Genomic DNA, 58,695 nt, shown 5'->3' with positions numbered 1-58,695 from the left:
TAGAACTAAAGCTGAAGGCCTGTCAAAATTAATTTATCCTTGTCAATCAATAAATGTGATTCAGGCTCATATAAAAAAGGTTAATTTAGTCATTTTTTATGTTATATGGAAAAATAAAACACACTACATAAAAAGCACAGATGACTAAGAATTACCAGAATGGAGGTTTAAAAGCACCAGAATTAGAATCTATAATTGGCGTGTTGAGAATAAAATGGATTAAATCTCAGCCGGAATCGCTGTGGTTCCACATACCAAAAGGCTTTTTTTGAAAAAGTAGGTGGTCTAGAGTTTTTGCTGAAATGTGACTTCTTAATTTCAAAATTACCCCTAAAACTATCAGATTTTCATAAGCAGGTGTTACACTCTTGGAAAATGGCATTTTCTCACAATTTCCCGCCACACAGCTCTATTCTATGGAATAACAGGGTCGTCACTATTAACAGAAAAACTCTTTTCTTGTTAAATTGAGCAAACAAGGGTTTTTTCTTTATTTTAGATCTACTAGGTCAGAATGGAGAATTAATAGAATTAAAGGATTTTGCCAACAAATTTAACCTAGACTGCTCATTCAGAGAATTCAAAGCCACGTGTAAAGCAATTCCACCCTCCCTGTTACAGATGATTAAAAACATCCTAATCTTTTCAAAGGTGACTGCTAGACTCCCTGAATTAAAATTGGGGAAATGGAATGAAAGAAAAAACAATGCAATAATAAATTGATCTGTAGCACTCTTAAACAGAAACTATTTACTGAGTTCAATATCCCAGGGAGGGTGGCACTTCTGAACCATACTACCCCTAATAATACTATTCATAAATACTTAAAGTGGCCAGTTTCTCCCAAAGTCAAAGAAACTCAATTTAAAATAATCAATAATTACTGCCCTGCTGCTATGACACTAAAGAAGCGGTTTAATTTTGAAGTGGAGCCATGTGTTTTTTGTGGGGCGAGTGGTGAGACTATAGAACATTTATTTTTCTCTTGCTCATTTTCCATAAAATTCTGGTTTAAAATAGGTCATGACACTGTGTTAGAACCCCTGCAAACACTGTTTTATATTGAAATTATCCCCCACAAATGCCAAAAACTCGTAAATATAGTTTTCTTCCAAGGTAAATATCATATCCATTGTAAAAAATGGAATAATGGCCTGCCCTTTGCTGCTGGGTTTAAAAACAAACTAAAAAGATATTTTCAGTGTTTAAAACTCTTGTCTGATAGAATTCCATCAGTATGCACTCTGCTAAATATCACAAAAGAATGTCTCCTGCTCTAATTTTATTTTTCTGTACTATTCCACTTCATGGTATCTCTTATCACATGGCCTTATGGTACAACTACTATAAGCCCCTTACGTTTTTTTTTTTTTTTGTTTGTTTTTGTTCTTTTCACTCATGTGTTTTTTCATATTGTTCTCTTTATCTAAGTCTGTATTTGCATATTGTATTGCAAGTCTGTGATTTCCCAACAAGATTTTGTACCATTGTTTTTTCTAATGAAAAAAAAAATAAATAAAAAAGACCCTGAATTGGGACACACCTGTATAGATGTCGCCTCTGACGCTGCTGTCCATTGGAATGATGCGTCAACGCGGCCGCCATCTTGGGCCACGTCTACTTACTGCATTAGTCAACAGAGGCAAAGGTCTATCAACGATTAAAATCACCATAACTCTCTGAATTTTCATACGATTTTTAATCAGTTTGGTTTATTAGAAATGTCACATATTTATAATACAACAGATTTTTTTGTATTATTTTTATTATTTTATATCATAAACTTACAAATACTCAGACACACACCCACATGCAAACTGATTTTTTCTACAATACTTAGAAATAATAGTAATGCCATATGAAGTTAAATTATATTTAGAATATGAATAATATAAAATATTCATAAATAAAAAAAAATAAAGGAATGAGTTAAAAAAAATATGAAAAACAAACACTCATTCACAAAAAAAAAAAAAAAAAAGGCCCAAAATGAAATACCTCAGTTAAAGTTCATCTTGCCATTTTGATACAAAATAAAGAACCCAAATTAATGAACCTGATAAAGGTACCAAAGAACACATCACCAATTTAAAACAGATGTTTTTTAACACAATGCCAGAGAAAATAAACAGAATTCAAGACCGGAGAAATTTGTAAAATTAAGTACTGAAGGGTTCATTCAGAAGGAACCATTTTAATAATGTGGTTTATTATCATTTAGAGGGGACTCCATTGTGTTAGTGAAATATTAGGATTACATGAGAAATTGTCATGACACCAACTTTGCAAAGATGGTCAGGAAAATTAAAAATGGATGGTATCACATCTTCCTTTAAACCAGTGGACTGTCCAGTCCTGTCAAAGTCCTCTGAGTTAAAATGAGGCTGCAGACGGCTGAACAGTCCTTCGGTACAAAGTCTCTCCTTATGTTGTCATGTTTGACAGTAGATTAAATGAGTGTAACCAGCACAATAATTTCAGACATTTTTAGAGGGAAATACTCATCTCAACCAACGAGCTAGCATTTAATAAATATCAGACATGATGGTCCTCATTAGCCTCTATATTTTATATATATTTTTAAATATATATTGAAAAACTTGATCATGCTCAGTTTATGTTCTTCCCTTTTTGTCTTGTTTTTATTTATTTTAAATTATGCTTCATATATTCTTATGTTTTTAATGTCTTTGTAAAGCCCTTTGAATCGACATGTTGTTGAATTGTGCTGTACAAATAAAGTTGCTTTGCTTTGAATGTAAAAGGAAAAGTCTCACTGAGTAACAACTTGGTTTAACTAAAAACTCACCTGACCTACTGGTGGGACTGGCACCGACAGGACAAGAAAACATGTGAAACCTTTAACAAACAAACATTTTAATGACATAAGACAACAGGGCAAGACAAAGTAAATAAATCAGTTTCAGTAGCATAATGATATGATAAAAATAAACCTTGGGGAAGGAAAAATGACAAACTGATAGATGTCAGTGTTCCTGCCTGCTGCTCCTGAATAAAGAATTTTGTAAAGAAATGACAGTAATGGCTAAATTAGCAACAGAACGTAAATGTAGAGCAGCTGTAACATGAGCTAATATCAATGAGTGTTACCAAATAAGTCAACAAGTATGTGTGAAAGAGTAATGCGAGAGTAAAGAGAGAAGATAAAAGAGTGATGGTGAGTGAATAGAGATGCAGGGGGAATCAGTGAAATAAAATTAGGAATCAAATTTAGGTGATTACTAGTCAGTTATTGGTGGAACATGGAAAGCAAAAGGGGACAAGGCAGTTTTAATAAATACTTAAACAGTTTAAATAAAATTTAATGGCAAAAAGTCAGTAGGCTCTGGATAATTACCTAACAGGTGTTAGGGTTCTGTTATGGTTACTGGGTTTTTGTGTTTCTTGGTTTATTTAGTTCTGCTTATAGTTTGGGTTTCTGGGTTTTTGTCATGTCCAGTTCTGTTTTCCTTCATGTCCTCTGGTTTCTGTTCCTAGCTCGTTACCCCACCTGGTTTGATTTGTCATTCACGTCACCTGCTCCTTGTTACTCCCTCTGTCTTTAAATGCTGTTGGTTTTCAGTTATGCGTTGTCAGATCCTTGTGTGTGGCTCATGCACCTGTACCGTGTGTTTCCTGCTCCTGAGTTTGAGTTTAATAAACTCATTTTCACCTGCACCGACCTGTTTCCTGCCTTGACTGCCTGCAAGTGGGTCCGCACCTCCGACGACACACGCATAACAGAAGGTTATATAACATTTTACAGACAAGAAAACAATCATGGTGAACTGTGCAGCATTTGGATGCTCCAACAGGTCTGAGAAGTTTCCCAATGTATGGATTTACCGAGGGACCCAGAACGGAGGAAGAGGTGGCTTGTAACAGTCGGCAGGAAGGATTTTAATATAGCTGCACTAATAAGAAACAATAAGAAACTGTGTGAGGTTCGTTATGTCTACAGAGGTGACAGAACAATTACTTGTTAACAGTTCCACGGGCTTCATATCAAATCAATAAGCCTATTCAGCTCAACTCCATGATGAAAACCAGTTCAGTTGTACACAGAGAGGTGGACTGAATATATGTGTGTATATATGTGTGTGTGTGAGTGTGAGTTCTATTCTACAGTCACTTAGCAGACACTTTTATCAAAAGCAACTTACATCTGAGAGTAAGAACAACACAAGCATGAATTCAAACAAGAGGGACGTCATCATTAAGTTGTAGTCAGACTGCTGTGAGTCCAGTTGGACCAGGTGCTGTCATGTAGTGCTGGAGGCAGTGCTTTTTTTAAGTCCTTTGTTTAAATACAAGATCAAGATTTCATTGAACAATATCATCTTGGGCGTAAGTGCAGCAGCTTATTCAGTACTTGGTTGAGCCAAAGAGCTGGACAAATCTTTCTAACTCATTCTGAGTAGAAGAGTTAAGCTAAGTGTGGAAATGCTCCTTAAACAACTGAGTTTGGTAGATCGTTCCACCACAACAGAGGAGAAGAGTCTAGCTACTGATGTGGCGCCACCTTGTGGTGGGAGCACTAGGCGTCTTTTGCTGGCAGAGCGTAGCTGTGGAGAGGGAGTGTAGCTCTGGATTAAGGAGTGAAGGTAGACCGGAGCTGTTTGGGTTATTGTTTTGTAAGCCAGCAGCGGAGCTTTGAATCTGATGCTCTGTAACTGGAAGCCATTGGAGAGCGATTAGCTGCGGAGTGACATGAGCTCTTTGGGCTGGTTGAAGACCAGACATGCTGCTGCGTTCTGGATCATCTGCAGAGGTTTAACTGAGCATGCAGGCAGGCCAGCCAGTAAGGAGTTGCAGTAGTCAATGAGTGAAATGACCAGAGCCTGGACCAGGAGCTGGACCGTGTGTTCAGTCAGGTAGGTTTGATCCTCCTGATCAGGGGCACTGCCAAGAATTTGGGTCCCATGAAAAGAAACTGAAGTGCCCCCCCGAAATTTTTGATACAGTAATACATAAAATTCTCCATTTTAATTTTTATCTTGACCATCATACCTATATTTGTGAAAAGAAAAACATGACAGGCTACTTGGCAGGGTAAGCACTAAAAATAAAATGAAGTTAATTTAGATTCAATTATTTGCTGCAAGATGAATACTTTATATTCCAAAACCCATCTCTCTTTTTTAAACATTTAAACAATTAATTATCTCAAGATCAATTACTTAAAATACAAAACATAAATACAAAAAAACCTCTTCCATGAAAATGAAATGCATTTATAATACGGTCACAAGCAAACCTCTGTGGAGAGTTACAACCAAACAACGGCTGGGAGCATCTTTAAAGTTAAATAATCACATTTTAAAAGGTAGAACTTTGTGTTAAAAGATATCAAGGAGTGGTAAAGGTACACTATTGCTGAGTCAAGCTCTTGCAGTCCCATTCACAATCACTGGTCCTTGCTCAGCCTTTTTCACCAAGAGCCCAACGTGGAGCTTTCTCCCTGGAAAATCACTTATCAATTCCTGAAGTCCAGCTTTCTATTCTATCCAGCTGTTCTATTACATAGTATCTCCAATCATGTAATGCCATGTGTAAGAGCATCACAATCATTATTTCTGGTGGCCTCCCACTATTTGTTTTACTTAAAGGTCATTTCAGTGATTTCACCAACAATGTGAAGGGAAACTGATCCAACTACCAATCCTCCATGTCATCGTCTCCCTCATGTAGCAACACATGAAGTCTAATTTATCTCCAGATCTGTAGACTCACAGATGAAGCTTTAGATTAGTGGGGAAACTATGAAGGTAAAAATGTGCCAAAATGAACAAACCTGTAGATTTGATGTGAAAACTTGTAGAGTACAATGTGAGAAGTTGCGCATCAAAAATCTGAACTTGTATGTCAAAATTTTCTGCTGTAAAGAAAACTCACACACACGTGAACTGAATTTGAAGTTACAGAGAAAAAATAGTCCATCTGACAAATTATCTTCCATAGTTTACTTGTAATTAAATTTTTTTTCAAGTGTTCATTTTGCTTTAAAACCTCAACTTAGCGAATACAACTTTCCTGAATCTGCTGCTGCAAGTCACAAATGTGCTCTCGCGAGTCACAGCGTTATAACACAGAAAAAACACAGGAGAGTCAACAACAAGTTGTGAGACAGAGACAAAACTTAGGTCACGACTCGTTACTACAGATTGTAGTATAATCCAGCGAAGACTGAAGGTCCGCCTGGAGTTCTTATGCATGTAGAATAATCAGTCTGATGTCTTCCAGCTGCGCCGTCCTAATAGCAGTGTCGTACTCCAAATAAGGACAACAGGAAGAAGGAGGTGTGAGGGAGCATGAGCCATGACAGCTGATTGTTTGCCTGCGTTGATTATTTGACCAAAAACAATAGTGAAATGAATGAAATCACTGAATAAAATCCAGAGTTTTATTCAGAAATATGAGATAATGTCGGAGCAAAGTGAGCTAGCTTATTTGGACAAAGTTTAGAAGAGACAACAAGCTGATGTTCCTCAACTTTGCATCAGACAAACCACCTGACCCACCTCGCCTCTGAAAGAACTGGGTACTGTCAACCCCTCTGTTCTCTTTCCAGTCTCAGCTTTTTTTTCCTTTTTAAACTTCCCGATTTTTGAGGCATCCTGTCATCTTACCATCCACTCGCTGTCTGTAGCTGAGCTCCGCAGCTGATGAAGCAGGTGGACTGAACCATTTAAGGGGAATATAGAGGAAGAAACTTTGTGATACCAATGCACTGAAACTAAAATGTTTGCAAGAATATAAGTTTATCATTGAGTATTAGATAATTTTGTTAGTATTACAATTGCATTGAGGGCCCTTCTGGGCCCCTGTCAATCATGGGCCCCTAGAATCCTTCTCCTTTACCCACCCTTTTCGGCGCCCCAGCTCCTGATGTTGTAGAGAGCAAATCAGCAAGATCGAGCAACCAAGGCAACATGGTCCTTAAAGGTCAGCTGGTTGTCTACCATGACACCAAGATTCCTGGTAGAAGACGTAGGCACAAGTGTGATAGAGTCAAGCTGCACGCTTATCTGTGGCGGTAAAGAAGGATTGGCTGGAAAGACAATAAGCTCGGTCTTGGACAGATTTAGCTGAAGGTGGCGATCCTTCATCCATGCAGAGATATCAGCAAGGCATGCTGATATTCACATTGAGACGGTTGTGTTGTCAGGTGGGAAAAAAAAGGAAAAGCTGAGTGTCATCTGCATAGCAGTGGTAGGAGAAACCATGAGAGTTAATGACTGCACCGAGTGAGAAGGTGCATAGTGAAAAGAGAAGAGGGCCAAGCACCGAGCCCTGAGGCACCCCTGTTGTCAGCCCATGTGATCTGGACACTCCCCCTCGTCAAGATACTTTGAAGGATCTTCCTGTGAGGTAGGACATAAACCACAGGAGGACAGTTTCTGAGATACCAAGCTCTGAGAGTGTGGAGAACAATATATGATGGTTGACCGTGTCAAAGGCAGCAGACAGATCCAGCAGTATAAGGACTGAGGATTGACCAGTGGATCTGGCAACCCGTAGGGAATCAGTAACTGACAGGGGAGCAGTTTCAGTAGAGCGGCCTTGCCTATAGCCAGACTGATATAGATCTAACAGGTTGTTGTCTTGGAGGAACTGTGAGACCTGACTGAAGACGCACGCTCTAGTAGTTTAGACATGAATGGAAGCAGTGACACCGGCCGGTACTTTCCAACCTGGGCTGGGTTGAGTGTGGGTTTCTTCAGCAGTGGGGTAACCCGAGCTTGCTTGAAGGCAGAGGGAAAGACACCAGATTTAAGAGAGGAGGTGATAATATGGGTTACTGTAGTTTTGATTGTAGGTAAAATGCTCTGCAGGATGTCAGAGGGAACAGGATCAAGAGGACAGGTCGTGGGTTTTGAGTTGACTAGAAGTTTAGAGACTTCGTTGTCATTTAGACAGCGGAAAGAGCAGAGTGAGATACCAGTAGTTGGTTTGGTAAGGCTGAGTTGGTCAGGCTCAATGAATTGGTTACTGATGGTAGCGACCTTTTCAGTGAAGTAGGAAGCAAACATTTCTGCAGTCAGCACAGTGGGAGGCTGAGCAGGTGGTGGAGATAGTTTTTGCTGGTACTCAGACAAGTCAGTGTGCTCTTTTGATTTGTGCCACTTTCTTTCTGTAGCCCTGAGTCCGACTCTGTGCTCCCTAAGAACCTCTGTGAGCCATGGACTGGGAGGATTTTGTCTTGCTGGTTTTGACACCAGAGGACAGCGTTTGTCCAGAGAGGAGGTGAGAGAGGAGCAGAGTGTTTCTGTAGCCTCATTAACAGACAGTAAGGAGAAGTCTGAGTGGGAAGGGAGGGTAGATTAAACCTCATCAGACAGCTGTGTAGGTCTGGGGGATCTCAAGTTTCTGCGGTAGGACACCATTTTTGGAGCCGCTTGATTGACATGAGGAAGGAAGACAGAGAATTTAACCAGGACGTGGTCTGAGAGGTGCAGCGGGGTGACGGACAGGTTGGCTGTGGAGCAGTTTCTGGTCAGGACCAAGTCAAGAGTATTGCCAGCTTTGTGTGTTGGAGGAGTCTGTACCAGTTTGAGATTGAAAGAGTAGATGAGAGCCAGAAAGTCAGTCGCTGTGGTTTGCCAATGTGAATGTTCATGTCTCGCATGACAATTAGTGGTGTGCCATCATCAGGAATGTCAGAGAGAATCATGTCCATTTCAGAGACAAACTCATTTATACTACCACCCGAAGGCGGTAAATGAGCCGAATGTATGCAGTGATGGGTGTAGAGATGGGCTCAAGTGATGAGCAGTTAGCCATAGGACGGAGAGATAAAGGCTGAATCCCATTTCACCCCTTGGCCCTACCCCTTAACCCTACCCCTTGCCCCTTACCCCTTAAAACGGAGCTAGAAGGGGTAGGGCTGAAAAGTCAACCCCTACGAATTGGGACACCCCTTCAACAGTCACATACGTCATCAGTAGTCACAGATGGCTTTTACGTAAGCTGACGCGACAAGCTGTTCCTGGAAATATTTAGAAATATTTGAGAAGTGAGAGATATTGAGATATTTGAGAGATATTGAGATATTGATATTGAGATATTTGAGAGATATTGAGAAATCATGCCATCTACAGCTGTGATGATCTCGCTTGCGTGGGCTATCGGCATCTTTTTAAGGTTATCTGCAGCTAAACGGAAAAATGCGAGAAAACGGAGACATCTTCAACACCTGGGAATATTGGTGGATCATTTTATGGTATGTAGGACGTAATGTAGAACTTTTGTGTGCAATTAAAATGTATTGTGTGTGCGGGCATACTCTCTTTTTCTCTGGCTTTGTTTGCAATGCAATGCAAATAAGATTTTGTAGTTTAGCCTAGCTACACAACCTAATAATTTTACCGACTGCTAAGGTTAAGTTGTATACAAAAACTTGGCAATCTTACGTATGTATGTATAACTGTGTGACTTTGCATTCTACCGAATATGATACACATGTAATATGCTCACTGTAGTGATCAGTGTGCAAATATATTAAGATAAAATACAAAAAACACCTAGCATGACTGTATTGTAGATGCTATTAATGCGTTAGGTTTTGGGGTGGAGAAAAGCCAAATATCCCACAGATAAAACTGATTAAATCCTTCTCATTGAGATGTGAACATATCTTCTTTTCCAGACTGGTCACCCTACATCATACTGCAAAATGAACCACAACGTGCCCATCCTGCGTTTGTGGTTTAACGTAGAGGCAGAGTTGCAGCAGGATTTTCGCCTCAGCAGGAGAGCTATGAATAGTCTGCAGAGGCTGCTGCAAGGAGAACAGGACCATGGCTGGGGGAGACAACTAGAGGACCTCATCTACGTTTTCTGGCTGGCTCATGGACTGTCTTATCAAGTTGTGTGTCGTGTTTTTAATGTGCCCAAATCCACAGTCCACCGCATCATCCACAAAGTAGCAAATAATATATGGATCAACCTGAAACGTGCCATTTCTTTCCCCCAGATAGAAGAGCTTCATGCTGTTGGCCAAGGATTTGCCCACTTATCAGGGAGCCCTGCATTCCACAATGTTGTGGGTGCAATAGATGGAAGCCACATCAGGCTAAAACCACTGGCACAACACCGAATAGACTATTTAAATTACAAGGGATTCTATTCAGTAAACATGCAGGCAATATGTGATTCCAGTGGACGATTCCTAGACATCTTTGTTGGTTATCCGGGGTCCGTCCATGACACACGAATCATGAAGAACAGCAGCTTTTACAGAGCAAGACGGTACCCTCCCACCGGCTACATTCTTCTAGGAGATGGTGGCTATCCGTGTTTGGATACACCAATCTGCCTAATCACACCCTACAAGGAGCCAGTTAATGGACCAGTTCAAGGGCGTTTCAATTATCATCATTCAAAGGCCCGCAGCATAATCGAAAGGGCTTTTGGAATGATGAAGACGAGGTGGAGGTGTACCCTTTTCAAAGCCTTGGAGGTCAAGCCAACATTTGCCCCTCAAGTTATTGCATCCTGTGCCTTTCTTCACAATGTGTGTCTGGACAATGGGTACACGCTGGAGCCAGATGAAGATGTGGTACAGGACATGCTAGATCCCCGACCTCCCCGGGAGCCCCTGGCAGATAATGAGAGGTCTGGGAACGTGACAAGGGACAGACTGGCTGCCCTGGTTTCAGGCAACATGGAGGCCCCATGAAGACTCTGATTGTTATCCAGATACACCTCGTGCATCTCCTCAAAAAATTGCCAGTTGGATGCTGTTGTTTCCCCGGCATCTGTTCCAGATCCTGTTTTGGGAGTTTTCAGATCCTGCAAGAAACAAAAAGAATGTTACAACTTATAAATGTTCAGGTAATCATTGCAGTACAACCAAAAAGAATACAGATTACTAATGTTTAAAGATTACTATTATGCATCTAGAACTACAGAAATTCTCACTTACCTTAAATTTTTTCTTTAGATTCTCCCACTTTTTGGAGGCTTGTTGAGCAGTTATTTTTCCCTCCAGGCCAAGCTCTTTCACCAACGTCCTGTATCATAGCAAATATGAGGAGTAATGGAAACACAAATTAAAGCTAGATAAAAATGAATAAATACATAAATCGATGCAGTCTATCTGAAAAAAAAAAAAAAAAAAAATTCTAACTCCCATAGTTGTTTTGCAGCAGCTCTAGATTTTAAGAAACGCTTCTCATTCTCAGCTCGGAACCGAATGAGCCGTCTAGTTTCCTCTGAAGTCCCTGAATAGATACCACATAGAGATAACTGTTGAGAACTTAAATAAATCAGTGATATTGCTTGCAATTACTTTAGTTACAATATCCATATAACAAATGTGTAGCGTTGATGCGCACAATTCGTTCACAACTTCAATTTCATGCATCAACCTCAAGCAACAAACACACTGCTTCATTAAAGTTACAGGGTTAACGTTACATCCGATTTGTTCATGATGTATGTTGTATCCCACGACGCCCTCAATGTAACTGAAGAGCAGCAGTAAGGTTGCCGAAGTTGTTGATAATATTATCACGGTAGATTATCAGGGCTGCCTACAGAGCACTGGTCAGCCTGGTACGTTACTGAAGCATCAACATACAGCGATTTTTTCCCGTTTGCATTTTATTAAGAAAAACACCATTACATATTTAAACAACATTAAAACAACGTTTGACTACATAATACAATTGTTGTCGTAATTTTAAAAACTTTATCAATGAAGAAACTACTTACATTTGTGAACGTCTTTTGACTCTGTAGCCGCCATCTCGCCGGTGAATTGCTAGGCATTCTGGGATATTTCTTACCCCTCCGTTTGAAGTGTGCCTCTGAAAAATCTTCGTTTGAAGGGGTATGTAGCCCTACCCCTTACCCCTACCCCTCTGTCTTAAAAGGAATTGGGACACCCCTACCCCTACATGTGAACGCGCAAAACGGAGGGGAAGGGCTAAGGGGTGAAATGGGATTCAGCCAAAGTTCCACTTTGTAGAAATAAGAATGCCCGTTCCACCTCCTCGTCCAGCTGAGCGAGGTGTTTGGGTAAATTCTGCATTGACAGAAAGAGCAGCTGGTGTAGCTGTGTTTTCTGGATGGATCCAGGTTTTAGTCAGGGCTAGGACCTGAATGTCTGAGAGATTTATCAATGAACTGATCAATTCTGTTTTGTTCACTGCAGACTGACAGTTCCAGAAACCAAAGGTAGCAGAGGATGTGGCCGATGTGCATGCCATTGGAAAGGACAGGTTTTGCGGATTGCGGTGTCTATGGGTGACATATCTTGGTCTGTACCCATGTCTGACAGGAACGGGTTTGAAGCACATTGTGTGTTGATTTGGTTGTGAGGAGGTTTAAGCTCGTGCCTTGCTTGGTGGACTCACGCAGGTAGACTCGCAGGTCTTTACCCTAAGTTAGGGTTGCCCAAGTCCGGTCCTCGAGATCTACCGTCCTGCAACTTTTAGATGCAACCCTTCCAACACACCTGAATCAAATGACTGGCTCGTTACCAGGCCTCTGCAGAGCTGAATGACATGCAGATGATGTCTGATTCAAGTGTGCTGGAGAAGGGTTGCATCTAAAAGTTGCAGGATGGTAGATCTCGAGGACCGAACTTGAGCACCCCTGCCCTAAGTGGTCTTAACCCAAGTGGAATCCTCCGCCTATTAGGAAGTGCAAAAAATTGCAGTTCACCCCTCATCCACTAGGAGCTCCAAAACAGAAAAAATCCCCATAGACTCTCATGTTAAACAGGCCAACTTCACAGCAGAAATAAACATGTTTAAAGCCTGGTTCAAAAATCCATTTTAGGATTAATATGTCAAGTTTACCTTCATGACAACTGTGAGGGGGGGTGAATTTTTTCTAACTCATCCATTTGGGTGTTATTTAATCTTGAAATTTGTCATAATTAGGGGTGTGTCCTTTTGATAGACAAGTATCCATTATCTGCGGCAAGAAGGGAGAGTGCAGCACATACGTGGTTTTTAGCCACCTAACAGTGCACCTTAGCTTCAGCCCACCTACCTCCGTTAGCTGGTTCGCTACCGTTGCTCGGGGTTAGCTCAGTTAGCTCTTAGCTACAGGCAGCTCGGAGTTTGATGGTTGTCAATCATCCACCCCACCTTTACAGTCCCCCTCTCAGCTCCACCTCTTTGCCCATTTTTGAATTTTCCGAGACTAACGACACAAATGACGCTACCAAGATGTTATGTTGCTAACAGACAGACAAGTAGATGCCACCAAATACATGGCTTCGCCTTGGCAGAAGTAACAATTCCTCCACAAATGGTCAGGTCCAAGAACTGGATAGAAAAAGTGTGTGTGTGTGTGTGTGTGTGTGTGTGTGTGTGTGTGTGTGTGTGTGTGTGTGTGTGTGTGTGTGCGCATGTGTGTGCGTGTGTTTCCAATTGTCTGCCAACCTGGTCAGTTAAATTTGCATGAAAAGAAATATTACAGATATCAAGTCATTTTTTTAGTGCTCCAAAACACAAATTAAGTAGAAGGAAGTCCAGTAAAATCAAAGCATTTTGATGAAGGTGTCCATAAGAAAGGAATGAAATGCTTATGAAAATATTTTATCAGTGTTTCATTAGGTGGATTCAAATCAGCAGAGATTCAAAAACTAGAGTTTTTCACAGATAGACATATGGATAATTTTTTTTTTCTTTTTCTTTTTCTTTCTAAACGGACAACCAGCCTTTACAGCTTTAAAGTGTGTCCTTGTGTATGTATTAAGCATTCTGGAGTGGAGCAAAACATTTCCTCAGACAGATCAGATTATTTTACATTATCTGGATCTTTTTCATGCATAAATTTAGCATCTCCCTCTACTTTAGCTTTTACTGAAACATGTGACTATTTTAAATCTTCGTGAGATTTATCACCACCTATTAAATTTTTCAACTCAGCTTCATTAACAGCAGCAAAGTGTCCACTCTGTTCACTGCTTTGGGATGAGAGAGTCTCCAGTCACACATACACACCCACACTTCTCTGTTTATTTATATATTTATTTTCCTTATCTCCTTTTTATCGTATTTTATAGTGCACTTATTTAATTATTTCTTTTATTTTTCCTTTTTCTGTTTTTTACTGAACTTTGATAGGTTTCCACCATTTGTCCGGTGCACATTTTGAGTAATCAGGCTTTCCCTCTTCACCTGTTGATTCAGCCATTTTTTTAAAATTATTATTTATTTATTTATTATTGTTATTATTATTATTTTTTTTTTTTTTTTTTTAAATAGAATTCAGGGTGTCTCAATCCCCGGGACTCAAACCCTTTTTGATCTTAGAAATCTGGGTATCTCAGTACCCTTGGACTCAAACCCTTTTTAAATTCACTTTTCACTTTTTTTTTTTTTTTTAGATAGCCCCCACAGTTTCCCAGTCTCCCCTCAGCAGCCAGCCGGTTGGTATGGCATAACACCCGAGTAGGCCAATTAATTCTTTTCAGCGTGTATTGTTGTTACCGTTAAGTTTCCAACACACTTTTCAGAACCAAGACACCATGTCCATCCTCACTGAGACACTGCTGGTATTACCAAACCCTGCGAGAACAATTTTAAATTCATTTTATTATTGCTATGTAAATTTCCAGAAAGTTTAGCTCCTTTAGCTTTAAAGTGTTCAATGCGCAGAATTTTGAATGTCAAGAGATTTCTGCTTACCTTTCTGTGGTAGTCGAGCAGGAGAGTCGATGCATCAGTTTCCGTTATTTGACTCCCATCCATATGTGTCACCTGTCCAATTTTCCCATCCTCACATAAACCATGGTGGAGCGCTAAGTCTAGGCTCAGAGAAAGGCAGCTAGAGCTCAACCACACTGGCCTGGTTCATTTAGTGCAGCTTCAACTCAGTAAAACATTAGGAAACACCCCCCCCCCCCCCCCCCCCCCCTCTCTCTCTCTCTCTCTCTCTCTCCACACACACGCACACACACACACACACATATATATATATATATATATATATATATATATATATATATATATATATATATATATATATATATATATATATATATATATATATATATATATATATATATATATATATATATATATATATTTTATTTATTTATGTATTTATTTCCAACCCTTTTTGTTAATTTACCCTTGGAAGGATGTGGTTATAATTGGGATCTTTGTGGCTCCATAGTTTTCTTCCAGGGTTCTCCCCAGGATAACAATTTGCCCTTAATTTTAATGGTCCTACTTTGGGTTCACGAGCAGTCTCGGACTTCTCCTTCGCTGAAACTTTCGGACTTTTCCGTCTGGCTTCGCCCCTTTCCGCGCTCCTCACGTTAGTTCCCACGCACGCACTGCTTCCCTGCGCCGTGCTGAGCTGGAAAATGGCTGTGTGTAGGAGCAGGGAGTTATGCACGGGAGAGGAAAGAGACGGCCGACTTTAAAAGTAAAAATCAAAGCTTTGCCACCGGACTGCAGCTCACCGAGAGAAGCCACCGCCTGCAGGTTGAAGCTCGACGCGGACTCTGCCTGCTGCTTCTCTCTGTTAAAGTCCCGGAGCCAGAATAGAGCCAACAAATATCCGCGGGTGAGTTTTTTTCTTCTCCCAAGTTATTGCACATTTCCAGTACAGGCACTGTACTCGAAAATGGTGGAAGCGCTGCATGTGTGCTTTGCGGACGCAGAGTCACGCTGTCGATCAGAGTTTTAAAGTTTATCTGCGAAGTTTAATAAATTAATATATTTATTAATATTTATTCACCCTTTTAGCTTGCTGTCCTGTCCTCGCGCTTGTTGGTTGACATGCTAAGTTACTGTAATTAGCATGTTTTTTTTTTATCAAACTTTATTTACTAGTTGTTTCTCTTCCTTCGCTTTTTAACGTCCAAAGATAAATTGGTAAATGTTATAAGCGGCAGGTTGTGGCAGAAGTGGTCAAACGAACGTGTTTAGGGTTCATGTTTTTAACTAGGTGTTAAAAGAAGAAGAAGAAAGACATGTATGGTGCGTTTAAGGACCGTGTTTGATCCATTAACTGGAGTCTACAGGAGGCCACGCAGTGTGGAGGCCTAGCAGGATTTGGTATACATCAAGGACTTACTGGAAACTGTGCCAGTTGTATAATGAGACGACAGTCTGCTGTGTGGACCCCCACCCCCCTCTGTCCTGTAATTACTGAATCCAGCATAATGCCACCAAATGCCAGCCCTCCACTGCACTGCTTTATCTTCTGGCAAAGCCCTGTAAATGTCTCTAAATGCTCTGAATGGTTTGCAGGGCTTATTTTATTTAAACACTATTCCCCCAAAAGTAGTGGAGCTTCTCAAAATGCCAGGCATCACCTCTTAGGAAAGCCAGAAAGGTTGCATAGGGACAGTTTTAGTTGTGTGGATAAAAACTTTGCAAAAATCCCAATAAAAATAAGATTTTACAGATTTATTACATTCTCTTAGGAAAAAAAGATCATTTTAAGACTTGACCAGGTTAAGTTACCAGTTGTCTGATTTATTGATGGCTTTTTTATATGTATAATTCAGGAATTCTCTATACTTAAAACAGAAAGTGATGGATGGTCGGTTATTCGATTGCTTGTGTCAGCAACCAGTTAAAAGCAGTTCATATTTCACTGGTTTTAGCTACACAAATTATTAGAAGTGTATTAACCCTTAAAGCTCTACCAGATCCTCTTCTACCATCACCAGTTTCCCAGGAGCGGTAGTGTGTAGCTCTGTGGGATAAACTGTGATGGATAGCTACACTTGAGATGATATATGGAAGTTTTCCAGGCATTTCTATCCCGTCCAGGAGGTTTACAATCCAGCCCACTAAATGTAGTTTTATTCAGAGACTATCTGGTAAATCCACAATGATCCATGATAACATCGTTATTTATCACATTTCATCATAAAAAGATCCCTATCACTACTATGTTGCTAAGAGACCTCTATTTAGACCTGGACATGATGATGAAGCCACTTCCTGTCAGACTTTCCACCAATCAGAGAGCTTAGATTGACGGTAACGTCCAATCAGGAGCAGCCAAAGATCAACCAGTGAGCAGAAAGTTCTATGTGTGTGTGAAAAGAAGAAAAATAATGCTCCTCTATGGCTGGAATAAAGCCAAGAAGACTTTTCTGATGCACTGTGGCGCCACAAAGCAGCTGAACTGGAGTTGGTTTAGTGAGGATAGCAGGTAAATAGTAGCAGGAATAACTGGAAATGAGGAAAAAGTGGAAACATGGAAATAGTTTTTGTTTCTGAGCCACCACCTTACCGTGGTGGAGGAGTTTGCGCGTCCTGATGATCCTAGTGGCTATGTTGGCGGGGGCTCTATGCCCCTCGTAGGGTCACCCATGACAAACAGGTGTCTAGGGGAGGGATCAGACAAAGCATGGCTCAAAACACCCCTATGATGACGACAAACCATGGACCCATGTTTGCCTTGCCCGGACGTGGGTCACCGGGGCCCCCCTCTGGAGCCAGGCTTGGAGGTGGGGTATGGAGGCGAGCGCTTGGTGGCCGGGCCTTTACCCATGGGGCTCGGTCGGGCTCAACTCTAAAAGGTGACATGGGCCCCCCTCCTGTGGGCTCAGCACCTGCATAAGGGGCCATAGAGGTCAGGGCAGTGTAAGCTGGGGGGCTGCCAGAGGCGGGGACCCTGGCAGTCTTATCCTCGGCTGCAGAAGCTAGCTCTAGGGACGTGGAATGTCACCTCTTTGGCAGGGAAGGAGCCTGAGCTGGCGTTTGTACATTGGGGTTTACCCTGGTGGACAAAAGAGTAGCCTCCCTCTGCCTTCAAATTTGGGGAGATGGCTCCTAACTGTTGTTTGTGCTTATGCACCAAACAGCAATTCAGAGTACCTACCATTTTTGGAGTCCATGGCGGGGTTGTTGAAGAGCACTCCTTCTGGGGACTCCCTCGTTCTGCTGGGGGACTTCAGTGCCCACGTGGGCAATGACAGCGGACTTGGGACGTTGTGAGGCGGTGGGGGGAATATTTCGAAGACCTTCTCAATCCCACCAAACACGTCTTCCGATGAGAAAGCAGAGTCTGGGGACCCTGGTATTGGCTCTCCCATCTCTGGGGCTGAGGACGTTGAGGTGGTTAAAAAGCTCCTTATTTGCAGGGCTCTGGGATGGATGAGGTCCGCCCAGAGTTCCTTAAGGCTCTGGATGCTGTAGGGCTGTCTTAGCTGACACGCCTCTGCAGCATCGCCTGGACATCGGGGACAGTTCCCCTGGACTGCCAGACTGGGGTGGTGGTCCCTCTCCTAAAAAAGGGGGACCGGAGGGTGTGCTCCAATGACAGGGGGATCACACTCCTCAGCCTCCCCGGTAAGGTCTATTCAGAGGTGCTGGAGAGGAGGGTCTGTTGGATAGTCGAACCTCGGATTGAGGAGGAGCAGCGTGGTTTTTGTCCTAGTCGTGGAACAGTGGCCCAGCTCTACACTTTCTTCAGGGTCTTTGAGGGGACATGGGAGTTCGCTCAACCAGTCTACATGTGCTTTGTGGACTTGGAGAAGGCGTTCAACTGTGTCCCCCAGGGACTCCTGTAGAGGGTACTCCGGGAGTGCCGAACCCCCTTTTACGAGCTCCCGGTACCTGTACGACCATGTAAGAGCTTGCTCTGAATTGCGAGGGGTAAATCAGAATCCTTTCCAGTGCAGGTTGGACTCCGCCAAGGTTGCCCTTTGTCACCGATTCTGTTCATAAGTTTTTTGGACAGAATTTCTAGGCGCAGCCGAGGTGTTGAGGGGATCCGGTTCGGCGGCCTCAGGATTGGGTCTCTGCTCTTTGCGGATGATGTGGTTCTGTTGGTTTCATCGGGCCGTGATCTTCTTCTCTGACTGGAGCGATTCGCAGCTGAGTGTGAAGCGGATGGGATGAGAATCAGCTCCTCCAAATCCAAGACCATGGTCCTGAGCCGGAATAGGGTAGAGTGCTTCCTCCAACTTGGGAATAATGTCCTGACCCAAGTGGATGAGTTCAAGTATCTCGGGGTCTTATTCACGAGTAAGGGAAGGATGGAGCGGGAGATCGACAGGCAGATCGGTGCGACGTCTGCAGTGATGCGGACTCTGCATCGGTCTGTCGTGGTGAAGAAGGAGCTGAGCCAAAAGGCAAAGCTCTCGATTTACCGGTCAATCTACATTCCCACCCTCACCTATGGTCATGAGCTGTGGATAGTGACCGAAGAACGAGATTGCAAATACAAGCGACCGAAATGAGGTTTCTCCGCAGGGTGGCCGGGCTCTACCTTAGAGATAGGGTGAGAAGTCTAAGGTGATCTGGGAGGGGGCTCAGAGTAGAGTCGCTGCTCCTCCACATCGAGAGGAGCCAGATGAGGTGGCTCGGGCATCTGGTTGGGATGCCTCCTGGACGCCTCCCTGGTGAGGTGTTCCGGGCACGTCCCACCGGAAAGAGGCCCGGGGAAGACCCAGGACACCCAGGACGGACTACATCTCTCGGCTGGCCTGGGAACGCCTCGGGATCCCCCCGGATGAGCTGGTAAATGTGGCCGGGGAGAGGGAAGTCTGGATTTCCATGCTTAGGCAGCTGCCCCCACGACCCGACTCCGAATAAGCGGCACACAATGGATGAATGGATTGTGTGTTTGTTTCAGTGCCAATGTTTTTTCTCCTGAAAGCCAAGACTTGAGAGAATGACGTGCAGATGAGAAAAGGCTTGGTCACTGTTGATCTGTGTATTATTTCTACAAAGTTCTGTTAGTAATAAATTCTGCTTTCTTCTTCTGATCGGCCTTTATGCTGCTATATCTATTCATACATTCATTTTACATCATTTTAGCCCCATAACCTGAAAGCTGAGGCTGGAAACATCATGTCTGATGCTGGCTATGGTTAAAAGGTTTCCGTTTTTACAGGCTGGTTTATATAAGCCAAACAAAGAAGCATTTAATGTTTAGTGAAAATCAGGTAGAAGTGTTCTGTGAGTTTAAAGTAGAGTTTACTTGGACTTGTACAACAATGCAACGTGCATGTGGCAGCAGGAGACTACATACAGAGAAGTCTGAAGAAAAGAAAATAATGTAAATAAAGTGAATACTGTCTTTTTACATATTTACATTTAAGACTATGATCATATGAATTTCAAGCATTTCTAACTGTAAATCCTAAATATTTTGTAAACGATGAGTTCTCAGCTTTGGGGTGTGTTTGCTTCCGTTATTTTCTGAAACACTGCCATCTCGGTGCTAAATGTTGGAGCAGATGTTTCTGTTTAGCAAACTGAGCTTTTCGGCTTCATTAGGGCCCGACAGAATTCAAGTAAACACAACTTAAATCATAAAATGCGTAAGCCAACGTTTTCAGGCTGAAAAGTAAGTCATCACAAGCGCTGGTGTTGTTGGCCCATCCTCCACGCCTGTGGCGCAGCAGATTTTAAGATCCATGTGGACATGTGGCCTGAGGCCAGGATCCATGCATGGCAGCTCTAGTCAGTTCTTCCCCTGCAGGGCTGTCATCGCTAACTCACACACTAACTTACAAACTGCTGCGTCCACATAATTGTCCCAGTCTGTAGTTTGTTGTTATTGTATTGATTTTAAGTTGATTGTGTATTTGAGATACATCTTCACTGAGAAAGTAAAGAGAAAGTGTTTGGTGAATTATGATCTTTGTTACAATAAGTCTTCGACTGTTGGAAAGTCTGTTTATTTCTCTTTTAAAAGGGTCACGCTTGTCAGGAAAATGCATGTGTGGGTTGAGCAGCAGAGCTGAAAATGTGGGATGTTTCCATGAAAAACTGTCCACATCTTCTCTGCTAAACAGGTGATTCTAATGTTGACTCTTGTCTGGTGTTATATACTAGACTGATGATTCAGTTTGAAGAAACAATATTGTGCAGTGACATTTGTTATTTAACAAACAGCCTCAGTATGTGAAAGAACCATACATAGATAGCCACAGCATCCTGGTACCTCCTTCTCATACTGGTCACCAGTAGAGCCGACCGATTGATCGGCCGGCTGATTAAATCAGCCGATTATAGCCCTTTTCAAAATAATCATAATTGCCTGGAGTTTTGCCAATTTAACGTTGAAATATTCTTAAGTTCTCATAAAACTGTAAATGTTGTCCAGTGTCGGAGTCCAGTGATGTTGTTGCGCCGTTTGTCCACTAGATGGAGCTCTGACTCCATTCAGTCCTCACCCCTCAGTAACTACAGCAGCAGCTACAGCCGGGCAACACTACAGGGGTGGGCAGAGCAGAGTATGGTGACAGGTACGTCTGTAACGTGAAATTAGGCATGACTCAGCATGTCTCCAGTTTCTGTTTAACTCCGTTTGCCATGTGTCATGATAGCGACCCGCGCTTTGTTGCGTCGGTCATGCTTTACATTTATGTTGCATTGCTAAAGTTGTGCTAACCTAGCTTAAGTTACTCTCTATCTGTTTATGTTTGCCATTACATTGCTATGGTTATGCTAACCTAGCAAAGCGTTAGCTAACTGCTTAAAAGCCAGTAAGAACTGAAGAAATAACATACGTATTTTAAATGTACATATGTTTACATTTGCGATAAAATCGATAAATCGAATTTTCCATTTCTGGCGATTTATTTTTATTAAAATCTGGATTTTTTTTCCATAGTTAGTTAGCAGCAGACTTAGCCTTCCCTCCACACCAGAACGGTGTTTGTCTGACAGATTTTCAGTGAAGTGACCCTTCACTCACGCCTGGGATTTAGCTGTGTGTATAACTGCAGTGAGAAATGCTGCTCTCTACGAGATGCAGAAGTCAACTTAACCCACAAACCCTGGTTAAGAGACAACCTTCATCCGGGGAATTATTTCAGTGGATCCTGTATGATAAGATCCAGATGGAAAGAGATCACGGATGCATTGTGTTGCATATTTCTATGTAAGATATGAAGTTGTTTATATGGTGGAAAAGCTATAACATTATATGCTTTATTTATAAATAAATAAATGTTTTTAATAAGTTTATTTGTTTTGTTAAAGAAAAGAAAAAAAATCGATTAAAATCGTAAATCTGATTTGGCTATAAAAAATCAGAGATTTTATTTTCAGGCCATGTCGCCCAGCCCTAGTGTGTAGTAATCCTGACCACCTGAACTGACTCACCTCATCTTACAAACTGAGGTCACTTCATCTATGAAGTCAGAAGGAGAAAAAAGGGAACAAGTTCTACTCCTGTTTTAATTCTTGGTGTGATAGATGGAACCAGGTGGTGGGAACATTCATCAGAGGTTTTGCTCCATGTTGACATGACAGCATCATACAGTTGCTCATGCTATCATGATCCTATCCAATACCCTACTGATACTAAGGATGATGCTCGATACGCAGTACTATTTTGGTACTATAAAGAGGGGGAAAAGTAATTACTTTAATCAAAATCACAACACAACAAAGATAACACGATCCAAACAATGCAACAAACATGTATTAATAAATAAAAGACTTTAACAGTTTAAAATAAATGCTTTATTTAAAAGATGTATTAGTTCATGCAGATATCCAGTCTTCAAACAGTCTGATGAGCCTTCGCAGACTGTTTGCTTACAGATTAAGTAAACAATATAAACAATAGAACAACCTAGTTAAGATCATCTGCTTCTTAAAACTAGATTATTTAATTAAAACATTTGAACAGATGAGCTTTTTAAATGTTTTGGTCTACATGAGAAGGTATTACTATCCGGCAGTAAGCCAGGGCGTGACCAGCCAGTAGCAGCTTGGTGCTGCTTGTGGAGCAGAGCTGACGTCTCCTGCTCTTCCTGCAGCTCGGACCTGGGCTGCTGCAGCAGCTCCGGTACCTGCCGTGCTTCTGGATGGGGGAGGGGCCTCCGGTAGCGTCCACCACTCAATGAGAAGAGGAAACGACGTTTTCACGTCAGTCTCTAAATGTGTCGCTGGTCGCTTTTTAAAAAAAAGAGTCGTTAGAGAGGTCTAAAACTCGCTAATTATAGTTACAGATTGCTAAGTCGGCAACACAGGAAACAATGGGTCCTCTGGGGAGCTGCTGTAGGGGTGGGGCTGCCTGCTGCATTGCCTGTTTAAACTGGGTTGAGACAGCGTAGCTACCAGATCTGCTCAGGGCTCTGCGCTTGCCATCAACGTCACACTGTTATTGGCTAAACATTGGCATGATTACGTAGAAGATTGTGGTTGGTCAAAATATGGAAGTAGATTTTGAAGGAATTGTAATTCTTCTACAAAGAAGTCCATCATTACCTGTCGGAAGGGGCTTACCACAGCCTGACCATCACCTCTAAAAGTTCCCAGAGCAGAAACGTCTCCATTCGGAGGCTTAAAAAAATGACAGTTAAAAATAACAGTGACTTAACATTGACGTTAGCGACTCGGATGCCGTTGGATTTCTGGAGCTTCGTTTATTTACGGCGTGAGCAGGTGTTATGCACACTCTGTAGATCAGGGGTGTCGAACTCTGGTCCTCGAGGGCCGGTAACCTGCAGGTTTTAATTGTTTCCCTGATCTGAGACACCTGACTGAAACTAATGAGTTATTGTGAAGAAGTTGACAAGAAGCTGTTGGATCCATTTGATTTTATTCAGGTGTGTTAGATCAGGGAAACAATGAAAACCTGCAGGATACCTGCCCTCGAGGACCGGAGTCTGACACCCCTGCTCCAGATAAAGGTTGTTTTCCTGCTGCAGTAGATGAGTGTTACAGTCACCAGGGGGCGCTCCGCTCGGTGGTGTTTCAGCTCAGGTTTGCGATGCATTCATTGCCCGACGCTGCTGTCTTCTGCCTTCACATCTCTACCAGCTCGCTGCTCCAGTGTTTCTGTGTTTGATGGAAATAAAATTTAAACTGAGAATCAATGATTAATTGATTTTTTTAATGCTTCCAACATTTCAAAAGGAGAAGGTGAAATTTGCAACCATAGCTGAGATAGTTAATGAGTTGTAATAAGGCTCTCTGATTATATATTGTGGGCTTAAATGTTAAATGTTGTGACTTTAGGGCGGGAGCTCAATGCTTTTTGATTAATGTATGTATCAATAGGAAGAGGTATGATTAAATTAAATTATAAATTTTATTATAAATATTATAATTATATATAATAATAATAATAATAATTAATAAATATTAATAATATAATATAATTAATTATTAAACAGATTTATTAATTAATAAATATTGGAACTGATATTTGGTCCATTAAATAAGCCCAGACTGTACCCCATAAATAAATTAAATTATCTTTATACTAGAATTCATTTACTCACATGGGAAAAAAAAGTTGATATTGCCAATATGTGTTTATTATCTATTGATAAATAGACGCCCGAGCAGATTTGATTCGGCGTTGCTTTCGTGCAGGGGGAGGTCCAACTCAAACACACTGTGGGCCAAAATGAGAAAACTGGAACAAGTTGAGGGCCGGACTGGTTCAATGTTTATTAATGACTTTTTAAAAATGACCTTATTGCACACAGCCTGGAACTAACAGAGTCATTATTAGAGTTACTGCCTATAAAACAACAACTTTAATAAAAAAAAATCTGTTCAAATTTATTAAGAATTTAAGAAAAAAAAAATCTGTTGCATTTATTTCTTATGGCTCGTTATAGCAACAGAAAAAAATGGAAAAAAACTGCATTGAAGGTAATTTTTATATAAATGTGTGTGTGTCTTTGTATGTATATTAGTGCTGGGCACTTTAACCCGTTAATCACATGTTAACATAATGATTAATTAACGGTGTTAATTTTTTTAAATTTCTTTTTTTTTGTTTTTTATTTTTTGCTGGCCGCTGGCTTTGACGACAGAAACGTGGCGTCCACGTCTCCCTTCCCTGCTGCAGCGGTGCGTCTGATGTAATCAGGAGAGAGCGGGTTAATTAACATGGAGAGATGTTTTCTGTCTGGAACTTCAGAAAGAAGAAGAAGAACCGACTTTTCTCTTTGTCTAAACCCATGCAGATGACAGAACATCGTGATTTTTGGAGGTTTACTCTACTGTTGTACAGTACTGTTGTACAGTAGAGTAAACTGCAAGATTTCTGTCTGTTCGAGCAAAATCTTCTGGCTCTTCATCCATCACACTTTGTCTGTTACGGACTGGTTTAAAAATGTCAAAATTCCCTCCAATATCATAACCAATGAAATTTCTTGGAGAAAAGCGATCAGAAAGTGCGATGCACCGTCGCCATCGCTGTCGTTTCTCGCAAGACACACGGGAGGCGAGAAACGACAGCAACGGCGACATGTCCAGGCCCGTCTAAAGTTTGCCAGTGACCATCTTTGGAGGGGGTGAATGCTGAGTTACATCCCAAGAACACCATACCCACTGTGAAGCATGGGGGTGGAAACATCATGTTTTGGGGCAGCTTTTCAGCAAAGGGGACAGGACACCTGGTCTGTATTGAGGACAGGATGAATGGGGCCATGTATCGTGAGATTTTGGGCACAAACATCCTTCCATCAGTGAGAGCATTGAAGAATAAACATGGCTGGGTCTTCCAGCATGACAATGATCCCAAATACACCGTCCGGGTAACTAAGGAGTGGCTCCGTAAGAAGCATTTCAAGGTCCTGGAGGGGCCTAGCCAGTCTCCAGACCTCAACCCAACTGAAAATCTGTGGATCTGTGGGGAAATCTGTGGGAGTCGAAAGTCCATGATGCCTAGTGACAGCCCTAAAACATCATAGCTCTTGAAGATCTGCATGGAAGAGTATGTAATGTCCCCCCCTCTCCTCACCCGGGACATGGTTGAAGCTCTGCCGAAGATGCAAGTTGAAACTCTCTGACAGGGGACTCCGCCAGACTTTCCCAGCAGACCCTCACAGGGCTCCAGACTAACTTTTTTTACGAGTAGCCCCTAACTTAATTTTTTAGGAGCTCAAGCACAAAATTTAGGGGCACACACTGAAATCTACTTGCAAAGCAAATATTCACATTTCCTCTCATTTTCACTGTATTAGTGATAAATACTTAAACAATAACATCAGAAATTACAATGTTTATAATTCACATTTTATTGTGCAGCAGTTGACAACATAAAAAAAAGCCGTTTTTCTGTCCGCACTAACACAAAACAAGAAGACAGAACTTGTGACCACACTCCCTCCACTCCCTAGAACAGATCCCCCTTGTAGGGGGACAAGGTGCCTGTGTAGGCCAGCCGTCGTAATTTGGTCTCCTTGTACGCTGAGCTTGACTGAGCCACATTTGTACAACCTCCTTGGCGTCAAAGTCATCAATGCTTTGAGACCCCCTGACATCAGACTTGATTCTCTTCTCTCGCACACAGCAGAGGACACTGGAAGGGCTAGCATAATCTGAACAAGATGTAGGAAGTTCTACAAAGAATAGAACAATAGTTTAGGTGTAATTCAAGTACGCATCATATATGCCAACTAAATTAATGACAACATGATATTCACTTTGTATTCGAAGCAGAACAGCAACTTTGTCACCGTCGTCCCGCGCAGGGCTTGGTATGACTGGTCCATGTAGTTCCTGGCAATAAACGGCTTCATGGACTGAAACTCCTCTCCAGCCAGATTAGCATCACAGCCATTTCTGAAAATAGTGAAAGTATAAACTGATCAAACTAAGTTCTTTTAGGATCAAGGTGGATGTTTGCAGAACCGTTTTGTGTTACAATTTTTTTATTTTATCATGATCATTGAAAAGAGGCTCTAACTTTGTTAAGATGGGGTCGAAGTGGTCCAACAGGAAGTTCAGCTCCTCTGTACCAAAGTCCATCAGGAGATCTCGTTCTGATCTCTGGCCAGGAATCATGATCAAATATCTTGAATGGCCTTACTGCCTTTGCAGTTGCTAATGAGGAGGACTCTTCATCTATCAAGGGTTAGGAGAGAACTAGGAGATAGGTGATGTGTCCTAAAGACATATATATATTTTGTTATAATGTCTTTTCACTTGCCGAGTAGACTGAACCTCTCCTTAAAGTGCAGCACAGTGCAGTCAACGGTTGCTTTTACTGCTTGTTGCAGACATGGCGTCCCTGCCATTGAGAGTCCATCTGTTCCTAGTCCAACAGCTTCTTCTTTGATGGTTACCCCCTAAATTTACACAAGATTCAACTTTAAGACAAATGCTTATTTAAAAAAACATTTTAAAAAACCCAAAACAAACAAACAACAACAAAAAAACAACTCACAAAAAAAAAAATTCCTACCTGATATTTGAACAAAAGGTGAGCCTCACCATCACTCTCTTGTTGTCTTCTCTGAGCCCGAAGGTCTGCCAGTATTTCTGCCAGCATACCACCTGGCTTGCATCTCACTGACATGGCCTCAGCAGTTGCCATAAGATTTTCAATCCCATTTACAGCCTGTAAAATATTTCCCCAATAAGGAATAAAACTATACATGATTACATTTATTTTACTGTATTTATACTGCATTTATTAGGTTAAACAATAATTTTATAAACAAATCAAAATTACCTGAGGCAAAATAACATCATTTCTCTGGAGAAGAAGGCTGAATTTGCTGATGGCTTCAAACAAGTCAGCCAAGAAGTGACAGAAACCCACAAAGTTCCCATCTTCCATCATCTTCTTGACCTGCAAGACATTACTAATCAGTAATTACTAACTACCAATAAGTAAATTGATAAAACAACTAATTTGTATATATCACAAATTTGAAAATCTTTCTGAAAATTAGATACAGACCTTCTTTGCTCTACCAGCAATGTCAGTATTGGTGGATGATGCAGTCAAATGTTCCATGCGGAAGTAAACTGCTGCAAACTGGCCAGGGCTCTGCAGGTTTCCATCCGTTCCTCCAAGTCTCAGCAGGGTTTGCAGGGCCCGGTTTACATGTGCAAGCCAGCGTGTCCTGCTGGCACTACCTGGTACATTGACATGCACACCCAGCTCCTCTCCAAGTGCTTGCAGTTCTCTCATTGACTTGCTGCTGTAGTGGTAGGTCTTCCAAACCATGTTGAGGAGACTGTAGATCCACAATGGGAGTTTTCCTTTGCACTGATAGCATTGCCAGCTCCAATCTACAATTAACATGGATTCAGCTTTGATTTAAAGATACAGCACAATGCTTAGTACCCTATCTTTAGCCTGAAGGTTCACCTGACCTGCCTATGTGGCATACAATGAAGTGGGACGATAAAAGCTCCTGCCTCAGCTTAGAGAAGGGCTATTACACCTCCTTCATGCCCAAGTTTGACAGCTGCACCATCAGCTCCCATGGTCTTCTCTAACCACCCTGTTTCTGTCCCAAGCTTCTGAAAGGTCTCTTTGGTGACATCACACACACCTTAAAATGAAATCACGTTATGACTGTTGTGTAAAATTATTTATTAATCCTTGTAAACCAGAAACCACCATCCTGTCATCATGCCTAACAGCTTGATCAATATTATCATCTGTTGAGCTCAAACAGTTTGATTTAAAACATATCTTGAGCATATGTATGTTGGACTTCGATGTGGCCAATCAAAACATTTGTTGGTTTTCCTTGCTGCAGAATCCTTGCATCTATGATTTCACACTCCTTTATTGAAACATCGGTGTCCCCATCGATCATGATAGACAGATGCAGAGCATCCTTAATCTTCTCGTACGTCGTCCGTCTTAGCGTATTTGCTACGATGCCAACAAACTGTGCACATGCTGTGTCGTTATTGTAGGTTGCGTTCAGTTTTACACCGTTCTTCCTTTGCAGATCGCCTTTAAATTTTGTAAAAGGCAGTTCTTTTTTTGCAATGAAATAGGCCGTGTTAAACTTCACAATCAATTCTGTTTCCTCAGCGCACTGGTTAGCAGCCTCCTGTTTTCTAACACAAGTGGGAGTGAAGTTGCACTTTCATCACACAAGTCACGGCGCATTTTATGTCTCAGACTGATACTGTGTTTAATCCAAGTGTCATGTTTTAGTTGAGTGGTGCCAGTTTTATTAGCAAATTTTGTCTTCCCTTGTTGTGGGTATCGACAGCAGAATTTGCAGTTCATTGAATTTGTGTCCTTAAAATACCTCAGCCAGGTGAACTCACGGAGCCACTCATCGCGAAAACAGAATTTCCGGGCTTTTTTCGCCATGACCGTCTCCTTGCAATCTGAATCTGACTCATTTTCAGCATTTGGCTCATCTGGAGCGCTAGGTTTACTGGGGAGAAAGTAAGAACTGATAGTCCTGTTCGCCATCATTGTTTGTGGTGAAACCTAAGGATTCATGCGACAACCCCCCCCAAGACCCGCATTTTTTCTCCCCATAAGCCAATCACAGTGGTTGTTCGTCCCCGCTCACACGCACATTGGCTGTCGTCTTCTTCGTTGGTGTTCGTCTCCTTTTTTCATATTGAAGTTAGTTTAAGCCGTCAAACCAGCAGCTAATCTGCGCATTACTGTGAACTACTGGGCTGAAGAGGGAAGCCAACGTTTGTTAGCAACAAAATGAATTCAGTTATTTAGTTACTACTACAAGAAAAAGACCGGCAAATGTATTGGTCGTCATTGTAGAGTAGATGAAAAATTTACTTGCACTGTCACATTTTAGTCGCAAAATGCAACAGTTTGGTTGCAGTCCGGAGCCCTGCCTCACAACATGCTTTGGTCTTGAGCCAACTCACCACCAGGTGGTGATCAGTTGACAGCTCCACCCCTCTCTTCACCCGAGTGTCAGAGACATGCAGCCACAAGTCTGACGACACGACTACAAAGTCGATCATCGAACTGCGGCCTAGAATGTCCTGGTACCAAGTGCACATGTGGACACTCTTATGTCAACAAGGTGTTCATCATGGACAGTCCATGACGAGCACAGAAGTCCAACAACAAAACACCACTCGGATTCAGATCAGGGGGGCCATTCCTCCCAATCACGCCCCTCCAGGTCTCGCTGTCATTGCCCACGTGAGCATTGAAGTCCCCCAGCAGAACGAGGGAGTCCCCGGAAGAAGTGCTCTCCAACACCCCCTCCAGGGACTCCGAAAAGGGTGGGTATTCTGAACTGCTGTTTGGTGCATAAGCACAAACAACAGTCAGGACCCGTCCCCCTACCTGAAGGCAGAGGGAGGCTACTCTTTCGTCCACCGGGGTAAACCCCAACGTACAGGCGCCAAGTCGGGGGGCAATGAGCATGCCCACACCTGCTCAGAGCCTCTCACCGGGAGCAACTCCAGAATGGAAGAGGGTCCAGCCCCTCTCAAGGACAGTGGTTCCAGAGCCCAAGCCGTGCTTTGAGGTGAGTCCAACTATATTTAGCCGGAACCGCTCAACCTCGCGCACCAGCTCAAGCTCCTTCCCTGCTAGAGAGGTGACGATCCACATCCCTGAAGCCTGACTGGGCCCCATGGGCATAGGCCCGGCCACCAGGCCCTCACCTTTGTGCCCCACCTCCAGGCCTGGCTCCAGAGAGAGGCCGGTGACCCACGTCCGGGTCTGTTGAGCCACGCTTTGTCTGGTCCCTCCCCTAGAGACCTGTTTGCCATGGCTAAAGCCCCTGACAACATAGCTCCTAGGATCATCAGGACGCGCACACTCCACCACCACAGTAAGGTGGCGGCTTAGCTCTGCTGTTCCCAAAGTCAGAACCAAAACCTCTGGCGAGGCCTCGTTACACTACTACAGGCCTGGACTGTGGAACAGCCTACCAGACTATCTTTTTAGCTTAGCTTTAGTTTTATTTAGATTTTCACTTATCCAAATATATATTTTTATATTTATTTCAAATACATGTATTTATGCGACTCTGTTTTAATTTTATTTTTACTTAAGTACACAGTTTTTATTAACTTCTTCATTTTATTTGACTTTTTTTTTCATTTTCCTGAACTCCTTTATCTATATTTTTTTTTCTAGTCACTGTTATCGGTTCTTTTTATCAACAAGTGTATTCATTCTTGTTTTTACTGCCTAACTCCAGTGTTTCCTCCTGGGGATCCTTTACACCGGTGGCTCTGCCTGCTCTGTCTGCGGGCTGTTGCCATGGTGACTGCCCTTGTCTGGGTGGCTGGGGGTCCTGCTCTGCAGCCCTGTGGCTGTGGTGTGGCCCTGACCTGGGTGGTTCTAGTGGTGACGCCCTCTGTGGTCATGTGGCCTGTTTCCTCATAGCAGCATCGAGCCAGATGTTTTCATTCTCGATATTTTTACACTTGCATCCAGTTTAGAGATAGGTTTGGGCGGGTGGGGGTTACATTTGTTTGTGGGTTTGTGTATGAAAGAGACCACACTAGGGTGTGTAATAATTTCCTGTTATGTATTCTGGTGTGTAAAGGTTTTAAAATTTTCTTTTTAATATTCATAATTAGTTTTTATTAGGTAAAGCACTTTGTGCATGAAAAGGACTCTATAAATAATGTTTGATTTGATTATTTTCATTAGAATATTTTGCTGCATAATTTTTCCTGTTTTTCCATCTCTGATCTCCATTGTATTTTCCTGTCCTCTGCCTCTCTCACTCTGTTACTGCAAACATCATCTCTTTGGTCCCATTGCTTGACTACAACATGACTCATGGAGTATCTCTCCAATCACGTTCAGCCTTTAGTTTTTCTCTAATGTTTTTCATCGTCACCCTGGGACACTCACCATTTATCTCCATTCAGCACATTTTCAGAGGTTTGAGGGATGAAGAGGCAGCAGGGTTAGAGGAGGTGGGATTGTTGTGTTCAGATGTTTGATCACTGCCTAGATACATTTTCTAATATTAGAACATTTCCTTGATTTGCCCGGCTTCTCTGGTGACTGCAAAGCACATGGCCGGAGCGTCGGGCCAATCAGAGCATGGGATTAGCTTTCCCTCTCTCTAGCAACAGTGAGTTACTTGCTGCCTATTCATTAATTATTTTCCTGTGGTCTCCCCTCTGCCATTTGGACTCTCCCTCTGTTTTCCACTGCTTTCCGTCGACTCTCCGTGCAGACTAGGATACAGAGACTTTGAAAAAAGGAGGATGCACTGAAGCTGAGGTTGCCAGCTGCTGCTGCAGACCTGCAAACTACTTCAAAACACTCCGTGAATCGGACTGTAAAAGAGATGACTCCATTTGCACCTAGTATGACTTTTCCTGCTCTGGAACTAAACGGAAAACCTGGAATATTGAGTGGGAACTGCGACTCTGAGCTGTTTCTTCTTCTTTTTTGCTGTGGGCTGCAGCAGCACTCACACTATAAACACATAAAACTGGAAAACAACTGGAGTTTTTGTCTAGCTGCCGATGGAGGAGGGAGGCTTGGGGGTTGGAGAGCAGGTGGAGGGAGAGGAGTTTCGGGTTGGTTGGGGGGGGGGGGGGGGTACGGTGGTGTGAGGATTGCGGGCTGTGGTTGGGTATGCCAGTGCCACGTGTCTAGCCTGGCACTTCTTGCTTGTCTACTGGAAGGATGTGGGACTGAGAGTCTGGCTGAGCCGTCCGGCTTCTCTCTTAACCAAACTGGGGGGAGTTTCTGCATTCTGCTGCATCCCGTTGTCACGGTAACTCTTAAAGCTATTTATTTTTGTTCATTTTTCTAAAAAGACGACATCCCTCTTCAGATTTGCAGTAAATGTATGTTCGGTTAAGGAATGTCGAGGGGGGGCGGTAGAAAGAGAGGACAATGTAGAATAAGAACCAGAAGCATATCATTTGCTTCTGCAACAACCAAACTACAGGTCTGCTCAGATATTTCATGTCCCCTTCATTGTATTTGTGTCTGTGATCCATCACTCCAAAGCATTCATGAACATTTAGCATCAGGCCTTGTACATAGGCCCACCGTATGGAAATTGCCCCAAATATCTTCATAAGTGCACAAAATAAAAACTTCCATTCACCTTTCTGCTCCTTTCACTCACTTCTTTCCTCGTTTAACATCCCTCCATCCTGCACAGAGACTTTAATCAGACAATTTGTCCTCAGTTGGTCCACAAAGCACACATGTCCTACTTGATCTGGAACATGATATGTCCTTACTTGCCCCTTGTTGGGTGGCATATCTTTGATTGTGAATATTTTACATAGTGGTTTTTTTTAATCTTTTGGACTGCGGATATCTTCACGTTTTGAGCTTTCACCCCCCAATTTAGGATTTTTATTTTAAAATGCTCAAAAGAACTTCTACTGAAAGAATAAAGGAACATTTAACCACTTCGGCTGTTCTAATGCTGTTAGATTTCACATTTCCAATTTTATATTTATGGAGTTTTAGAACGATTTTTATTCGTTAGATGTTTCTAGTGCCACATTTAATAGAGCAAGCAACCAGGAGTGTTGAAATATTTGATTCCAAGTGGTGCTTGATGATGTCGTCCCAGTGGCTGGTTGCTAGGTTGACTGTCCATTCATTGTGATCTGGAAAGGGTTTGGTACAGTATGATTGAACTGTTTTCACAAGAAGAAGTGCTGCCTCTTTTATCTCCTACATAGTGGTGGTGTGTGTGTGTGTGTGTGTGGTAGGGGAGGGGGGGGTGTAACGGGTCCTGCATATTTTAGAAAACTGTGGTTGCCCTGCAGCTGAGGTGCATGTTTGTCCTGTAAAAAGCAGTAAATCGGACGCATTTCCAGTGAAACTTCTTGATTTTAAGGCTCAGTGTGTGAACGTAGAGGAGGAAATGGAGGCTCCCGTCCAGGGACCCGGTCTGCTGTTGGTTATGACGCAGCATCATCATCCGATCTCTCTCCATCCAAACCCAAGGCTGCACTAATGCATAAAGCTGTCGCAGTTCGCCATTTTCATGCCGTGCTTAAGTAGATCTGTGGCTCTTTATCAAATTAAATCAACATTTAATGGAAAATTTTCTTCTTAATTTAGTTTTATTGTTGTTTTTAAGAATTTTTCGCAATCTTTACCCTTCTTATTTCTTTTCTTGTGCAGGTCGGTGAGAATTCCTGCTCAGAACATGAAGTGATTGGTGAGAGCTGGAGAGGACTAAAATCCTTCCCCCACTGCCGCTCGTCCTCCAATCAGCCGGTGAGCCGCCGACACGAGGCCAGATCCCTGACTGGGCTTTTGGAGCAGCACCCAGCCGTCAGCTTTTTGCTGCTTGGAAGAAGTATGTTGCCGGCGCTCTCTCTCTGCTCCATCATCTGGCTCAATCGGGGGATCAAGCTGAGGAAAGTGCATCAGTCCACCAGTCGCAGTCGGGTCTGAGTCTGCCGCCGCCGAACAGCAGCCAAACACCACCTTATCAAGTTTTAAAAATGCTTCTAAGCTTTGGGTGACTTCCATTTCTTCCCCTCACCCCTTACCTGACCCTCTAAACCGCCGCACTATCGTCAGCCTTTAGAGACTCAGCAGCGTTGTTGCCGTTCTCACATCGGGACTCCTGCTGCACCATCTAATCCTCCATTCGGTGGCCATTTTCTGTTTTGCTTCTATAACAAAATGGCAGCAGAAGGTTTCCAATATCGTGCAGTCTATTCGTTCACCAAGGACCAGGATGAAGATTTGGATCTGCAGCCTGGAGACCTCCTGACAGTCAGCAAGTCATCTCTGACCTCCATGGAGAACTACGAGGAGGGCTGCATGGAGCACCCCGAATGTCTGGGCTGGCTGCTTGGATACAACGAACGCACCAAGCAGAGAGGCGACTTCCCGGGGACGTTTGTCCAGTATGTTGGCCCCATTAAAATGACCCTCCCATCAAGTCAGCCAAGGTCCCAGCGACCTCTTCCTGCTGCTCCCAGATCAGAATCCTGTCAAGGTATGAACCCTCTCTGGCATCTTTTAATGCAGCAACTCCATCATTTAATGTTTTGTAACTTTTGCACGTTATAAAGCTGCAGCATTGTTAAACAAAACAAACCAAAAAAAACTCAAAACTGAACAACGCCACATCAGAATGATCACTATTTTTCTTTCCTCTTCGATTTAAACCTTAAAACTTCCATTTATTAGCTATCTTTGTTTCATCTTGTTTTTATGATCTAAACCGCTGGAGCATTTAATCCCAGTATAAACCAGTGTGTAGCAGCTTTAAATCCCAGTATAAACCAGTGTGTAGCAGCTTTTAATCCCAGTATAAACCAGTGTGTAGCAGCTTTTAATCCCAGTATAAACCAGTGTGTAGCAGCTTTTAATCCCAGTATAAACCAGTGTGTAGCAGCTTTTAATCCCAGTATAAACCAGTGTGTAGCAGCTTTTAATCCCAGTATAAACCAGTGTGTAGCAGCTTTAAATCCCAGTATAAACCAGTCTGTAGCAGCTTTTAATCCCAGTATAAACCAGTGTGTAGCAGCTTTTAATCCCAGTATAAACCAGTGTGTAACAGCTTTTAATCCCAGTATAAACCAGTGTGTAGCAGCTTTTAATCCCAGTATAAACCAGTGTGTAGCAGCTTTTAATCCCAGTATAAACCAGTGTGTAGCAGCTTTTAATCCCAGTATAAACCAGTGTGTAACAGCTTTTAATCTCAGTATAAACCAGTGTGTAGCAGCTTTTAATCCCAGTATAAACCAGTGTGTAGCAGCTTTTAATCCCAGTATAAACCAGTGTGTAGCAGCTTTTAATCCCAGTATAAACCAGTGTGTAGCAGCTTTTAATCCCAGTATAAACCAGTGTGTAGCAGCTTTTAATCCCAGTATAAACCAGTCTGTAACAGCTTTTAATCCCAGTATAAACCAGTCTGTAGCAGCTTTTAATCCCAGTATAAACCAGTGTGTAGCAGCTTTTAATCCCAGTATAAACCAGTGTGTAGCAGCTTTTAATCCCAGTATAAACCAGTGTGTAGCAGCTTGTAATCCCAGTATAAACCAGTGTGTAGCAGCTTTTAATCCCAGTATAAACCAGTGTGTAGCAGCTTTTAATCCCAGTATAAACCAGTGTGTAGCAGCTTTTAATCCCAGTATAAACCAGTGTGTAGCAGCTTTTAATCCCAGTATAAACCAGTCTGTACCAGCTTTTAATCCCAGTATAAACCAGTGTGTAGCAGCTTTTAATCTCAGTATAAACCAGTCTGTAACAGCTTTTAATCCCAGTATAAACCAGTGTGTAGCAGCTTTTAATCCCAGTATAAACCAGTGTGTAGCAGCTTTTAATCCCAGTATAAACCAGTATGTAGCAGCTTTTAATCCCAGTATAAACCAGTGTGTAGCAGCTGTCAGACTGGGAGGTAAAATGATGTAAAATGAATGTATGAATAGATGTAGCAGCATAAAGGTCGACCAGAAGAAGAAAGCAGAATTTATTACTAACAGAACTTTGTAGAAATAACACACAGATCAACAGTGACCAAGTCTTTTCTCATCTCATCGTTCTCTCAAGTTTTGTCATCTTCATCATCATGTCCAGGTCTAAATAGAGGTCTCTTAGCAACATAATAGTGATAGTGGTCTTTTTATGATGAAATGTGATAAATAATGATGTTATTATTATAATGCTGATCATTGTGGATTTACCAGATAGTCTCTGGATAAAACTAGATTTAGTGGCTGGATTGTAAACCTCCTGGATGGGATAGAAATGCCTGGAAAACTTCCGTTTTTCACAAACGTTACTGTTCTGGTCGTCTCTATTGCTGTGTGACGCATCGTGGCAGCCTCCTCCCCCTCCCTCTCCTGTTTTTCTTTTTTCCAGCTTTTCTTTCGCTATCACCGTCTTTCTTGTTGCGTTTGTTAATCGTTCAGCTCAGAAGGAGGAAAGCAGCGTTCGTGGTTCACACTGGAACATATTTACCTCAAAGTATTGTTTTTGGATGTGCTAGCTAAGGTGCTAAGCTACATGTACCAGTCTCATGTCAGTCAGAGCCATGTTACTGTCATGTGAAGCTGAAGATTGAAACATGTTAACAGCAACCTATTTCAGTTAGATATTGTTTGCCTGTATTTCCTATAACTTGTCAGTATTAATGAGGCTTCAGTGACACAGCTGTAAAATGTACTGGCCATCAGACAGACATGCACACATCTCTGAAGATAGATCAGGTTCAGATATCGCTAGAGAGAGTGAAACAGTTAAAGGAAGCAAGGAGACATCTTCTCTAGATTACTGGTGCTGTGCAGATGTAGGAGACGCAGGTCTGATCATTTAGGGGCCATAAATGTGGTGAGAGAAACTATAAACAGGGTCTGGGATACAAACTAGATCAGGACCTTCTCTAACCAAGCAGCTGACAGGTGGTAGAAAAGGATTTATGCTTCAGCTATACAGGGGCGGGTCTAGAAAAGTTTTGATGGGGTGCCAGGCAGGGGCACTGACCAGGAAAAGGTGGCACAAAGAAGATGTATTTTATAAGGTCTTTATAAAATGATCATCTAATGTAAAAATGCAAAGAAAAGCCCCAGTGAGAATTGGCTTTCTGTTGATAGAAAACAGGAAAAACGGGCAGATTTCAGACATAGTCGTGAATAGTCATTAATCATGATTAATCATGAATAATTTGTAAGCTGTATTTGTTCTGATTAAATTTTTTCATCATTTGACAGCCCTAATTTATAACTGTGTTTATTCAAGTCAATTCATAATAATGATGACCTGGCTAAGGAAACCAGCGGACTGGATGAAAATTAGTCTTTGATGCAGTTCTCCATCCTGAGCTGCACAGGGCGGCGGGCAATGGTGGAAAGGAAAACATCCATCAGGACCAGAACCAGGAAGAATGGCCATTTTCCTGGACCAGTTGAAGGTGGAAAGGACAGGCTTCCCATGTGGAAGGCTCCTCTGAATCCAGCTTAGAAACCTGCACGTTTGGCCTGTAGCGAAGGCTGCTGGTGATGCATCCTTCGCAGCTTCTTTTCTTGAACACCGTCTCACCCACGGGTACCTGATCGTACCGGAAGCATGTTCTTCTTTTTGGGGATTAATTTTGTTCTAATAAAGATTTATTCAGCCGTGATCTGATATTTACTCATTATGCTACGAGCCAGCGTCCAACTCAAGCATTTGCTGGCGTGAATCGCTCCACGTTTGCAAGCTGAGCTTCAAATGAAACTCAGATGTGTTGCTTAACTTCCTCCATGCTCCCAGGTTTTCCATAGTTTTCTTTTCCTTCACACTCGGTTTGCCTTGAGCTGGTTAATTTATTGCTTCCTCGGACAGGATGCCAGAGAGAACAGTGCGTTTTAAAGCCAAAACGGATAAGCCTATGTGTCGTCCACCACTTGAGCCAACACAGTCCTTTCCTTTTTTTATGACAGATGGGCCGAGCACCACAGCAGGCACATTGGCCATGAATTACCTTTGCTTTAGCCACTCATCTTGTCGGAGCTAAGGCTATTACTTTAAGCTAAGAGCTGCCCGTTTGGTGTCATCATACTTTACAATTTGTTGTGCATTGCTTCTGCAATCTGCAGGGAAAGTAGAAGGATTCTTCTAGCTGTTACCATGAGTTAAAGTATATTTTTCAATTTCCACAAACAGCTGATTAACATTCACCTTTACACCTGAGCCCCTGGCCACAGGTAGAAGATACACAGTAAATTGCAATGAAAAAGTGGTTATTCCACTTAAATATCTGGCTTCTAAACCCAGAATCAGAGGTTTGATTTATTCAAAAGAGACAATCATCAAAAAAGATTTTTCAAACAAGTAAAAAGAAAAATTCAGAGCCAAGTAGGTGCTGTTTGATGCAAGCCGAGTCTTTGCTCTGTGCAGAGGCAGGTGAGGAGGACAACCGTTGCCTCCTGGGTTGACAAACAGTGAGACGAACCAGTTGGGCAGCATGCATTCATGTCTGTAATGTGGAGAGACAGGCCCGGAGGAGCACAGCGAAACTCTGACACATGAGAAAGGGGAGGCATGGCGACGGCCGAAGGAAGAATACCATGGCTTTGCACCAACACTGCACTGTGGATTAGAAATGGTCGCGACAGCACGTTACAAATATCATGTTCTCTTCCCTGAAGGAGCAAACTGGCCATGTTTGTGTGTCACAGCTGCACAGAAGCGTTTCTGACTGCACTGCCTTTGCCTTGCATATATCTGGCTAATTCTTTCCACTTCTTAATTGAATATGAATTTAATATTAGCTTGGAGCTAATGTTGGGTTGTGCATGCAGCTTCAACACAAGGTGTCGGATGTCAGCACACGTGCAGAGAAACGTCACATATGAAGTTCTGCATATAGAACATTTTAGGACCAGTCTGGAAACCCAGCGAGGCTTTTTCCTCCTCCCCTCCCTCTCCTCTCCTTGGCCTCACGTTAAATGCCTGCTGAAGTGAACCATGGCTTGGCATTTTTGCTAACTCCTCCCTCCTTTCGTCTTCCTTCTCTCACCCTCAAGTGCTCTCCCCCAATACTGTCTCTGGGCAGCTATAAACCATGTTAGCACAGCCAGTTCTCAGAAAGGAGAGGCCTCCACTCATTCTCCCTGCTCTCCGTCCTCTGCAAAGAAAATACTTTCAAAGAATCCATGAAGAGTGTGGGGTTGGGGGCGGGGAGGAGGAGAATGTGAGGGCTGTGGAGAGGCTGCAAAAGAAGTGAGACGAGGCCAGGCTGCTGCAGCTGCAGGAACCAGCTATATTAAGTTTCTCTGCAGATCTTCGTATTGCTCTGCCGTTGTTTGGAAAATCTGGCATGTCACAGTTTGCAAAGCAGTAAAAATTCCTTCAGAGAATTAAAGTAGCAGTAAATGACTCCTTACTCCTGCATTTGATGCAGTCAGTTAGTTGAGATCAAAAACTGATTTTAACAACTTGTTGAAGAGGTCAATTTTTTCTGCCTCCTGTCTGAAAGGATGTGATTTCGTTGTCGGCACATTCAACTATGTAAAGAACAAAGTGTTTAATAAGAATATTTCATTCATTCAGATCTAGGATGTTATTTTAGTTTTCCCTTTATTTTTTTTGACCAGTGTATTTTGTTTTACCAATTTTATTCTAATTCTGTACCTACCACAAGGAAAGTACCATCATTTCAGTGTGTAGTGTAAAATCTTAATGTTTTGGCTGACCTGCTGACAGTAGTCCTAGCTTCATTAGAAAGGCCTTCATGTGGTCAAACAGCTCAGTGATAATCTGCTTCAGCTTGAAGCTGAACATTGAGCGAGGGGAGAAGGTCTGTGATGTCCACCATGAAAGCCACGTTACAAATCCATCTGTCATCTGTCGGGAATTGGAGGTCACTGCCCTTGGTTTTCAGAAACTCTGCGATGGCATGGCAGAGTTTCTGAGCTCTTTCCCTCTGCTGAGCCAGCCAACTTCTTGGTTGTACAGCACATCACTGTATTGTACATCCACATCTTCTAAAAGGGCTCTAAACTGTGAAAGAGGCTTTGATTGTGTGCAGTTTATGATTTTTTGACATCGTGTGCCTCGTCTCCAAGCCCAGCTGATTTGGCACATGACTGTTCTCGGTGCAGGACACAGAAAAAGATATTCCAGTCTCGGCAATTAGAGCTGAAATTTCATAGCAAGGTCTAAAAAGATGACCCGAAGCCAATCTTTTACCACTTTTATGGAAACATGAATAAAGGCAGTGTTTCCTTTTCTAATGTTGGAGTCACTTTAGGAAAGTTCATTAAATTTTATTTCGAGAAAATGACAGTAAAGGGGGTTTTATCTGACGTTAATCACAGTTTCAGATCATTTTTGACCCAAGGACAACAGGAAAGTTGAGAACCACGTCGACTAAACAACCTCATCTGCTCTTTGTTGAAACAGACGAGTCATAACTCAGGAAGTAAAAACTGAGTCATAAAACACTTTGCTGCACAATCATGTAAAACTACAAATGCCTAGTCTAACATCTGCAACACTGAGTTTCTCTGCTTTTAAAAGCTGAAAAATAATCCCCATTAATGAGGGTTATGCAAAATGTTCATATGTAAAAACAAGGAATTAATACATTTTTCAGTACAAGAAAGCAAATATGAGTCGTTGTGAAAGCTGAGCTTTTCTGAGCTTCAGGCAGTGAAACAAAATAAAGAATAAAAGAAAAGTATTCACTCTCTTCCAACCAGTAAATTAAATAGATTCATTTATATATTCTCTTTTTATGTGATGTAAATTCACAGATAAATTATTCCTAAAGACTCAGAGCAGAGTAGAAGGAGCTGTAAACTTAAACTTTTCTGCAAAAAGGGAAGTCTTGCAAAAATGAGGGCAGCCCCTGAATCTTCTTAGGGTTTAGAAGGCGGTAACGGCTTGTTTTTGGTCAACAAGAAGCACCTCTTCTGCAGACTGCATGCTGCTAGTCAAGCACATAACTTTACATGACTGTTGTGGGTCATTTCAGGCTTTGTTGTGCATCTTGTCAAGTGATTTTTACAGGCAAGATGACATGACTTATTTTTAGGTTCTTCTCACTCTCAAGTTTCATAAAGTTACTTCAATTGTTACAGCTCGGCTCCATTGCTGCAACAAAAAGTGAGGCAGGCACAAGGTGGTGTTTTATAAAACATCATTTATTAAGGAAAAACAGCTTAAAACATCTGAAGGTCTGTATCAGTGATGCAAGTAGTGCATGGATGTAGGGGAATGTATGTGGAACACAACACAAACCAAACCTGCTGCTTGCACAAAGCGCCGGTGATCTCCCAGGCTGAGCTTCTACTGGTGAAGCACTTAACTAGGTGGCAGAACACAGGCCCAGGTCTGGCTCGTTCCACTAATCACCAGATGGCACCTGCAACACAAAGTCAAAGTGGTGGTGCGGCCGTCACAGTAATTAAATAATGGGATTGAGTTATCCGAGTTTGTTACAAAATCAGAATGTAATATGGTTGGTAAAATGATGGAGGATGCAACAATTGTGTTTTACACAGATCTCTTTGCTCAGTTGGAGGCAAGCAGCCAACAGGGAAAAGCAGAGTAATGACAGCTAAATGTTGGCTGTATATCTCCTCCATCAGTGTGATTTTTCCAACATGTAGCTGGATCTGCTGCATGTTCCCGCTCAGTGCTCTGCGACAGAACCCAAACCTTCTCCTGCTGCAGAAACACAATGGCAGCTCATTCATAGGATGTCACAGGCCAAATTAAACCTCCGGCATTTCCTCACTGTAAAGCCTCAGTTTCTGCTCAGTGTTTTAAAGAATGGCACCAAGTCTCTGGTGTGGCGTTCAAATACAGCAAAAAAAGTAGAATTTTACAGATACGACATATAAAGACTGTTTTTATTCATCACCTGGGATAACCAGATTCAGTGGTTCTGTTCAAGGGAGGGCAGAAACAGTGTAGAAGATCTTTATTTTTAAGTTTGTTTCAAGGCAGAACTGAAAATTCAGTTGAGATCAGTTCATTTTATTTATTTTTTATTTTTTCTACTCAGGGCAGGGTCGATAAATGAAAAATGAGTTAAGGAGATCCATTCATGTTTTAAATAAGTGATATGTACATTCCTGAAGAATGTTTCACTTTTTCTGAATCCCAACTTATAAACTATAATGTATACATAGACGTTTGAAAGTTAGTGCAGAATAAATAGTTTCTATTATTAAAATAAATTCTGGCCAACATTTTAACTGAAACTAAAATCTCCTGTATTTATGATCTCTGTTGCCTTGTCTGCCCTTCAGATATTTGAAGGCTGATCTTGAAAAGGTTTTGAATGTTTGGTTAATGAATTAACTTTAAATTGTCCCAAACATTTTCAAGCATGGATTTAACTAAAGGCCAGCTGGTGTGGATGCTGTGTAATGCTGCAGCTCAGGTTTCTCAGCTCTGTCTTCTTAACATATCAGCTATGTGGACAAGCTCATGCATCATGACTAACACGCAGCATGACTGTGCTTCACGACCGTGCATCGTAACCATGCTTCATGACTGTGCATCGTGACCATGCTTCATGACTGTGCATCGTGACCGGGCTTCATGACTGTGCATCGTAACCGGGCTTCACGACCGTGCATCGTAACCATGCTTCATGACTGTGCATCGTGACCATGCTTCATGACTGTGCATCGTAACCGGGCTTCATGACTGTGCATCGTAACCATGCTTCATGACTGTGCATCGTAACCATGCTTCATGACTGTGCATCGTAACCATGCTTCATGACTGTGCATCGTAACCATGCTTCATGACTGTGCATCGTGACTGTGGAAAACACAGGTGATCTCAATTGCAAAGAAGATGCAAAGGAAATCTAGAACAGTTTAGAAAAGAGCCTGTTTAGGATGGAAGCACACAAGGTTGCTGTTTCCATTTTAGTTTTTTACCAACAGACAAAATTGCTGTTAGTTCTTCCCCTGACTGAAGATCAGGATCAGAAAATTCTGAGCTATCTTTAACAGCCGTTTAGAGATTGGGAAGAAACAAAAGAAATGGCTACCTCGTATAAAAGCAAAGGTCTGAGAGACGCGTCTAGGCAGTTTTCATGTTAGACCGTCAGATTTGAAGAAGCAGAGGAGGAGGAAGATAAAAACCTAATTAAAAAGGCCTAAAGGTTGGGAGTTGGGAGAGAGTCTACATAAAGTAAGCGTGAGCAGAAGAGAGCGAGGCTGAGAGACATCCAAAGAATCTGGAGAGAGAGAGAGGGAGAGAGAGAGAGGGAGGGAACTTAGGTGGAATGTGCTGACATGGCCTTTCTTGTCTGAACTCTCCAAATTAATAATCAGTGGTGGTTTAACCGAGCAGGGCCAGAAACCGGAGCCTGCTGCCAAGCCCTGGCCAGGCCTGGTAACAACCTGACCCCACCTCCTCCAGACCCCAAGCCAAAGAGGAGGCGATGCTGGGCCGGGTCTGGCACAGGGCTTTAGCTTGTTTTTATTAAATCTTTTATTGTTCTCTACTCACGCAAAGAACTAAGGAGAAACACAGAGCAGGACGGAGTACAAGGGTGGAGAGAAAAGGAAGAGGGAAGGAGAGAGAGAGAAAGAGAGAGGAGGGAAATTTTTTCTCTCTTTTTCTTTTAGCCCCCACATGATAAGATGTTTGATTTGGTCTGTGGGGAGTTGGAAAGTAGATGAGGTTTGATGAGGTTTGGCTCTTTTAGAGTCCGAGCTGGTCCTGGTCTTTTTCTGGCTTCAGTTTTATCGTCCAGACTACGAGTCTCCACATTGACTCCATGTCTCTCTGTTTCAGTTGATGTTATGAGACGACTTTTATTACGGTTTTATTGAATTCCCCTGCGCTGTTGCACAGAAATGGGCACGCTTGTGAAAGGACACTAAATTTTGGGTTTTATTGCTGGTCTGCACCCACTGCTGCTGCTTAACGGTGGGCTTGTCGGTGAAACTGAGATTTGTCTTGTTGTTTCAGCTGCTTCTGTGCCAGACCTCAGCGAGCAGTTCACGCCACCGGAGACGGCCCCCCCGGCCCTCATCGGCCTCATCCAAGCCATAGAGAAGAGAGGTAAACCCACGTCAGCCAGCCATCGCTCATCTGTCTCCTGCCCTCATCCTCTACTCCTCACCTCTTTTCTAAAATTCATGGGAATTTAGTTTAATGTGGCTCAGGTCTCACAGAGAGCTCTGCGTCTCACCTTGTGTTTAACAAATAATCTCGGCAGGACTCCATTCACAGTTTTACCTCTTATTTCTCCCTTTCTCTTTCATGCTGTGGAAATTTAAAAAGTGACCTAAAATCATGAAAACACAAACACAAGAAAAACATCGACTCAGAACAACAGAGGGGTTTGATAATCGGCTAAATAACTGCAGAGAGGCTTTTCTGCAGACATTTAGTAGCCAGCAGATCCATAAAATAGTTTCTCTGCTTTGCTTTATGAGACAAAAGTGCCTACAAGTTTCCATCATGATATTCATTGAGAGAGGCAGCAGGTCGGTGTGGATGTAAATAATGCTGCAGCGAATGACTTCTCGGTGTTGGATTTCTGCTGCACGCTCTGGCTTTCGCACCTACCCGACAGACTGGCTCGTCTCTAGGAATTTCTTCCGAGACGTAAACTGTCCACACACAGCTTTTCTAAAAGGATTTTTTTTAAGTTGTGAAGCTCATGATGTATTTAGAGTTAATGTTGTTTGTCAGGGAGATTTTAAAACAAGATGAGTCGAATGATGCAGAATTTACACCGGTCTGTCCAGGATTTTAGCTTTTAGCAGCTAAATTATTTTATTTTATTTTGTCATCTAGACTTTAAATACAGCTATGGACACCTGTCCTGTATTTCAAGGTCTTTCTTTATGAATCCACATTGAACTGTTGTGCTCTCTCCTTCAGGGCTGGACTTCAAGGCGTTGTATAGGACAGCTAACCCTGCCTCAGACAGTCCAGTGTACACACTGAGCTCTGGTGAGTAAAGTGATTATATGGTACACGTATAAATCTGCATCTGTAAACTATTCTTCAGTCATTCCTGGTAAAATAAATCTCTTGAGAATACTCCTGTTGCCACAGCATCTTTGCTTTTCAAGCATAAACCAGAGAATGTGTGTCTGTTTTGCTTTGATTGTCTGGACATTAAGGGATGGATATTCTTGCTGTTAGCGATGCGTACGTGTCACAGCTGCCACACGTTCCTAACATTCGTTTGGCACGTAGGCCGCTCCTGTTGACGCGAGTTGCAACATTGACTTGAAACGCGAACACAAGATAAAAATGGCGGATAGTCTTGACCTGCTGGGCCTCGTCCACAACTGCAGGCATTGTGATGATTTCTGCTCCCTTTCGCGCAGTGATAAACAGTGCTTTAACAGTTGGCAACAGATTGGTAAACTTGGCCTTTTCACTATTTCGGAGTCCATGAGGCTGTGCTCTTCCACTAGCAGTGACCTCCAGTATCAAGCAGTTCGGCCGTGCCGTCCTGCAGCAACTATATACACAAACATAGCGGAACGTTGTCGTGTACGCTTGTGTACACAGCAAGTATATTCCAGCCCGAAGACCTCATCTCAGTCAACATTAAGACTCTGACTCTTCATTTCTCCGTGTGCTGTTTGGAGTTAATAATGTCTTTGTGTTCCAGAGGGTGACGTTACCGAGAGGGACTTGAGTTACCTTTCTGAGAGCGTCCTGCAGTACCTGAGAGACCTCCCGTCTCCAGTCATCCCTGCATGTCTCTACCCTCATCTACAGACTGCCGTCATGCAGCAGCAGCTCCTCCAGCAGTCAGCAGGTACATCACTTTTAGCTGTTACAGCTTACAAATCAGACTTTTCTTGCATGCTGAGCTCATTTTGAAGGCAGGTGGTGGGATGGTAGAGTTCAAGAGAACTTATTTAAACATTATTTCACCGAAACTTGAAGTTTGCTTTTCGTCCAGCATCACGTTTCTGTGATGGTTGTTTTTCTTTAGCTGCAGTCTTCAGGAAATAAAGACACCTTTCAGATCTTCTGCTGACAACTTTTCCAGATGGAGCTGTAGCTGGCAGCCATGACAGAGAAGTAAGCCTGGTCCTTGAAACCTCCACCACAGTCCCTCTCCATCACCGTCTCACCTTGCAGTACCTGCTCACACACCTGGCCAAGGTGGCCCAGGCTCAGGACAGCAACGGCCTGGACACACACACTCTGGGGAAGATCTTCGGCCCACTGCTGATACGGACAGGTCCCTCCAGTCCTGGGTAAGTAAAGAAAAGGTGATGAAGGAACTCATTAACTGTCACTGTTAAAGCGTTAGATGTGTTGACTGACAGGTTTCCACTGGATGACGACTTCCCTGCCATGGTGGTGGAGAGGCTGCTGATAGAGAGAACTGCACAGCAAGACCTCCCTCCTCCAGGTAAAAACATTCTTTAAGACAGTGAAGACCCACTGTTTTAGTAAGAAATGCCTTCAGTCATGACTGCTGGGTGTGTTTCCAGTTCTTCCAGCAAAACCAGTCAACTCCAAAGTGGCACCATCAGCCATGACGGACACAAGCAGCATGCTGAATGATGCCGAGTGGTACTGGGGAGATGTTTCCAGGTAAACTTCTGCTACCCAGAGAACAAAAAGTTGTGTATGTTACTGCCTTTAAAGTTTATAAATGATCCCAGTTAGTTTTAAGGGTTAAACATGCTGTGAAATCTGCAGAGAGGAAGTGAATGAGAAACTACGGGACACCCCAGATGGCACCTTTCTGGTCCGAGACGCCTCCAGTAAGCTGGAGGGCGAGTACACGCTCACCCTGAGGTGAAGCCACAGTGTAAACACACACACAGTCAACATGTTGGACCATGTCTCCCGTCAAGTCCGGCCATGTTAACTGGTTTTCTGTCTCGCCCTGCAGGAAAGGGGGGAACAATAAGCTTATAAAGATTTACCACAGAGATGGGTGCTATGGTTTCTCAGAGCCTCTGACCTTCCTGTCCGTAGTGGAGCTCATCAACCACTATCGCCACGAGTCTCTGGCTCAGTACAACACCAAGCTGGATACCAAGCTCCTGTACCCCATCTCCAAATACCAACAGGTGGGTGACTTCCCCCAAGTTGCAAAAAAGTTGTGTAACATTTAAAACAAAACAAAAAAAGCAATGATTTCCAGATGTCCTCAGCCATATTTTACTCCCAGTAGCAACATTTCAGATGATGAAACGGAGACGTTTCACCATGAGATGAAAATATGAGCTGATAGCAACACATCTGGAAAAAGTTGGAACAGGAGCAACAAAAGGCTGGAAAAGTACCTGGTACAAACCAGAAACACCTGGAGGAGCATTTGACAGCTAATCAGGTTACCTGGCAACAGGTCAGTAACATGACTGGTATAAAAGGAGCATTTCAGAGAGGCAGAGTCTCTCAGATGGAAAGATGGACAGAGCTTCACCAATCTGAGACAAACTGGATCTAAAACTGTGGAATAATTTCTGAAAAATGTTCCTCAGACTTTGATGATCCACCATCTACAGTGTAGAATATCGTCAGAAGATTCAGAGAATCAGGAGGAATCTCTGTGTGCATGGGACACGGCTGGATGCTGGTGATCTTCTACGTTAAAAGCAGACATGGTTCTCTACTGGAAACACCTTTTTGACAGTCATCTTATTACCTTCAGAGAAAACATTCTAAAAAAAACATCCCACAGAGGAAAACAAACTTTAGTGTGCCTTTAACACAAGGATTTCAGCTTCTCCTGCAGTCTCCCTTCCTCTACCAAACCTCACCTACCGACCTGTTGTTTTTCACATCAGGTACTGAGGCAGGTTTTCGGGTCTAAACGGCAGACAGTTCTCAACACAGGCTTGTGACTGCACCTCATAGAAATGAGTTGAAATCTGCACTGATGAATATCTTTGTACTAAAATCTTCATTTTGTAAACATTAGATCCACTTTGTTCTGTGTCCACTGCCGAAGTAAATGTGAGCTTCCATTGTAAACATGTTTATGTGAGGAGAAATCACTGTGCCATCAGGCGGAGGAAAGCGTTAATAGCACAAATTTACATGAGTTGATGAGGTGTAGATGAGCCACGAGGGCCTTACGAACATGTTCGCAGCTGTGGGACTTCTAGTGTTAATTTGGTGACAAATCCCGTCAAATTACTTTTAACACATTCATATAACTCCAATTCCAAAAAGTTGTGTTTTCCTTATAAAATATAGACAAAAACAGAATTCAATGATTTATAAATCTCAGCAACCCAGATGTTATTTGTAGATGTAAGTCAGAAATGCTTCGTTGTTTGGCTCCTCAAAGTGAGTTTGCGGCTGTTTTTATTCTGTGTGACTCAGCTGGTGAAGGAGAACAGCATAGAGGAGGTGGGAGAACAGCTGAAGGTCTATCATGAGCAGTTCCAGGAGAAGAGCCGCGAGTACGACACTCTGTACGAGGAGTACACTCGAACCTTGCAGGTGTGAGCTCCACACATGGACACATAAAACTCAGGCGTTTGTTGACTCGCTAGGAAAACAATCTCAACAAGTCTCTCCCTCTTTTCTACAGGAGCTGCAGATGAAGCGCACGGCCATCGAAGCCTTCAACGAGACCATCAAGATCTTCGAGGAGCAGTTTGAGACTCAGGAGAGATACAGCAGAGAGTCTCTGGAGCGATTCCAACGTGAAGGCAACGAAAAAGAAATTCAGAAGTAGGTTTACGTGCAGAGAATGAGCAAAGCTGCAAAGCTTTATTGTCATTGTTATGCTGTAAACATTAAGGAACACAGGTTTCTGAGATGAGTGAAAAACCCAGCCAATTTTGGAGCCCCATAAGTCAGTCATACTCTCACAGAAACTGGATTCAAAGTTAAAACTGGTCTGAAAAAATAAAACTTTTACTATCTGAGAGGTCATTTTGCTATATTTTAAAATATTGCAGTTCAAGTTTTATGAAAAATCAGGAATGTCTTAAAAATCTTCTCCACTTTGCGACATCACACATGCTAAATATGACCCTCAAAATTTTCTAAAGCAAACTCTAATTGCTTTAATTTACTCCTCCCCCTCCCTACCCCTGGTATGGGGTGAAAACGTTGCAGTAAGAAATAAGATACCCCTACTTGATCGTTATAGGTCGTCACAAGTGGTCGCTAGTTGCTACTAGGGTTAGGCCGATACCGATACTAGCATCGGAAATACTTGCCGATCCTTCCAAAAGTCAGGGGATCGTTATCGGTGAGTATTTCTGTCTAAACACCATCCGTTACCATGGAAACGGAATCATAATTCTTTGTTTCCTGCCCAACACGACCACACACAGACAGGAAGTTACACAGTCCTGCATGACCGTTGTTTTGAGTCGGAAGACGGAGAAGCAGCTGCATGTGAGTCACTGTTGTGCTAACATTTAGCATTAATGTTAGTAATTTGCTGTCATTACTCATTAGAAAATCCTAGCTAAACAGCGACATGCCTCAAATGCAGGGCTGAAGTTTCCAGAGGCGACATGAACGCTGCCAGATTTACCAGCAGAGACTGTATAAAGCATTTTGGTTAAATCAAGTAAAGGAGCACAAGTTTGTTGCCTTAAAGGAAATGTGCAGCGAACTACAGCAAAAACAAACGTTGGCAAAGGCTTTTAAAAAACATGACGACTCGTCAGCAGGACGCCAGAAAGCCATCCTAGAATTTATTGTCCTGGATTAACAGCCCTGTTCTTGATGGAAAACGTTCACTGTTCATCCAATTTCAAGACAGTTTTTAATAGAAATTCTTTGATCCAAGTTTATTTACTCAATAATTAAAACAGTTCTGTGGCCATCGTGGAATTCACATGTTAATAAAACATGAATTATATAAATAAATATTAAGGCTGTCAAAAATAAGGCGTTAACAGCAGGAACTAACTTATGTAAATAATTGCATTAAATATTTTAAACTTGAAGTAACGCCCCCTAATCCCCCACACGTTCTTTCTTGTTGTGCTTGTTTATTATTCATCTGAGAAGGAGGAAACTAGCGGTTCCTGGTTCCTCTTATATTTAACTCAAAGCATTGTTATGGGACGCACTAGCAATAGTTTATCAGTCTCATGTCCATCAGATCCATGTCGCTGTCACGTGAAGATGAAGAATGAAACAGAATTTATAGACTCTTAATGAAATAACACTGGTATCGGATCCGTACTCGGTATCGGCAGATACCTAAACCCCAGGTATCAGAGTTGGTGTCGGACAGAAAAAAATCGGAACATCCCAAGTTGCAACGAGAGACAAAGTGACAAGTATCAACCAAAGGGCAACAAACTGATGACATCAGAGCGATTATAGCTGTTATCGTTGACATATTTCTGGGTTTGTCTTAAATAAGAAGAATAAACAAAAGGAGACGTTATGTTACAATTAGGGCAGTGTAGTAATTCATTACATCGTTGCTGCTGTGCAGTGATGTAGTGAAGATGTCTCCACGTTTCCATGACAGTGACACGGAACTGATGAGACTGATAAATGTTTACTTAGCTACTTTAGCTAGCGGGTACAAAACCGGTGTGAACCATGAACCGCTAGCTTCCTCCTTCTACGATAAACGCAACAAGAGAGACGGTGCTAGCGACAGAAAAGCCGATCAGCTGATCATGTCAGCCGTCATGATTCACAACAGGGGAGGGAGGGAGAGGAGGCTGCTACCCTGGGCAGAGCAGCGACGACCAGAGCAGTGCAAACCACGTGAAAAAGCCCTCTCACCAGTAAAGTGTTGGTGTTAAAGCATCATCATCTCACTGTATAGAGCCCGTCAGCTTTTTCTATTTTGCCCTTAGACACCTCCATGTCTCAGCGTCACTAATCACGGATGCTACGTCGCTAAATGAGTTAAAAATTTTCACGCAATTAATACATGAATTAGTGCCGTTAACGCGTTAGTTTTGACAGCCTTAGCGACATTAGCAAAGAAGCTTACATTAACGTTAATGAATGTTGGCAATTTAGACAGCAGCCCTATGATCAACAGAGCCACAAAGAAATGGAACACGAGATTGTGAAAACTAGTTTAAATTATTTTTTACATCCTTATTGATGCTGAATAAACATTTCTGCCCTGCCTGCCTTCTGTCGCCATCTTTGCTGATATAACCAGTGTATTTTCTGTGGTTTTTTTATACCTCTTCCTTAGAAGTTTGGTCCTGGGCTGTCTTCATTTGGTGGGCTATGTGGCCCTTAGCCCCGCCCCTTACCCCAAAAAGAATTGAGTTAGCCCCTCCCCTAACATGAACATGCTAAACACGGGTGGAGGCGCTGAGAGGATTAAATGGGATTCCGCCTTAGTGTCTGTTTCTGAGTGACTCAGCAGGCAGAGAATACTTTGTGTGTTATATATTACTGTTGCTGGATGGTGTGTGCATGATTCCAGTGCTACACACACAACTGCACATACTTGTTGGCGTTGCCTTGACAAGAAACACATGTCTACATGTATGTCTGTCTGCAACCCCTCCCTCACACTCACTTGCTCTGTCCTAATACCAACCACTTACATGGCAGCTGCTTCTCTCTGACATTTCCCATCATGGCTGCTCACTCGTATTGCCTGTTTTATGCAGTTATATGTATATCTAAGAGGACAGTAGCAGTTGTAGCAGCAGTAATAGTTTTAAGTGTCAAGGTTTGTATTTCTCTGTTAGGATCCAGAGCAACTCGGAGCGACTGAAGTCTCGAGTGAAGGAAATTCATGACAGCAAGCGTAAGCTGGAGCAGGACCTGAGGCAGCAGGTGTCTGAAAACAGAGAGATCGACAAGAAGATGAACAGCCTCAAGCCAGATCTCATGCAGCTTCGCAAGATCAGAGACCAGTACCTGATGTAAGGATGGTTCATAAAAGATTCCTCCTACATCCTTACATACATCAGCACAAATATTCAGCATGACATCTGCTGTGTTCTTCCTGTCAGATGGTTGACACAGAAGGGAACAAGACAGAAGAAGATCAATGAATGGCTGGGAATAAAGAACGATGCTGATGAGTAAGTGTCTGAGTTCAAGCGGCAGCTCGGTGTCTTGGGCTGTGACGGGTAAGCACCAAATGGAGGCAGATGTTAAGCTGAGTATTTGAGTTGTGATCTACATCTGTCCTCAGCTCCTACTCGCTGGAGGAAGACGAGGGCACGCCGCACCATGACGAGTGCACCTGGTATGTGGGCGACATCAAACGGACCCAGGCTGAGGAAATGCTGAGAGGCAAATGTGACGGGACCTTTCTGATCCGGGAGAGTCAGTCTCAGAAGGGCTCCTACGCCTGTTCTGTAGTGTAAGTTTGTCTCTGTCCAATAGTAAAATATCTTTGATGTAGCACCTAGCTGCACCTTTTGAGATGATTTGTTCACACATGTTTTACTGTTACACCAGCAAACAGTCTCATTCTCTAAAAGAGGGGTGTCAAACCCTGGACCTCAAGGGCCACTATCTTGCAGGTTTTTGTTGTTTCCCAGCTGAAACAACAAAAACCTGCAGGACAGCGACCCTTGCAGACCGGAGTTTGACACCAGTGCTCCAAAACATCGGTCCCACAGACATTTCCCATCACTTTGTGCATCTTTGACTCTGCTTCTCTCTGTTCTAGTCCTTCTTCAGCCAGTCATTGTTAAAACACTGTGGACCGAGATCAGATATGAGATTCAATTCAATTCAACTGTATATAGCGCCATTTCACAACGTCATCTCAGGGCTTTACAGACAAATCAGTTCCAGCCAATTCATAATCACTAGGTGCGTTTCCATTACTCCTACAATTGCGCAAAAACTAAATATCGCAATAAAAAACGGTAATGGAAAAACCTACATTTAAAAAAAACCTTCACATATCACTAGCTCTCATGAGGTGGTTTTTCAGACGTGTCCATATAGAAGTATATCGCAAAAGTGTAATGGAAACACTTTTCTCGCATTTACGCTTCACCGGACGTGACGCAGCGGGTCACGTGATCAGTTCGTTTCAAATAGAGATGGCGCAGTCTGAGTAGACGCAGGAAGAGATGGAAATCTTTTTACAAATAATTAAAGAAAAAATAGAATCGTCATCCTTGATAGCAAACAACGGCGAAATTCAGTTTTACAAAGATTTAGAAATCTCTATTCTCCTCAAAGTGGAGTCTCACTGGATGAGATTTTACAAGAATAACGGCTAATGAGCTAAAACACCATTCAATGGAAACACCTGCAAATCGCAATTACACGTTATCGAAATCTTAGAAATGTCGCTTTTATTTTGCAAAATAGTGTAATGAAAACGCAGCTACTAACAGCCTCGTTAAGGAAAACCAAGCAGATTGCATCCAATATTGATTCGATCCTGCCCCCATCCTGAGCTGCAAGTGGCGACAGTTTTTTAACAGGAAGGAAGAACCTCCACCAGGACCAGAACCAGAACCAGGACCCGGCTCCTACTGCCTGGACTGGTTGGGGTGGAGAGGACAGGAAAGAGAGACCAGCAGACCCTGCAGCTTTTATCCAGAAAGACCTGCTGAGAGGAGAAACTGATGCTGATACTGTCACATGTTTCTACATGGAAGAAGAGGAGCAGAGGGATGAAAATGAAGAGCTCAGTGCATCATGGACGTCCTTCAGCAGTCTATGGCAGCATAACTAAGGGATGGCTAGAGCCCTCAAACTATCAAGAAAGAAAAGTTTAAGCCTGATCTTAAAGGTAGAGAGGGTGTCTGCCTCCCAAACCTGAATTGGGAGCTGGTTCCATAAGAGAGGGTCCTGATAGCCAAAGGCTCTTCCTCCCATTGGACTCTCAGAGACTCTGGAACCACAAGTAGACCTTCAGTCTGAGAGCTAAGAGCTCTGTTTGGAATATATGGAACTATGGGAGCTTTGATCTACAATGAAGCCAGTCATGGGGAGCTTTATTTAACAGGGAGCTGATAAAGAGAGCTTAAACTGGAGAAAAATGACCTCTCCTGCTAGTTCTCATTAAAACCCTCGCTGCAGCATTGTGGGTCAACTGGAGACTTTCAGTACTTATTTGGGACAGAACATTAATCTGGAATAGCGGTAATCTAATCTGGAAGTAATGAAAGCATGGAACAGTTTTTCTGAGACAGGATGTCCCTTGGTGGAAGAAGGCAGTTGTTGCTGACCAGGTCCATCCCAAACCTGCAGCAACTGTGTGATGGTGGACCCGATGAAGAGGACGATCCGGTACTGGAAGGCGGTCCTGATGAAGAGGAGGACCCAGTACTAGAAGGCGGACCCGATGAAGAGGACGGCCCGGTACTAGAAGGTGGTCCTGATGAAGAGGACGACCCGGTACTGGAAGGTGGTCCCGATGAAGAGGACGATCCAGTACTGGAAGGAGGTCCTGATGAAGAGGACGACTCGGTCCTGGAAGGCAGACCTGATGAAGAGGAGGACCCAGTACTAGAAGGCGGACCCGATGAAGAGGACGGCCCGGTACTAGAAGGCGGTCCCGATGAAGAGGACGATCCAGTACTGGAAGGAGGTCCTGATGAAGAGGACGATCCGGTACTGGAAGGCGGTCCCGATGAAGAGGACGGCCCGGTACTAGAAGGTGGTCCTGATGAAGAGGACGACCCGGTACTAGAAGGCGGTCCCGATGAAGAGGACGGCCCGGTACTAGAAGGTGGTCCTGATGAAGAGGACGACCCGGTACTAGAAGGCGGTCCCGATGAAGAGGACGGCCCGGTACTAGAAGGCGGTCCCGATGAAGAGGACGGCCCGGTACTAGAAGGCGGTCCCGATGAAGAGGACGACCCGGTACTAGAAGGCGGTCCTGATGAAGAGGACGACCCGGTACTAGAAGGCTGTCCTGATGAAGAGGACGGCCCGGTACTAGAAGGCGGTCCTGATGAAGAAGATGATGGGTGTAGGTATACAGATATAAATTATAATGAACTATTCCACGACGGGAAGAAAACGGCAGCGTGTTGGCGAGCAGCTGGCTTTTAGATTTATCTGCGGGGCCACAGCAGCGTTAAAGCTTCAGGGACATCATACCCAGCTTGGACCTGCAGTAGTGATGCTACAGGGTTATTATTTTCCCCCAAGCTTCCCCATGTATGAGTTTGGTCCTGAACAAACCATTTAAAACCATTCCCTTAAACCACACACACATTTTTCAGGTCTGTGGGATTGGAGTTTGCTGCATAACACACACACATTTAATCTTTTCTTGTGTGCATGAGTCACAAATACAAGCAGAGTTTTAACAGAACAGATTTAGCTCTGTTGTGCACAGTTGTTGTAATGCCAGAATTTCCCTTTCGGGATGATGATGAGCCCGTATTTAACCTGAACTTTTTCCTTTCCAGTGTGGAAGGCGACACGAAGCACTGTGTCATCTACAAGACGACCACGGGTTACGGCTTCGCTGAGCCCTACAACCTGTACTCATCTCTCAAAGACCTGGTGCTCCACTACAAAAACGTCTCCTTGGTCCAACACAACGACCAGCTGAATGTAAATCTAGCCTACCCAGTTCTGGCCCGTTCTCAGAACCAGAACCAGCATCCCAGATGAATTATCCAACAGCCAGGGTGGGGAAACCTTCCCTCACATCCATGAGGGAAAAAAGAACAAACTGACAACACTTGTTTATTTTGTTTAAAGTTGCAGGAAAAATTGAGTAACAGTAAAACAGAAGAAGAAATGATATATTTTCAGCTGGAGTCTGGTGCTTCTTTCCCACACCAGTCCCAGTCCAGTTAAGAGCGCTCCATGCTTCGCAGCATGCCTCATAATAAGCACACTACTACTGATTACAGGACACTGCACAGGTCAGCCTGGCTCCTGGTCTGCGTCTCCACTTTTATATCAGCCGGCCACAGCTGGACAGCGTCAAAAAATATGTGTCAACAAAAGCAAAATAAGCACACAAAAATATTTTCCAAGGTCGTAGGGAAAGAAGTGGAGAGACCAGATGGTGGAGGCGATTTTTGTCTTTATTTTAGCCTTGAACACAAGATAAATTTCTTTAGACAAAGGCCCAATCTGTCATCCCCAGACTGCCTGCAGACAAAAGCCTGAGCAGTTCTTCGTTGAAAGGACCGGCTCGGCCAAGCCAGGCTGGAGGCCGACACATCGGAGGAGTTTGTTTAAAAGAAGACTGATTCAGTTTAAAGCTTGCATAAGTGCCATAGTTAATAGCTTTGAATGACCACAAGCCTGTGTCAGTGTGACATCATCCAGGCTCGACAGAAAGAAGGTGAACATGTCAACATGAACAAAGCTACAGCTTTAAAATATATTCATACAGGTATATTTTTTATCAAACTGTCTTTATTTCTGACTGCTGGAGTAAAACATCCAGTCTGGGAGGAAATGCATGGTACATTTTTGGTATGTTGTGAATTTAGAATAACTTTTAAATCACAAAAGGAATCTGTATGATTCCGGTTTTGCTGTAGCACCTGTAGCCGTGGACACATGGAGCTGGAACAGGACAAGTTTTATAACCTGTGTCTCCAGCTTAGTAACTGCTATCCGTTTTTTAATCTGCAACAGCAGCTACAGGTACAGATCTGCATGCAATTTTCAGTCAGGAAATACTCGTCAGTTCACACGTAGGTGCGTAAACCCAGACTTTTCCAAACTTTTCCCACATTTTCTGACTTGATTTGTAGCCGTTCTTGTTGTTAGAGTTGCAGATATGGACGTACAAGCTAGAAAACTCTCGTAGCTCCGTACTGTCTCTTGTTCTGTACGATAAAGACACCCACAGACCATTAACTTGTGCGATTATCGTATCTTAGGTACTAGATTTGCTTTGTCTAGGTAGACTTTTATCATGGTACAGTTTCCATGCAGATGTTTATTTCTCTGTTCATTTTATCATAAGCTTGACAGACAGAGCAGTAGAACATTTATATAAAAAGCAGTAATATAACTGGTGTACAGTATATTTCAGACACATGCAGTCGCTGCGTGACGTCATGTTTTCAGGATTTTTGCTTTGCTCTTAGACTCTGAGGATGCAAATGACCCACCTGATGTGAGCCTGAGGAAAGCTGTTCTCATGTAGCAAGACAGAATAAGCTGAAGCAGTCCTGTTAGCCATTCAGCACGGCCTCCATGGTCTCAGAGATTATCCAGTATCGTATGCATGGAGGTGTTTGTTTGGGTTGTTGTTCATAATCTTTTTTACTTGGACTCGTGGTTGAATTTTGTGTTTTTATGAGACGTTTTAGATTGGCGGATAGGCTCCTCCCACTGTCCTGTGCTGTGTCTGTGATGTTTTTGGTCCGGTTTGAGGTAAAAACCGTCACTTTGAAAGCACAGTAGACGCAGCGGTAAGCAGTTCTTATCATGTGGTCTGTGAAGTTGTTGCTATGAAAAGAGGCTGTTTTTAAACCTTGTTAAGATGAACAAGTATAGATTTTTCATATTTCCTACACAGGATGCTAGATAAAGACTATTTTTGTAGAAGGTTCAGAGAAAACAAGCATGTGATTGTTGTTTATAAGAGGTTGTGTGTTTGGATTAGCTTTCTCTTCGTCTTTCAGCTGATTTTCTGCTCATAAAAGATGACATTCTGTCTGAACATTGAAATCATTCTGCAGTCAGGACGAATTCATTGTACTTTGCACAGTTCTCATGTGTGATGACGATCCACGAATAAAGCAGAGGCCACAGCGATGCTAATGATTTACAGGGCTAGAAAATAAAAAATCAGATAGAAGTGCCTTTAGTCATCTCTTTGCTGTCGTGAGATGATGTCGCCAACTCTGCACGTCACGTAACATCTTCACACGTCCTTCACAGGTCGCCAGTTAGCTAAAAGTAGGAGATGAGAGGGTGTGTGTGTGTGTGTGTGTGTGTGATGAAAATATGAGCATGTGGTAGGAAGGGCTCATTTATTAGCTGTTACATTTTCCCTTTTGATCGTCTGCAGGATGTCGGGCATCCACGCCAGGCGCCCAGCGGTTGTTAGAATTAAACGAGATAAGATAATGTGAACACGTCTCATCAGCTGATCCAGACCTTCAGTGTTTTCTCGTTAAGCTCATTAGTCGATAAAATGTCCATCATCTGGTTTGTTGGACCAACACTTCTGTGACTGCACTTTGTTTTGTTCCACACCCTCAGACGTGTGGAGCCCAGCATCTAGAAACTAACATGCAGCTGGCTGTCGGTGCGTTTTTCTTTAGTTGGTGTTTTGTAGGATGAATAAGGACTGAATTCTTTAGTATGGTGGAGGATACGGTTTACAGAATATGCTTTTGTTTGCAGTCTATAGCGTTGTAAATCTTTAGCTTATGGCTGACAGCGATGTTTTCATTCTAGCTAGTTTTGCTTTGTAAACAGAAACTTGAGCTACAGGCTCATCATGCAGATCTTTCTTTCACTCCAGGTGGTATTAGAGCAACAGCTGATCACACTTGTCTCACAAAGGATTTTCTGCAGAAATATATTCCTGTTGATTTGTTTTTATTGGAAAACACAAAACTCCAGTTTAAAGCTGGATATCAAACTGGTGGGCGTGGCTGGATACCACCAGGACTGAGTGAAGCCTGCTGTTTGCTGACAGGAGGAGAAACATAAAGGTGTTTCACCCCCCTTTAAGGCTAAATGTTCCACCGAAAATGTTCCCCTACCACTGTTTTGCATCTGGAGGAAAAGCTATCCATCCATCTTCTGTTACTTATTCGGAGTCGGGTCGCGGGGGCAGCTGCCTAAGCA

At 42.8% G+C, this 58,695-nt stretch overlaps 1 protein-coding gene across 2 annotated transcripts; it reads left to right on the top strand.

The window, feature by feature from the left end:
- The first annotated feature begins 15,209 nt into the window (after nt 1-15,209).
- On the top strand, nt 15,210-58,384 carry LOC121643794 (phosphatidylinositol 3-kinase regulatory subunit gamma-like). Of its 2 annotated transcripts, none has more exons than XM_041991340.1 (16): nt 15,210-15,537; nt 33,742-34,570; nt 44,005-44,097; nt 44,926-44,997; nt 45,671-45,820; nt 46,058-46,268; nt 46,341-46,426; nt 46,509-46,611; nt 46,720-46,818; nt 46,916-47,096; nt 48,358-48,477; nt 48,569-48,711; nt 51,681-51,857; nt 51,948-52,019; nt 52,133-52,303; nt 55,329-58,384. In XM_041991340.1, the coding sequence occupies exons 2-16, from the start codon at nt 34,252-34,254 to the stop codon at nt 55,534-55,536; spliced, it is 2,205 nt and encodes a 734-aa protein (XP_041847274.1). In that variant the 5' UTR covers nt 15,210-15,537; nt 33,742-34,251; the 3' UTR covers nt 55,537-58,384. The 2 variants fall into 2 exon arrangements, with proteins under 2 accessions (XP_041847274.1, XP_041847275.1); XM_041991341.1 differs by lacking the exon at nt 15,210-15,537 and adding an exon at nt 32,259-32,362.
- Nucleotides 58,385-58,695: the final 311 nt, after the last annotated feature.

This window comes from Melanotaenia boesemani, chromosome 8 (assembly GCF_017639745.1).
Source record: "Melanotaenia boesemani isolate fMelBoe1 chromosome 8, fMelBoe1.pri, whole genome shotgun sequence".
NCBI lineage: Eukaryota > Metazoa > Chordata > Actinopteri > Atheriniformes > Melanotaeniidae > Melanotaenia > Melanotaenia boesemani.
Note: the sequence above shows the minus strand (reverse complement) of the source record. Positions and strands in the feature narration are given on the sequence as shown.

Coding starts and splice junctions, on each gene's coding strand:
- LOC121643794 (XM_041991340.1), top strand. CDS start 34,252: ATGGCAGCAGAAGGTTTCCAATATCGTGCAGTCTATTCGTTCACCAAG. Junction 47,097..48,357: donor CCATCTCCAAATACCAACAG/GTGGGTGACTTC, acceptor TGTGTGACTCAG/CTGGTGAAGGAGAACAGCAT. Junction 48,712..51,680: donor AACGAAAAAGAAATTCAGAA/GTAGGTTTACGT, acceptor TTTCTCTGTTAG/GATCCAGAGCAACTCGGAGC.